This window comes from Azolla caroliniana, unplaced genomic scaffold, assembly GCF_043228905.1.
Source record: "Azolla caroliniana isolate FFs.n. ecotype wild unplaced genomic scaffold, voAzoCaro1.0.p SCAF_9, whole genome shotgun sequence".
Taxonomy (NCBI): Eukaryota; Viridiplantae; Streptophyta; class Polypodiopsida; order Salviniales; family Salviniaceae; genus Azolla; species Azolla caroliniana.
In genome coordinates this window covers 17,562,926-17,635,014 of record NW_028230444.1, presented here as the reverse complement: position 1 = coordinate 17,635,014, position 72,089 = coordinate 17,562,926, and the positions used below count along the sequence as shown (strand labels likewise).

Here is a 72,089-nt window from a genome sequence, read left to right as displayed (position 1 = left end):
CTTTGTTGGGATGCATACACGTAAAACAAAATGGGTTCATTCCCCGAAGGAAAATTACAAATAATATTGCTAGTGCTTATATTGGAATGTTTGAAGGAGCAACTATTGATTGATGACGTTCAGTAAAGAAGACTGTAGTAGAGATGAGAGTAGAGACACAGATTTTTGGGTGTACCCAACCGACTTGATTGGTACACAAGAAAAAAAGGTTATTATATTAGTTAACCCTAAAAAGAAAGAGGTGTGTTCACATTGCAAAAGGAGGTGTCCTGTCAAGGTGAACAATGTGTTCACATATACGAATAACTACCTAATTTGTGAACTACGGGCCTTTACACCTAACAACCTACCACTTAAAGGTCCGATGTGAACATTCAAGTAACTCCCACTAACTGTATGCAATCCTCATGTTGAGCTTTGCCAAGACTTTTGGTGCGAATATCTGCAAGATTATCCAGTGTTTTGATCTTGGTCAATGTGACTAGACCATCCTCCAAAACTTGTCTGATAAAGTGATGTCGCACATCCATGTGTTTAGTGCGCGAATAAAACATGGCATTCTTAGCCAGATACATAGCACTCTGGCTATCACATCCTAACACAGGAGTACTAACATACATGCCAAGATCTTCAGCAAGTTTGTTGAGCCATATAGCTTCCTTTGAAGCTTCTATAGTTGAAATATATTCAACTTCAGTAGTACTCAGTGCTACAATCTTTTGCAATATGGAGCACCAAGACTTACATGTATCCAGGTCACCTGCCATGTCTGCATCACAATATCCCTGCAAACTTAATGCACCCTTCCCATAGCATAAACATTTTTTCTGTGTACCTTTAAGATACCTGAAAACACACTTGATAGCCTCCCAATGTGCTTTGATGGGATTAGACATATAGCGACTGACAACTCCCACTGCATAAGCAATATCTGGACGAGTAGCTACCATAGCATACATTAGAGAACCACATGCTGATGCATAAGGAATTCTCTTCATAGCATTGATTTCCATCTCAGCCTTTGGAGAATCAGCCTTGCTAAGTTTAAGATATGGCGGTAAAGGAACTCTAAGAGACTTTGCTTTTGCCATATTAAATCTATTAAGCACTTTTTCAATGTACTTTTCTTGTGACAAATACAACAAATTGTCCTTTCTGTTTCTACTAATTCTCATGACCAAAATATGCTCTGCATTTCCCAAATCTTTCATAGAGATGACTGATTTCAATTGATCTTTTAGAGCATCAAGACTAGTCTTTCTTTTCCCAACTAGCAACATATCATCCACATATAGAACAAGTATGATGGGACTGTCATCGATATCCTTTTTTGTGTATAAACAATGATCTACATAGCTATGATCAAAGCCTTGAGAAAGCATAAAAGTATCAAACTTCTTATACCACAGTCACGGTGCTTGTTTTAGGCCATACAAGCTACGTTTTAGTTTGCATACCAAATGTCCTTGTTAGGGACTACAAAACCCTTAGGTAGTTTCATGTAGATCTCTTCATCAATATTACCATGCAAAAAAACGGTCTTTACATCCATTTGGTACAAATCCAAATTAAGCATTGCAGTAAGAGCAAATAGCACACGAAGTGTGGTCATCTTCACAACAGGAGAGAAGACCTCTTGGAAGTCAATACCTTCCTTCTGTGCATAACCCTTGGCAACTAATATTGCCTTGTATTTTGGTTTCCCTTCAATTTCCTTTACCTTATAAACCCACTTATTTGGAAGAGTTTTCCTTCCTTCGGGTAAGGACGCAAGATCCCAAGTATCATTTGCATACAAAGATTTTATTTCTTCTTGCATTGCAAGCTCCCACTTACTGCTAAGTTCACATGACATTGCCTCCTTATAAGTAAGAGGTTCACCCTCATCTGACAGCATGACATAATGCAAAGAGGGGTCATATCTATATACCTGCCTCCTTGAACAATTAGACCTACGTACCCAATGATCAATATTTTCTGGGATTGGTTCTAAATCTGGAGGAAAATCAGTTTTAGCACTTTCTGGCTATTGCAAACCATGTCCAGCATGTTGTTCGACATCTATATTTTGTTCTTAAGTACATTCATCTCGTTGACCAATACTTCATGAGCATCTCTTTGCTGTCCAACTTCTTCTAGCTCAAAGATAACCAGTCGATCATCATATTCAACCTTTAATATAGCATCATGAGGTTTATTTTCAGATTTTGTGGATGGTTGTAATTGCTGAAATGTAACGCTCGTAGAGTTCCCAACAAAGGAACAAGCATTTTTCAGCAATTTTTCTTCATTAAAAACAACATCCCGGCTGCGTACAATTTTTCTGGACTGAGGTAACCAATCCTATAGCCCATTTCACCTTCATCACCATAGCCCATAAAAATGCCCATGGTGGACTTAGCATCGAGCTTATTTCTCAGCTCACTTCTAATGTGTACAAAGGCATCACCACCGAAAATTCGTAAATGGTCATATGAGGTTGGTTTGCCAGGACTTGTTAGGAGAACAATTACATATATGAACCGTGGTTTTTAATGCTTCTCCCCAAAATTCATGAGGGAGATTAGCTGTGGACAGCATGCACCGTACTCGCTCACACAAGGTTCTATTATATCTTTCTGCCACCCCATTTGATGAAGGGTTATATGGAGTTGTAAGCTCTCTTTTAATACCATGTAAGTCATAGTAGGACTTAAATTCTGCAAATATAAACTCACCCCCATTATCTGTTCTGAGACATTTCAGTTTTGTCCCTTTTTGGGTGGTCACAAATGCATGAAAAGATTTAAATGGATCACCTTTCTTTTTCATGAAGTACACCCAAATCTTCCTAGAATAATCATCGATAAAGGAAATAAAATATGCAACACCACCCAAGGATTTTACAGGCATGCTACATACATCAGAATGCACCAAATCTAGCACATTTGGTTTACGAGAGACACCAGAATAATAAGATTTTCTCATTTGTTTGCCAAATAGACAATCATTACAAAAAATCAACTTTGATCCTTTAACATCAAATCTTTTTAGAGCGGAAAGGATTTCAAGTCCTTTTTGGCTCATATGTCCTAATCTCTTATGCCAAAGCTCTAAACGAGAGTCAAATTCAGCAATAGCAAGAAACTTTCAAGTAAAAATTTACATTGCAAACATTACAGAGTGCCCTTTTTGCAACCTTTCACAATAACCATAGTTCCTTTCTTTAGTTTCCACAATCCACCACCGAATAATGTGGTGTAACCATGCAAATCCATCTGTCCTACAAATAGCAAACTTTTCTTAATGCCAAGTACATACCTAACATCTTTGAGCACGAGCTCTTTACCATTATCTAAAGACAAGTGTATGGTTCCAATACCATCAATATTGCAAGCACTATTGTTACCAAGATAAACTTTTCCATAACTGCCTGTGTCAAATGTGGAAAGCACTCCAAACATGGAGTAACATGAAAAGAAGCCCTAGAGTCTACTATCCATGTCTATGTCAATCCATCATCGATTGACAATAAAGCATCAATAACATCTGTTTTGGTGATTTGCATGTCTTGAACATGAGCTATGAAGGCATCACCTATAATACAAAGTACATCACCATCTTCACCAGATAGGTCTTCAATGATAACATTTGAAGCCATATTAGCTTTCTGTGTTGTATTAAATTTATCATCTTTATTTTTCTTCTCTCCTACATTCTTCTTCCTTTCTAGTTCCATCTTCCAATATCTACAATCAAGTTTCTTATGACATTTACGGCCACACTAATAGCATGTGATATCTTGTTGTTTTCCTTTCCCTCTACTCTTACTTCTATTTCTTTGTCCTACATTTAGGTTCCTCTTATCATATCTTCCCCTAATATTGTATGCTGAACCACTACCTTCTCCACTAGATTGTCTTCTAATCTCTTCACTAAGAATAGAGCCCCCCGCACACCATCGAAGGTCAAGGTGGGGCTATTAGATAGTGAAACAACTAATGTTTCCCACGAATCGGGTAAAGTCATAAGTAGGAAGATAGCTTTGAGCTTGTCATCAAAAGCTGGTAATCCTGAATCTTGTAGTTGGGAGAGAGTACATGTGAATAACGATAGATGCTCTGTTGCACCTTTCGACTCATCAAGCCTCGTACTGACAAGTTTTCTCATCAAATGCACCTGATTCACAGCAGTAGTATTCTCGTAAGTTGTCTTAAGATTCTCCCAAACTTGATGGGCAGTAATCAAGCCCTTTATATCTACAAGAATTTCATCAGAAATAGCCATTTTAATATATGTAATGGCTTTCTTATTCAGAGTGTTCCAAGCATCATTTCCCGTGCTCTCTGGTTTCTTTTCCACGAGAGCATCTTCACAATCTCTCAAAAAGAGGATGCCCAACATACGCTCTTTCCATAATTCGAAACTTTTTCAATCAAATCTCTTGATTTCAAAGAGGTTTTTCATTTCAGTTGAAGTGGAGGCCATTGCTCCCAAGATTTATGATAGATGCCTTCAGAAAATTGAGCAAAATACCAATAGGAAAGGGTCTGGCAGATTTTATTTTTATTTTTTTAAACTGTGTTTTCTGTTGATTCTGAATCTAAAACAAAACAACAAAGCAGAGGAAATAGATTTGGCTCTGATACTAGTTAAAGGCAAAGAGGGATGTTTGAGGGATGAGCTATTTATTGATGACGTTCAGTAAACAAGATTGTAGTAGAGATGAGAGTAGAGACACAAATTTTTGGGTGTACCCAACCGCCTTGATTGGTACTCAAGAAAAAAAAGTTATTATATTAGTTAACCCTACAAAGAAAGAGGTGTGTTCACATTACAAAAGGAGGTGTCCTGTCCAGGTGAACAATGTGTTCACATTACAAAAGGAGGTGTCCTATCCAGGTGAACAATGTGTTCACATATATGAATAATTACCTAATTTGTGAACTACGGGCCTTTACACCTAACACTTACTACAAAGATAATTGCTAAGCGTATTAAGGACACCTTTTTGGGATGCATACACGTAAACCAAAACGGGTTCATTCCCCGAAGGCAAATTACAGATAATATTGCTATGCCAAATACACCAAACAAGATGTATTGCTCATGCAAATTGACATTGAAAAGGCTTTTGACACCATCTAATGGGATTTTGTGGCAGCCACAATAGTCAAACTAGGATTTGGTCCGAAAATGTCTCAAGTAATCTATTGGCTTTATGAGTCTGGCACATCTTCATGCATTATTGAGGGTGAATTGATAGATTCATGGAGCTTAGCCAAATTAGTACGACAAGGTTGTCCTGTAAGTGCGTTGTTGTATGCAATTGCAACTCATCCACTCCTATTGTACATGGATCATCTAGCATCAATTGGTCAACTTCATGGTTTGCAAATGAAAGACGAACATGATTTCATGGCTCAGGCATTTGCAGATGATGCATCATTGTTGTCACAAAACAATCCAAATGATATGAGGGTGATTATGGATGCCCTCAACTTGTATGGATTAGCTACTGGATTGCATGCTAAGTTCAACAAGTCCAAACTTCTACCCTTGACACCATATAGTTGGCATCAACTTCTGTGGCCAGGTTAGGTTGTTAGCCCAAATGAAATGGTTAGACTTCTTGGCTATCCATTGGGATGGAATGCAACAAGGAAAAGAAAGGTTGAATGGGTTCTGCAAAAAGTGAGACAAAAACTAAGCTATTGGAAGATTGCAACATGGCCACTCCATGTCAAATTGAGGATAGTGCAATCTATATTCATGGCTTAAATGCAGTATTACTTAATTATGATTGATTGGCCGAAACACATGATACAAAAGATTAACTCAAAAATCATAAGAAACTTTTGGTGCTCTAAGCAGTCGCATAGAGGTATATGACTTCTATCACTAGAGAAGATATGCACTCCACGATTGAGTGGAGGGCTAAATTTTCTTAATTTGCATTTGCATATGTTGGCTAGAAAAGCGATTTTTTTGCCGAAATTTGCTGAAAAAACATTGCCTTGGGCAAGAATGCTATCTGATATGTTTGATCATTTGAAAACTAAGTCATTTAGCTCATGTGAAACTAACCATTAGGATGTAATGTTTGGAAAGCTTGACGGGCACATCAAAGGTTGTCTATTTAGTTCAAAGATTCTAGAGCACTGGAATGATGTATTGCACCACATAAAATGGAGAGGTAGGAATTCAGTCGAAAGCTTACACTGGAGTGCTATATTCCCACAATCATTAGCTGAACAAGAGCCTAGGAAAGCTTATTTTTTAGCAAAGAAGGGGCTGAAAACAATTGCAAATGTGGTAAATGACCAAGGTCACTTATTGCACTTCAATGACATAACATGTCGTTATAATCTTGGACCACATCATCGCGTTATCTGGAATCAAGTCACTGAGTTGGTGCTTTCCTTAGTACCTGTGCCACCTCTCAATGGAGATCGCAGGATTTAGGATTGGATGTTACAAAAAGGGAACATTGTTATTCCAATGCATAACATTACAACACATTCAGTGTATATGTTGTTGCAACCTGTCCCATGGTTTCACGAACATGCAAATGCATTATGGCACTACACAAAACGCAATCCTTGTGGAATAACAGGCTTGCAAGCTTATGGAGCTCTGGTCCTCCATTTAAGCAACAAGTATTCCTATGGAGATGCTTATTGGGTGTGCTCCCGATTGGGTCGAATCTTCAAAAGAGATCGATAGCCTCGCCGCATTGTGCAAGATGTGGTGGACGATTGGCAACAGTCCCACACTTATTATGGACTTGCTCATTCACTACAACATTTGTACAAAGACAAAGTGCATCTCTTTATCACAAATTTCATGGCCGAAAGTTTGGTAAACAGTTTTGGATATTTGGACAAATTCCATGCGCCCTATTCGACAATGCCTATTTTCCCCAATGGACGCGATTTTGGGCACTTTGGACCATTTGGATAGCCTGCAATAATAAGGTATTTGATCAAAACCAACTACATGAAGTTACCTTCTTTAAGAAATCCCTTAGGCAATCTCTATTTCATTATCTGGAACATAGAGACATCACACTCCAAATTTACAACCTTTACTTTGAGTGCTTTTAAGCTCTTTAGTGTCTAATCGACACTTGTATATTTTTCTTTATTCTTTGTGGGTTTTCACCTCACATTGAGGTTTCCCACTAGTAATAAAAGTGTTACTAAAAGGTTTCCCACTAGTATTTGAAAAACTTTACCAATTGATAGACCACATATAGTGGATTACATAAGTGGTTGTTATTTCTTGGTGGAATCATATAGAGAAAATCAAAAGAAAAATGGTTTGGCCATAAGAAAGTTAGAATAATATTCCCCGTAGGTGAGAATCGTCTTAACTAATACCACATGCATTGGTGCTTTAGTGGAAGAATAGATACCTCCCATTCTACAGACCTAGGTTCCGTCGTTGGCCAATGAACCGATCCAAACATGTGAACTATATCTCACGAAAAGAAATTGCATCCCACAAGCTGCGACAGAACGCATGATGTAAATAGGATGTAAATAGGACCATGTTTTGTGCATTGGTGGTCTAGTGGTAAAATAGTACCCTGCCACGATACAGACCCAGGTTTGATTCTCGGCCAATGCATTAATCCAAACATGTGCATATCACTTTGTGGCAACATGTCATTCCCTCATATAGTAGTGGAGACAACTTTACCACTTAAGAGACCACATATAGTGCATTACATAAGTGCTTGTTATTCCTTGGTGGAATCAGATAGAGAAGGTAAGGGATAAATGGTTTGAACGTCACAAAGTTAAAATAATATTTTCCGTAGGTGAGAAACGTCTTAACTAATACCACATGCATTGTTGCTTTCGTGGAAGAATAGATCCCTTGCATTCTATGGAGATGGGTTCCATCCCCGGCCAATGCACCAATCCAAATGTTTGAACTATATCTTACAAAAAGAAATTCTGTACCACAACCCACGACCCAACTCACAATGTAATTAGGTTGTGCATAGTTCAAAAAGATTAGATTGATGAATAGGTCTATGGGTAAAATATGCAATTGAGAACATGTTGTGTGCTTTGGTGATCTAGTGGTAGAATAGTACCCTGCCACACTATGGATACGGGTTCGGTTCTCGGCCAATGTATTAATCAAAACATGTGCATATTTTACTTTGTGGCAACATGTCATTCCCTCATGTAGTATTTGAGACAACTTTACCAATTAGTTTGGCCATAAAAAAGTTAGAATAATATTCTCCGTATGTGAGAAACGTCTTAAGTAATACCACATGCATTAGTGCTTTAGTGGAAGACTTGGGTTCTGTCCTCGACCAATGAACCGATCGAAACATGTGAACTAGATCTCACGAACATCCCACAAGTTGCGACCCAAGTCATGATGTAAACAGGTTGTGCATGGTTTAACACCATTAGAGTGATCAATGGGTCTATGGGTAAAATATGCAATTGAGAACGTGTTGTGTGTATTAGTGGTCTAATGGTAGAATAGTACATTGCCACAGTACAACCGAGGTTTGATTCCTGGCCATTTCCAAACGTGTGCATATTACATTGTCACAACACGTTATTCCCTCAAATAGTATTTGATGCAAGTTTACCAATTGAGAGACCACATATAGTGGATTACGTAAGTGGTTCTTATTTCTAAGTGGAATCCGATGGAGACGGTGAAGGATAAGTAGTTTGGACGTCAAAAAGTTAGAATAGTATTGTTAGAAGGTGAGAAACATCTGATCTAATAGGACATGCATTGGTGCTTGAGTGGTAGAATAGATCCCTCCCACAGTACATAACCAGGTTCTGCCCCCATCCAATACTCAGGTCGAAACATGTGAACTATATCTCAGGAATAGAAATTGCATCCCACAAGTTGTGACCCAACTCACAATGTAAATAGGTTGTGCAAGGTTGAACACCATTAGTGTGATCAATGGGTCTACAATTGAGAATAGGTTGTGCGCATTGGTTGTCTAGTGGTAGAATACTAGCCTGCTACAATGCAAACACGTTCGATTCCCGGCCAATGCATTAATCCAAACATGTGCATATGACGTTGTGGCAACACATTATTCCCTCAAATAATATTTGAGACAACTTTACAAATTGATAGAGCAGAAAAAGTGGATTACGTAAGTGGTTCTTGTTTCTTGATTCGTGGATTATGTAAGTGGTTCTTATTTCTTGGTGGAATCAGATAGAGAAGGTGAAGTATAATTAGTTTGGTCGTGAGAAAATTAGAATAATATACTTAGTAGGTGACAAACGTCTTAACTAATAGCACATGGATTAGAATTAGAATTAGAATTTTTATCATCCATAAAGAGGCCAATTTTGACCTATGGAACCAAAGTATACATGTGTTCTTGATATATGTCTCCTTCCTAAGAAGGTGTATTCATACGTTGAAGCACAAAGTCTCTATGTGTTAGCAAAGCATACACATATGAGCTCAACCTTCTAGGTGGTGTCTTAAGTATGGAAGTTAAGTTATCACTCCCTCTTAGTATGTCAACATATCTTGAACGAATTGCACTATATGTTGAGCATGTGAAGAGCAAGTGACATTCATCCTCTACCATGCCTTCATTGCATACTTTACATGTCTTCAAATTCGTTACATTTTGATACCATGATGCAACTTCAATACCTGACTTGTGAGATCGAGTGTGAAGTAGTGTAAGGGCTCTACGAGCATTACTACTCATATTGGTAATGAGATAAGGTTGGATACGATCAATAGACATTCTTGCTTTATATTGAGACCAACATTCAAGGTTGACATTTGCAATGTAGTATTCTAGCCTTGTCCTCTTAGCATCCTCCCACTTCATCCTTAATGATTCCACCAACCTTTCCTCAATCATTACATACTACATAGCATTGCCCGAAAGCTCTAAAAGATCATCCACACCCCATCTTCTAAACCATTTCCTTATGTCAACAACCCAACCAGATGAGAGAATCTTACTTTTATGATTCTTTTGTAGCTTACATCCAACATTCCAAGCAAGATGTGGTAATTGATGATTCGGCATATTCTTGACTTTTGTAATGTATTTATATACTCTTTGGAGTGCCAATAGTTCTATGGTTCAAACACCCGTTTCCAAGAGCATAACCTGGTAAGAGGTAGTTCATTTAACTCCTAATTGCCTCCTTAAAAACATATTTTGAATTTTCTCAATTTCGGTCTATGCATGAAGAGAGATGGTGCCACCCCATACTTCTACTCCATAAAGCAATACTTGAGTTACCATGGCATTGAACAACATTAGTTTTACTTCCCATCCACAAGTATCACTTTGGTTGCATTGGTTCTCCAAAAGGTAATATGATTTCCAATCGGCTTGGAGTCTAGAATCAAAGCATGCACTGGACCATTTATTTGTGGCGGGTATATCAATACCATGATATTTAAAGCTTTGAATAAATTGTATATGTTCACCTTTATATGTGATCATAGGGTAATGATGAGGTTGGATGGTTTGCACTACCATCATTTTTGTTTTCTCCACATTCACTACTAGTCCACTACTATGGCAAAATTCTTCTAATACCCCAAGTAAATGTTGCATACTATCAACATCATATGAGAAGAGTACCACATCATCTACATATAGAAGCAATAAGATAACATGTTGCATCAAATTGGGGGCATTCAATCCTTCTTCTCTTGCAACCTTATTCACCACTTCTAATTTATCAATACATAAGCCAAAGAGTGTGGGTGATAGTGGACACCCTTGCTTGACCCCTATGTTACTTAAGAAGTGCTTTGAGAATCCACTATCAATTTTTAGTTGGCATTTAACTTGTTTATATAGGCGTGCAACCACAACTCGGTACGCTAATGGCATGTCAATGTCTACCATTCTATTCCAAAGCTCACTTCATGGTACGGTATCAAAAACTTTCTTGAAATTAACAAAACAACAATAAAGTGTTTTTCCTTGTAGTCGACTCTCTTCCATGATTACTCTTAATGTGACCAAATGATCCACCGTGGAGTGTTTTGGTCTAAATCCGGCTTGCCCAAGTGCTCTTTTGCTTGTACTCTCAGCCCATGTGCTTATCTTTTGCTCCATAATAGTGCTATATAATTTAGCAATAGTTGAGCTCACCATTATTATACGATAATTTGATACTTGATTCCTATCTCCGGCTTTAAATATTGGTTTAACCCAATTCATAAGCCAATCATTTGGAAATCCTTGTTTTATAGCTTGCTCTAAAATTGTCATTATCCAATGACGAGTGTATGGCATTGTCCATTTTAAAAGCTCACTTGAGATGTAGGTTGAATCTGTTGCTTTCCCACTTGCCATCTTCTTTATTCCCTTATTGACATCATCAATATCAATACATGTAGTGCATGGAGTTTCCATTTTCTCAACCATAGGACCCACACCTTCATGCATATATAACTTTTGTAAATAGTCTAGCATCTCTTCATTTGTAAATTGACCTTTCACATCTTCTTTCTTACCCTTGAGTTGTCCCCATGCTAATTTTGGTTTGAGCTTAAATAAGTTTTTCTTTTTCATCTTTTGCATTTGGAAATATCTTCTTTTCTTTCTCCTCACTACTTTCTTGTATATGTGCCATGGAACAATCTTTTCATTCCCCCCTTCGATGGACTTAAACCATTTGAGATACATCTTACATTCATCATCAAACCAAGAATTACATGGAAAACTACACACCTTATGCCCGCCCACATGTCTCTTAAAGCATTGATATCCAACCTTAAGGATTATATCCTTCAAATGTTGCCAATTTTCTTAAACATCGTTGCTTAGAGAAAAATTTAACAAATGGTTCTCCACTTCCTTTGCATACATCTTAACTTTTTCGTAGCAAGGCCGGATGATACATCTCTTTTCGTCTTTCACTCCACGGCATCTAGTGGAATGTGGAATTGCAAGCTCTAAGTACAATGGCTTGTGGTCTGAGTCTGGAGATAGAGAACCAACTTTAAACACATTCACCAATGACAAATCACATGCCAACATTAATGCATAATCAACCACACTTCCTCCACCCGAGCATGGTAAACATGTGAGCACATTTGTCAATGGGAATGCCTTTAAACCATTTAGGATAATCAAGTTTGTGCAATTTAACATATGTATCAAAAGTTTTCTATAATCTAACATGACACAATCCTCTGAGTCATGCACTAAACAATGTTCTACTACATTTTCTTCAAATGTCTCCACATTTTGGAAATTTCCAACTCTTGCATTGAAATCTCCCATAATTAAAACTTTACCAAGCTTCTCAAATGAAAGTATATCATGGCATAATTCTATAAAAGGATCAGCACAGTCTAAGCCAAACCTACTATAGTAGTTTGAGTCTTTGTGAGGAATGTAACATGCAACTATATACAACTTCTCTTTCCCCAAATTAACCTCTATCCATATGTATCTCTTATAGTCATCATGTTTGCATACTTTGATAGAATTATCCAAGCTCTCATGGTAGATACATGCTATCCCAGCACGCCCAATATTCCCTTTGGAGTGAGGCCATATCAATTTTATGAGGTAACTGTCTATTTTAGGTATACGTTTTGCCTCTTGCTCCCATGTTTCAGCCAAAAATATAATATCCATACCTTGAGCTACATCATTGAGTCCTAAACCCTTATTCCATGGATATCCTCTACAATTCCAAAACATTACTTTCAATTATGAAGCACTTATGGTCCCATAGGTCATTGCTTGCTATGCATTTTGATTTGCTTTCCGAGATGCATATGCTTGCCTTCTAGGTTCTTGCTCTTGTGGAGTTCTATCCTCCGTTACAAAAAAACGCGTCCCTTTTAAGTACATCTTACTACTATCTAGAATCATTGCCCTTCTACATTCATCAAGGATTGTACAAACAATAGCTCGAGATGTTTTTCCCTCTAGTTGCTTTTTGCCAACCCTATGTGCGGCATATACAATAACATCTCGCATAGCAAAGTGATCTTCAAAGGATTTCGTAATATTTTGCCGAAGAGATAATGCATTCTCTATTTCATTCTCTTGCATACCTCTAATGACAATATTATTCTTTCTTCTTTCAATTTCATATTGCTCCTTTGCATCTAGCACATCCATGGTATTAGAATTTCTTTGCGTGATTTTTGGTGTTTCTTTCAAGAGAACATCTTTCCACCTTGTCATGATCACATCTTCCTTCCCTTCAATTGTAGATTTTATTTCGGCATTTGCCTTCACTAAAATCTTTTTTTCTGCTTCAAGACTCAACATTTTTCTTTCTATTTCAAGCATCCTATTATCTTGCATTTGAATAGTCATGTTCTTCATTGCATGTAGTTCTTCATGCAAAGCTTTAATCTCTAACTTTTGCATTTCCAGTGTATGTTGAAGAGTTAATTCCCTCTCCTTGCAAGCATAGATTTCGCTTTGCATATGCATCATTGTCTCTTGCAATGAGATATACATAGTTGCGATCTTTTCCATTGACAAAGTATGCATTTGATTGTTTGGGCTTTCAATCACATCATCATTCGCTTTTACTCCTCTTGGCATATTTACTATTAATAAAATGTAGAAGAAGTAGAATGTACCTTTCAATCGATTTAGGGTTTCAAAATCTACCTCGAGTTTGAGGAACCGTGGGGCAAAGAGGACCACGGACGAAAATGCTCATAACCCGCATTGGTGTTTTAGTGGAGAAATAGATCCATGTTTCAGCTAAAATGAACCGATCTAAATATGTGAACTATATCTCATGAAAAGAAATTGCACCATATTGAGCGGGCAAGCTCAACTGGATCTGTATCAGCTGAATAAGTCAGAGCCGGATCGGTATCTGGAACGGAGAACCGAATAGGTATCCGTATAGATCAATATCCAAAACCTAGAGTCGGATCAGAGAACCGGATCGTACTCCGGAATAGTGAGAACCAGTAGCTCCTTGGAGGCCTACGGTCTGAGCCTAATACGTAGGCATATTCCTTGGAGTTAGTGTCAGTCGCTTGTATGAACATTGAAGTATATATCAGTACTTTGGTTAGTCCTTTTAAGGACTTGTATAAAAAGTGTTATGTAGGACATGTCGATGGCTGACTACACGGCCTGCATAAAAGACATCTCCAACTCACTTGTCTCCATCAACGTGACCCTTAAGCAGGATGAGATGGTGCAAGTCTGTCTTGGGGAACCTGGCATCGAAGTTAGGAGTATTCCGAACTGTGGTATGTACAAGGGCCTCTGGTGGTTGCGTAGTTCACACTTGTAACCGATGTGACGTTTGCAATCTATACCATCCACTTGTGGGTGACCGCCAACCACTTGTTGGGGATCAATGTGTAGCACATTCCTACTTGCCTTGGCAACTCACATGCCATGAGTTTTGTGGTCGTCTGGATGCTTCAAGCATTGCAAGTTAAGCGTGCTTGATCCAAAACAGTAATGGGATGGGTGACCTCTCGGGAAGTCATGGTTATATCTATGATAGTAATGGGTTTGGGGGGGACATGCTCCGTATTTGAGTGGTACACCGATTCGCATTCCTTGCAAAGCCGTAAGGCAAAACACTAGAGGAGAACCACATGAGTGCGTCGTGGCACGCACACCGACAACAAGATGTTGTACACGGAGGCAGAGAGGCTCCGTGGTCGTGGTGGTTGAGGTGGATTGGCGCGCAATGCAGGCGACCGACAAGAGCATAATTGGAGGCACAAAGATGGTGCCGACAACAATTCTAGACCCTTCGAAAACCGGGGGAGTAAAAGCAGCATCGAAAACCAGCAAGGGAAGGCCAACAAGGAAGGGCCACAGAGAAAGCGAGTGCTAGAAGAAGAGAGCTAATTCAGACAAAGCCGGATTGAGTCGGAAGGATAGGCGTCATCAATCACACTTTTCCGGAAGCTCAAAGAGAGCCGGGTCAGGACTAGCCTTCGTAATGAAGCATAAGGGCAACCGATGGGAGTATTTGACTCGAAGTCGGAAGAAGTTTGGTGTGTGGACTCTGGAGCTTCAAACGACATGATGAACCACAAAGAGTGGTTCTCCTTGCTTGAGAAGTCGGGCGTAGTCGAAACCAAAGACGACACCCCACATTCCATCATGCACATCACAGATGTCCCTTTGAGCCATGTCGATCAATAGGGAATCATGAGGAACGTTCTGCATGTACCGACAATCACCAAGAACTTGGGGTCGGTAGCTCAAGTCGTAGATCAAGGTATGCAAGTCCGGTTCAATCACCATGGATGCTTCATGGAGGAGAAAGGTTGGATCATCGCACAAGGGCGCCGGGATGGAAGAATGTTCATCATCGCACAAGGGTAGAAGGTCGAGTCAGAGAGCAATTAATTTATGGTAGGTGTATTTCGCAATCTGTGTTTTTCCTACTACATGCATCCCCGAAAAGTGTTCATCATGCATCTGCCCGCTTGACGCATCCTCACCCCTTAACATAACCGAACGATTACCTTTCAGTTGGAGGCAAATCATTTAGGTCAAGCAACCTAGACTTGCCACTACCGTACCTAGGTTCGTCCATTGCGATTATGCCAAGAGCGTTTCCCGTAAGCCTAGCAAAAGAAGAAGATATTGTTGTGATCTGGGAGGTGCGCACCCCGTAGTAGCTGGGGTATCGGCATAAGCGGATCAACCACATCCACTTCCGAAAGCTTCATGAGATGCATCCAGACACGTAGTTTCTGGACTGCCGAAGGTCACTGGCCAGAAAGGCCAAATATGTGAAGCTTGCCAACTCATGAAGCAGTATAGACTTTTGTTCCCCATTGAGAAGAATCGGAGCCAGAATCGACCTCATCCATTCGGATGTGTGGAGACTGGCACAAAACGTGAGCATCAATGGGAGTCGATATTTCTTCTCTGTCATCGACGATTTTAGTCGACACACTTGGATCTATTTGATCAAAAAGAAGAGTGAAGTCTTCTTGCACTTCCGGGATCTAAAGAATCTTGTAGAGCGAGAAACCGGAAGGAACATTAAGCGTTTGAGATCGGATGGTGGAAAAGAGTACTTTTCCGGCCAATTCACTAGTTATCTACAGACCAAGAGAATTCGCCGAGAGTTCTCCTGCAGATACATGCCGGAGCAAAACGGCATGGCCGAATGTCGGAATCAAACGTTGGTAGATGCGGCAAGGGAAATGCTCGAAGAGAAGTGCATGCCCCAGATTTATTAGGCCAAAGCAATTCAGACTACCATGTACATATAGAATCATACATCTGCTTCAGGGACAATGAATTGTATTTCGACCAAAAGCCGAATTTGGCGCACCTTCGGGTATTCGGCAACATTGCATATGTGCATGTGTTGGATGAAGGGCGGAGGAAACTAGATGCAAAATCAGAGAAGTGCATCCTCGTTAGCTACTCTAACGAGCGAAAGGGGTATAAGTGCTACAACCCTCGTTCGAAGCAAGTTCGAGTTAGCCATGATGTCGTTTTCGACAAACCTGCATCTTGGTACTTCTCATCAACCGAACCCGAGTCGATTGTTGTAGACAAAGCAACTGATTCTGGAACAAAAGGAAGCATAGCGGAATCCGAACCGAATAGTCTGACTGCACTCCCAATCAATGGACCGAATCCGGACTGGTTGAGCTGAATCGGTCAACTAGATGACGAGCCGGCAAGTAGTGGAGACTTAACCGTGCTTTCTCCGGGCAAGGAACTAAGGAGACGGTTCACACGCAAAAAGAAGGGGAAGAAGAAAATGCCGTAAAATGACACCGGCAGAAACGAGTCGAATCTAAGCGAATACAACACCGGAAAGAACAAAGACGGATTTTCGAAAGAGAAGTCTGAGACGGCTAAGAGGGCAAGAAATCGACAGAGCAAAAACTATGTCAATCCACTCACCAGAAGAACCTCGTAGTTCGGTGCGGATATAACGAGTATATGGCGCATCATTATACGTACATGGCGAAGGTGGAAACCGTGCGTTGTCGCGAAGATGCGCGTGCGTGTGTCGCTCGAACGGGACCACCGAGGTCTCTGACCAGGGAGGACGTTTACCAAGTTATCGAGAAACAATGTTACCCTTGACAAGATCAAAAGATTGATGATTATAAGAAGTAGAATAAGAAGTATCAAAGATGAAAGAAGATGAACAATAGAAGTATAAGTATAAAAAGAATTTTATATTGATGATGATGATGAAGATGGTGATTATCACCTATTGAGCCCCCCATACTCAAGCCCAATGAGAGGCTTTTATAGGTCTCTCCATGCTTGTGACATGCACAAAACCATGGGCTAAAACCATGGTTTTGTGCACACGGTTTTGCTTGTGACATGCACAAAACCATGGACTTAAAACCATGGTTTTGTGTGCACGGTTTTGTCTGTTTGCTACCTATGGAATATTGAATATGAGAAGAAAATAAACAAAATCTAAAGCATGTAGTAGTAGCTTTAGTGGTATGATAATTGCCTCTTATCTTAAACGTGCAAGGTTCAAATCTTACGTGCAACCCTTAATATGCATTCAATGCCATCATGTCCTAGGTTTGTTTATTATTATTTTCATTTTTACAAGTATTTGTGTAATGTGCATGTATCCTCAAATTTTCACTTTTTCTCGCATTAAACACACCACATCACGACAGCGTGACCCGGAGAGCTACACAGAAGCGGCTAAGAATCCAAACTGGCAAAAGGCCATGGAGGAAGAGATGCACGGGCTCACGGCGAATGGGATGTGGGACTTGGTGGACGTACCGAAAGGAGTGAAGTTGATCGCTTGTCGGTGGGTATACAAGGTCAAATACAACATTGATGACTCTGTCAACTGGTACAAGGCCTGGTTAGTGGCAAAGTTGGAGATGGAGGTCAATTGAATCCTAATAAGTGCAAAATTGCACATAGTAAAATTATTCTACTTGGGCATGAAGTTAGTGCTAATAGGATTGCCCCTTATCTAAGTAAAGTAGAATCTTTACTATTTATGGAAGCTCCAACGTCTACAAAGCAATTGTTGAGCTTTGTACAAAAGGTACAATATCTTTCACGTTCATTTCAAATGTTGGTAGAGTATATTCAACCACTACAAAGAGCTTCAATGAGAGATCCATTTGGGTGGGGAAGAGTGGAGCAAAATGCCTTTGAAGAAGTAAAAGATAGATTGAGTACTCTACCCATCCTAATACCACCTAATTGGGATCAACTATTCTATGTTAGTTTGAGTGTGGGTGTTGAAGCAGTAGGTGCAATATTAATGCAAAAAGGTATTAAGCAATCATATATGCGTCCAATATATTATATTAGTAGGAAGATGTCAATGGTAGAGAAGTCTTGGACACAAGAAGAAAAACTTGTATGGGCATTGGTGTTTTCCCTCAAAACATGGAAGTCTTATTTGTTAGGACGAATCACAATAGTTTTAACTTCATGTACTTTGCTCCCTCAATTTGTTAATATTTCCAGGAGATACCCCACGTATGAAACAGTGGATAATGATTATACAAGAGTTTGAAGTTTTATTAAAGACGAAACTATTAGGTCTAAGATAGCGGATTTGCTTACCGATAAGGAGCTTGTGCCAACAAAAAGTGTAAAAGAGATAGATGCTCATGTCGAACCAATCAATGAGTCTGAAATAATGTTGAAAAAGTTTGAAGGGGTATTATATTTTGATGGTGCTTTTAAGCAAAAAACAAAGATTGCAAGAATTGGATGTGCTTTTGTGAATAGAGAATGCCATGAGTTATGGAGTGGAAGTGATCGTATTGAAACGAATAGTCACAATGAAGCTGAGTATCTTAGTTTAATTCATGCATTACAAGTATGCTTGGAAAAAGGAATTAGAAGTTTGATGGTAAAGGGAGATTCATTGTTGATTATAAAACAAGTGCGGGGGGTGTAGAAAGTGCAAAAGGCTATTCTTCATCCCCTTCTCCAACAAGTGATGCAATTGCAATGCCAATTCGTGGAGTGTCAATTTCAGCATATCCCAAGAGATAAGAATGCAAGGGCTCATGAGCTAGCAAGCAAGATAGTAGCACAAGAAGTGGGAGTGCATGCTATAAATATGCCATCATACAAAGAGCAAGAGAGCCTAGAAGAGGAGGAATATGTTTTAAAGACAAGAAGGGCTAGAAAAGAGTTCCCATATCATAGGCGGCTTGCAGTAACACATCATGCACAAAGGTATGTGATAATACATGAGGATCTTTATTCGAAAGATGTAGATGGGGTGATTAAACGTGTATTATGGCATGATGAGATTCAAGAGTGTTTGTCTATGTGTCATGAGGAAGGATGTGGAGGCCATTTTGGAATAGAATATACTAAAAGGAAGATCATGCAAACTCAAGTAACATGGCCAAGCATGTATAGGGATGTGGTACATTGGTGTAGATCATGTCACGAATGTCAATTATATCAACAAAGAAGATTAATGCATGAACCTCCAAGAAGGATTGTTAGCTATAAGATATTCTCTAAGTGGGGTTTAGATATCATTGGGCCATTACCTAGTTCTAGTAGTGGCAAAGTATACATTATGTCAGCAGTAGAATATGTTTAACGATGGCCAGAAGTACGGGCTACACGTACTGCAACAAGCAAAGAAATGGCAAGGTTTGTTTTTGAACAAGTAGTATGTAGATTCGGTGTGCCTTTGGAGTTAGTTACAAATAATGGTCCGGAATTTAGAGGAAATTTTATTAAAGATTTGGTAACTCATTTGGAGATTGCACATAAAAGAGCTACTCCATATCACCCGCAATGTAATGTATTGGTGGAGTCCTTTAATGGGATTATAGAGAAGCTATTGTTCAAGCTTGTGGACTTGTATCCATGGAGTTGGGATAAAGAGTTAAACAAAGCACTATGGGCATGTATGATGACACATAAGCTTTCCACAAGTTTTACTCCCTTCCACTTAGTATATGGGGAGGATGCAATGATGCCTGCAAATGTGTTGTTTCCTTCTATTCAATTGATGGAGTGTTTAGGAGTGCACAGTGAATTTCAAATGGATATATGAAAAGAAGCTCTACATTATTTATTTTGGAAAAGAGATGAGGCAATACGTTTCTATGAAGACTTGTGTCAACGACGGGATAAAAGAAGTCAAGCACTAGCAAGGAAAAAATACTTGATGGAGGGTGGTGTGTTGGTCTTAGTATATAATAGTTCCTTGGATAAGACTTTTCAAAACAAAATCAAGCATAGATGGGATGGACCTTATGTAATCCGCAAGAGGTTTACCAATGGAACATATGAGCTAAAGAGTATGGATGGTTCATTAATGAGAGAAAGGATCAATGGGGTGAGATTAAAGTCATATCATTTACGCATAATGATCTCCTCAGTGACAATGGCTTCTTAAAGTACAAAGAATGAAACTTTTAATTGTACATATTTGTGAAATGTTTTTAGGTATTTGCTGCTCAAGACAAGGATAAGGTTTATATAGAGGATATTGGTAGTTTACGAGTGTTTAGCTAGAAAAAGCTTTGACTTTATCAAAGCTTTACTTGGAGGAGGCTAAAGTGTTGTGTTGTAAATATTTGTGCTCAACAAAGTGGCTAAAAGATAGTAAAATATGGATACAAGCTGGTTATGACACTTTAGGCATGATGGTGGATGCTTTGGTCGAAGGTAGATTTGAAGAATCAAGATGAATTAATGTGTCATAGTCAAAGAGTACCTTTCCAATAGGCAGTAAATGTTTTGGTCATACTATTTCAAGGGAATATTGGATTTCAATAAATAAACATTCTTCGGAAACCTTGCTCGACGTGCTACATTCTAGAAGGGATCGTGGATAGAATCAAGCGCCATCATACCCAAAATAGAATATCTATCGGTTACATGCAAAGGAAAGTGGCTGAAGTGTTACATGTGTGACACGTAGATACATGCAAGAACAAAAAATGAAGCCCCTATTGTATATAAGTATGAGTGTGGAAGCCTTGAGAATAGAATAGCCTTAGAATATATCTCTTGATGTAGTGTGAGTTTTTATATCCGTCTTGTTAATACATACTCTATGTTCAATCTCCTTTCCGCATAGATTATGGTACATATCTTTGTCACTTCCAATCTCTTATTTGTTGTACGTGAATGATTATCATAAAATATTGTAAACCTTCTTTCATGTAGTGAGAATTTATATGTATATAATATTATCAACTCTTGATGTATATCTTCCCCTCTCATGTTTCTTCATTGATTGTCTTTATCATACCAAGCCATCTCCTTTTGTGTCTGTGGTCTTTCATAAACTCAATGATGTTGTTATGGTGCCCTATGATGATGTGCCTTGTGTATTTCTAGATTTATTGTGCTAGAGTTTTGAGAGGAAAATTCTTGCGCAACACAGTATCGAAGAGCCAGATCGTAACCTGGACCAGTATGAATCGATAGGCCATTAGAAACCTACGAATCTAGCCTAGTATGTAGGCAAGTTTTTAGGAGTCAATGTCAGTCACTCGTATGAGCATTAAAGTACATGTTAGTACTTCTATTAGTCCTTTCATGGACTTGTATAAAAGTGCTCACTGAGCACATTGTATACACATAGAGTTTTTAGTGTTTTGGAATATACACTTTTTCTGTGTTCTGCTCTAACTCTATCTCTCCCGCGTACTCTGTGATTCAAGGTTCCATTAAACCTGCCTGTATTCTATTGCTATCCGGCTCAACTGGTTTTTTCTTGCCTTCCGTATATTCATTTTTTCAATGCTCAATCGGTCTATGGATAAAATTTGTACTTAAGAACATGTTGTGTGCATTGGTGGTCTATTGGTACAATAGTACACTGCCACAGTATAGGCCCAGGTTCAATTCCATGGCAACGCACTAATCCAAACATGTGCATATCACATTGGGGCAACACATTATACCCTCAAATATTATTTGAGGGTACAACTTTACAAATTGGTAGACCACAAAAGTGGATTACATAAGTGGTTCTTATTTCTTGGTGGAATCAGATAGAGAAGGTAGGTGAAGGATAAGTGATTTGGCTGTCACAAAGTTAGAATAGTATTCTCAGTAGGTGAGATAGAGAAGGTGAAGGATAAGTAATTTGGCTATCACAAAGTTAGAATAGTATTCTCAGTAGCTGAGAAATGTTTTAACTATTAGGACATGTGAACTATATCTTATTTCTTGGTTGAATAAGCCATGTGAACTTTGTTTTAACTAATAGGACATGAGATAGAGAAGGTGAAGGATAATTCATTTGGCCTTCAAAAAGTTAGAATTGTATTCTCAGTAGGTGAGAAACGTCTTAACTAATAGCACATGCATTGGTGTTTTAGTGGAAGAATAGATCCCTCTGACGATACCAACCAAGGTTCCGTCCCCGGCCAATGAACCTATCCAAACATGTGCACTATATCTCATGAAAAGAAATTGCATCCCACAAGCGGTGATCCAACTCACTATATAAATAGGCTCTGCAATGTTTAACACCATTAGAGTGGTCAATCGCTCTATAGATAAAATATGCAATTTAAAAAATATTGTATGCATTGGTGGTCTAGTGGTAGAATAGTACCCTGCCACAATATAGACCCAGGTTCGATTCTCGGTGAAAACATTAATCCAAACATGTGCATGTCACGTTGCCGCAATATGGTTATTCCCTCAAATAGTATTTACGACAACTTTACAAATTGATAGACCAAAAAAAGTGTATTACGTAAGTGGTTCTTATTTCTTGGTGGAATTAGATAGAGACGGTGAAGGATAATTACTTTGGCCGTCAGAAAGTTACATAATATTCTCAGTAGGTGACAAACGTCTTAACTACTAGCACATGCATTGGTGCTTTAGTGAAAGAATACATACCTTCCAGATGACCAACGTCTTAATTAATAGCACATACGTTGATGCTTTAGTGGAAGAATAGATCCCTCCCACTATACAGTTCCGGGTTCCGTCTCTAGCCAATGAAACGATCCAAACATGTGAACTATATCTTATGAAAAGAAACTGCATCGCATAATGTGCGACCTAACTCACGATATAAATAGGATATGCAAGGTTCAACACCATTAGAGTGATCTATTGGATTGATTGGTGGTCTAGTGGTATAATAGTACCTTGCCATGGTACAGACCCAGGTTCTATTCTCGCACAATGCATTTATCCAGACGTGTGCATATCACGTTGTGGCAACACATTACTCCCTCAAATAATATTTGAGACAACTTTAGAAATTGAGAGACCACAAAAAGTGTATTATGTAAGTGGTTCTTATTTCTTGGTGGAATGAGAGAGAGAAGGTGAAGGATAATTAGTTTGGCCATCAACTTTAGAAATTAAGACAAGTTTAGAAATCGAGAGACCACAAAAACTTTAATACTTAAGTGGTTTTTATTTCTTGGTGGAATCTAATAGAGAAGGTGAAGGATAATTAGTTAGTATAATATTCTCAGTAGGTGACAAACGTCTTAACTAATAACACATGCATTGGCTTTAGTGTAAGAATAGATCACTCCCACTGTACAGACCTGGATTCCGTCCTCGGCCAGTGAACCGATCCAAATAGGTGATATATTCTTGACAAAAGGAAATTTTCTTCCACATGTTGCGACCCAACTCATGATATAAATAGGCTCTACAACGTTCAACACCATTAGAGTGCTCAATCGGTCTATGGATAAAATTTGCAATGGAGAACGTGTTGTGTGCATTGGTGGTCTACTGGTAGAATAGTACCCTTTGTTGGAGACATCGCCATCTAATGCGGAACTTAGTCGACCCTCTCTATTTGAAGATCATAAGTTTATGTACAAATGAGAGAGATCAATGGCAACATGAGCCGAAAACAAGATGCAACAACTACGCAACAACGAGTTAGAGACAGGTAGGCATAATGTCAACGAAGTTTATTACAACTCTTTACAAAAATTGAGCAACCACTACGTAACTAGGTTACAAAGTCAGTTTATATACTGACTAACTTAGGGCAACTGCCCTTCTCACTATTTACATAAGTAGCCTAAGTGTAGTGTGTTCAAAAGGAGACAGTGTGAATACGTCCATTAGAAACCAGTATTCAAAACTCCCCCGTAATGGGCATATACATCCGAAATTTGTAATCTGAAATGAATGTACAGTATAGATTGATACAAGGTTTAAGAACAATTGAGAGTTCGTTCGAGTCGGTGAACTCTGAAGAGCTGAAGGCCGGATTGGCCGAGTTCAAAGAGACTGAAGCCGAAGTTCGAACTATCCAGGTCTATTGCCCGAGAAACGTCTTGAGTGTCCGATCTAATCGAATTGATTCCTCATTATGCCCATTCGATGCCGAAGGGATCGAAATCGATCCGTCGGGAGACACTTGGTCATTGCATCCGCAACGTTATCGGTTGTAGGTACCTTCTTCTCAAGGCCAATTTTCCCTAAAATGACACAGACCCGAACAAAATGATATCGAACATCGATATGCTTGGAGGCATTGTGATGAACCGGATTTTTCGATAGAGCAACAACACCCTGACTGTCATTGTAAACAATTGGAGCCGAGCCGATTTTGGCTTGTCGAAACGCACAGGCCAGCCGACCGAGCCATAAGTTGGTATCCCATTTTGCCATTTGTTCCATAACCGAGGAAAATACATTTCCTAGACCTTGGTGCAAGTTTGCAGCGATCATCTTTCCCGATGAGGGCGTATGGCTCGCATCTAAAAATCCTCACCTTGTCGTAATCCGGCTTACTGTTGGTCCATAGTTCCTAAGGGATCCAAAGTCCTAGAGGCTTGCTCAGCGACATATTGATTATGTGTACTACCGTAAGTAGGACCTCTGCCCATAAGCCATCTAACAGTCCGAAGTTTTGGAGCATGGAAACTATCCTTTCTTGAATTGTCTGATTCATTCGCTCGGCAATTCAATTCTACTCTGCACTGTGGGGTGCCGTAAATTCACGTTTGATGCCGCGTTGTCGGCAAAATTTGACGAATTCCTCTTATTTGAACTCTCCCCCATTATCGAACCGAAAGCTTTTCAATTTTCGGCAGGACTGATTCTCAACCATGGCAAGCCAATCGGAAAAGATCGAGAAGACACGATCTTTGGTTTAGATCGGATAAGCCCACACCTTCCGAGTCGATTCGTCAATGAAGCTGACAAAATACAAAGCGCCACCGAGGGATTGATGTGGCATAGGACCACATACGTCCGAGTGGACCAAATCGAGCGGACTCTATTCTCTTGGGGTAAATGAAGGGTGTGTTATGGCTATCTGCTTGCCGTATTGGCAATGCTCGCAAAATTGATGATCTGAGAAGGAGAGTTTGGGGATGTATCCGGCTCCAAATAAGTGCATGATGCCGCCCTTGCTAAGGTGTCTAAGTCGTCCATGCTAGAGTGATGACATGGGAATGTCAACCAAAAACATGTCACCCTCTCTAAGTGTGACGTGCAAAGGATACAATGAATGTATCTTCGGTCCTCAAGCAAGCAGGAGGTTCCCTCTGTGGAGTGTCCACCCTCTTTATGAGAAGCCAACACGGATGCCGTCTTCATCCAATTTTTCGATTGAGATCAGTGGTCATGAGAGCTCATGTACATGTCGGACATTGTGTAGTACTAATGTAGAGCCACCCGCAAGGTTGAGCTCTACCGTGCCAATTCCAATTATGTCGCAATGTGGCAAATTTCCTACCCGAACTGAGTCAGAATGTCGGGTCGTGTATTGCCGAAATTGGGATCGATGAGGAGTCACATAAAAGGACGCACCCGAATCTAAGAGCCACGTGCTTGATTCTTCAGTCATAAGCAGAACTTCTGGTTGGACTGAGTTCTCAATTGATAGTATATTCGGGTCGTTTGTCAATACTTCAGCCGAAGAGCCGATGTAGTTGATCTCCTCGTGTCGGCCACTCTTCTGCTCGGCTCGCTGAGCCTTATAGTTTTTGGCCTTGAGTGCACGGCAATAGGCTTTGATGTGTCTGGGTTTCTTGCAATAGTTGCAGACTGGATTATCCTAGGACTTGATCCGACTTCGTTGATTATTCGACTGTCGTGAAGAACTTCTTCCACGACTATTCGATCGGTCGGTCGAACCTTGTACTACGTAAGCGTTGTTGACTGAATCGTTAGCAAACGATTTTCTTTGAATTGCTTCTGTCATAATTGCACTCGTGACTGAGGAGTATTTAACGACAGCCGTCGACGCATTGCACACGGTTGTAAGGAAAGTTTCCCACGAGGGAGGGAGACTACTCATGAGCAGCATTGCTTTTAGTTCATCCTCAATAATTGGCCCCAGGGCCGAAATTTGGGAGCTTAAGCTTTCGTACTCATTCAGGTGTGCTTGGACCAAGTCGGACTCTTTCATCTAAAGGTTATAAAGGCACCGAATCAGGTATATCTTGGTGGCGGCGACCTTCTTTTCGTAAGTGTCTGAAAGTGTCTTCCGTAGTTGGAAGGCAGTTGAACACGATTGCACCGTGAAGTACACAGACTCCGATAGGTGCATCCGAATGGTGGCTCGGACGATTCTGTGAAGCTTTTCCCATTCAAGCGACTAGTATCCTTCTCGAAAGTCTTCATTCTCAATGGGGTCAATTTGCCCCTTCACTATTAAATAGTCCTGCATCTGTTCCTTCCAAAAGTTCAAGTTCGATCCATCGAACTTCCTTACACTCATTTCTAACGAGCCGGATGTTGAAACCATCTGTGTTGCTATAATAGACTTTGTCTGGATTTAGCTACGAACTGTGATGGAGTGCAACAGCTTGGATCACTCGATGTCGTTCTAGCCGAAGTTGGACACAAGTCGTGTTGATTACGAATATCAATGAATCTTGTTCGGAGTGACTACTGTCAACTGACTTAGTCGAGTTGAACCCGGATTTGATGATTCGATTTTTCCGAAATTTCTCAACACGGATTATATGCAATACTCCAGGCCGATCCTGTTTCCGTTAACTGCAGCGATGAGAGGGATGGATCCGACTGGTCCTCCCGAATTTCGTTCAGTCAAATGAAACACAAATTGGGGTTGCCCCTAGAGTCATGTTTGCTTCAGGTGACTTCGACGAGTAGGACAAAAATGTCAGATGACCTATTCGATTTCCGCCTAGCCGAGTGAAGCAACGATTTCGCCTAGTCAAGATAGAAGTCTCACTCCGAGCGGCTACGATCACATAACGAAGAGTGATCTAGAATAGTAGAGTGCAGACTTCGTCACGTTTCTCTTTGCATAAACAATCTTGTTGTAGGTTGCCTGTTGAGATCATCTAAGATCTTCAGGATACACAAACGAGAGTTGTCGATGGAGACTAGATAGAAGACGGCAGCTAAATCAAACAAACGACCAAGCTCTACTACCAGATGTTGGAAACACCGCCATCTAATGTGGAACTTAGTCGACCCTCTCTATTTGAAGATCATAAGTTTATGTACAAATGAGAAAGATAAATGGAAACATGAGCCGAAAATAAGATGCAACAAATACGCAACAGAGTGTTAGAGATAGGTAGGCACAATGTCAATAAAAGTTTATTACAACTCTTTAAAAAAATTGAGCAACCACTACATAACTAGGTTACAAAGTCAGTTTATATACTGACTAACTTAGGACAACTGTCCTTCTCACTATTTACATAAGTAGCCTAAGTGTAGTGTGTTCAAAAGGAGACAGTGTGAATACATCCATTAGAAACTCGTATTCAACACCCTCTCACCGTACACACCCACGTTCAATTTTCGGCCAATGCATTGATCCAAATGTGTGCATATCACCTTGCGGCAACACATTATTCCCTCAAATATTATTTGAGACAACTTTACAAATTGGTAGACCACAAAAATGGATTGCAAAAGTGGTTCTTATTTCTTAGTGGAATCTGATAGAGAAGGTGAAGGATAAGTAATTTGGGTGTCACAAAGTTGGAATAGTATTCTCAGTAGGTTAGAAAATTCTTAACTAATAGGACATTTGAACTATATCTTAACTTTACAAATTGAGAGACCAAGAGGAAAACTTGTATACGTAAGTGGTTCTTCTTTCTTAGTGGAATCAGATAGAGAAGGTGTAACTAGTTCTTCTTTCTTGGTGGAATCAGATAGAGAAGGTGTAATTGGTTCTTCTTTCTTGGTAGAATCAGATAGAGAAGGTGAAGAATAATTAGTTATATATGACCATCCGGTGCCGATTGCCAAGTTCGGGCAAATGATGGCCAAAGCTTGTAGCGTCCGCACCTTGATCCTTTGATCTACGTGTGGTGCCTATGTCTAAGGGATCGACATTTACCATTTCTAGGTTTCTATTCATCTGAAATATTGTGCATTGTCGGGATTGGGTTCTAGCATTGAAGTCTCCTACAAGGAATACTTCTCCTTGGGAAGAATATCGGATTATGTCATCCTATAGAGGTTCGTATGGGGAAGGCTCATGTGGCACTCCTTCATCAACTAATCTCGCCTCGCCAACCAGATTACAACGAGATCCTTTCGGGGGAAAGTAACAAATGGCGAAAAATATTGCCTTGTCCTTGCTTGTGGAGACTTGCACCAACATAAAACGATCTTCTTAGATTATCCTCAGTATTTCTATCCTATTATGTAGCTCTCTCTGAAACAAAATTGTGACACCTCCAGATCCCCTAGAAGTGCATCGACGTGAGGTTTGTCTAAAAACGGACTCCCAACAAAATCCTTCGACTCGTGGGAGTCCTCTATTTGGGCTTTGGTCTATTTCTACCAAGAAAAGTATATCTGATACCTTTAATATCTCATGTAGGCGGTCGGGGTGTGTCCAGAGTGCGTCATTACAATTCCATAAGGTCATCCTAAGTGTATTTTCTGTCACATGGGCCACACGTTGTCAATTATTGGTGTGATCTGTAAAAGAATACGTGTGCGGAAGCGTATGCGAAAGACACAGAGTACACGGTTTGGAAGTACGACAGTTCAGTAAAACGCAGAAATCACAGAGAAGGAGAGGGAGAGACAGAGAGAGCAGAAAAATGAAACTATATTCAAAAATAATTCTTTGTATGTTCTCTGTACATACTTCGTGCTCAGTGAGCACCTTTTATACAAGCCTTGACTATTGGGCTGACACAAGTACTTATAGTACTTGACCACTCATAAATGAGCATCCTACACTTACTCCCAAAATTATTCCTTTAGAGGAATAACATTCTAATGGCCTCTTGGTTTACACACCACTACGGCCATATTGTGTGTACAATTTTACGCACCCAATGTACGCATTGGGTTACGCACCCAATGTTAAACTTGTCTCTCAACACTCCCCCTCAAGCTCAACTTGAGGTTCCATCTGCTTTTCCGGATCTTCACTCCGGCCTCTCCTGGCTCCTCGACCCGTTCGATTCCGTGCGCTTCGACCCTTCCGGTCGGCTTGTCTACTCATGTGGCCCTTCTCAACTCCCTCACTCTCACGGTGTTGGTGCCACTTTCGCTACCCTTTCCTCTGCTTGGACCTCAATCGATTCGTAATGTCTGAATTGAACATTTCGATTGAATTGGTCACTTCCGATTCAATTCCACTTTCGCCCGAATTGGTTGTCTCTAATTCGTCTTCTGTTTTTAGGCCCTTGACAACATCAGACCATGTCTTGGTCTTGGCCTTTACGCCCTTCTTGGCTGTATTTCCCCTTTGTTCGGTTGTCTTTGGCTCTTCCTTGCGATTACGGCCCCTGTTTTCTTCTTCGGCTTCTTCAACCAACCCAAAATTGAATTCTTCATCCGATTCGGCATCGCAGTCACTACCGCTCCTTTCACGTTCATGCTCCTGTTGTCTCTCCCTCAAGTTCGGCGTGACGAGGTGATGCAAGCCCAGCTCACCCAAGAAATGCTGCAACTTGTCGAGACCAAGGGGCTTGGTGAAGATGTCGGCAATCTGCCAACCCGTCGGAACATACGCTAGTTCGGCTTCACCAGAAAGGACACGCTCGCGGACAAAATGGTAATGCACCTCAATGTGCTTGGTCCGGGCAAGGAATACAGGGTTTCTCGCAAGGTGGATGTTGTTGAGGTTGTCACAATAGATCATCATCACATCAGACACCTACACATGCAGATCCCGTAATAGCCATTTCAGCCAAATGACTTCGCATGTAGCGACAGTCACCCCTCGATATTCGGCCTCCGTGCTCGACATCACTACTGTTGGCTACTTCTTACTGCTCCATGCGATCGCCGCACTTTCTAATGAGAATGCATATCCGGATGTGGATCTACGATCGAGGGCATTTCCGGCCCAATCAGCATCCGTGTAGTCCACTAATTGTTCGGCTACGTCTAACCGATACAACAACGCCATGTCCTTAATGCCGCTGACATATCGCAATATCCTTTGCACGCACTGAAAGTGTTCGGCCGTGGGCTGTGACATAAATTGACTGACCAAGCCGACTGGGTAACTGAGATCCGGCTGAGTGATCGTCAAGTAGATTAGGCTTCTGACAATCTGTTGGAACCGTGTCAGGTCGCATGCCTTTCCTAAATCTTGGCAAAGCTTTACGTTTCTGTCCAGAGGGTTCGAGATGGGCTTACAATCTACCATCCCGAACTTGAAGAGCATATTCAGCGCGTAGTGACGATGGCTGATCAATATGCCTTCGGGGGTGTAGATCACTTCGATCCCGAGGAAGTAATGAAGGTCTCCAAGATCCTTCATTTCGAAAGATGCTGCGAGTTGAGACTTGACGCGACCGATTTCTTCCAAGTCAACACCGACGATGACTAAATCATCAACATATAGTAGAAGGCTAACCGGTCCATGTTGACCTTGCCGAGTGAACAATGAAGAGTCCGTCTTGGATGTCGTAAACCCCATTCTACGCAATCGTTGCATAATCTTCTCGTTCCAAGCTCGCGGGGCTTGCTTAAGTCCGTATAGTGACTTCTTCAATCGGAAAATGGCCAAAGTGTTCTGTTCGGATAGAAATCCGGGGGGTTGTACCATGTACACCTGTTCCTCAAGATCACCTTGTAGGAACGCATTCTTTACATCCATCTAATGTAGATGCCACCCCTTCACCGCTGCTACGGCTAGCAAAACGCACATCGTGGTCATCTTCGCGACCGGCGCAAACGTCTCGTCGTAATCTACATTGTGCTTTTGCGCATTGCCTTTCGCAACGGGCCTTATATCGGTTGACCGAGCCTTCGGTGTTGTATTTCACCTTAAACACCCATCTGCATCCAATCGGCTTAACACCTTTAGGTGCGTCAACCAGGTCCCGAGTCTCATTATCCGATAATGTGCGCATTTCTTCCTCCATCGCGGCACGCCAGTTTGCGTCTTCGGCCGCTTCTGCGTAGCTCTCCTGCTCATGCACTTCCACCACTCATGTCATGTACGCATAACATTGTGCCATGTATTCGTTGTACCCATAACTTTTTACAGGGTTCTTCAAGCGGGTAAATCGGCGTAATTCGTGATTACCCAATTTCACGACCTTTTCGGTCAATTTCGACCTCTTCCGCAAAGGTTCCTTCTCGATTGGCCCGAAGTCATATTGGCTCCGATCTGACTCGGCACTGCCGAAATCGTATTCCGACATTCTCTTCTTCCCTTTTTCTTTACGCGTAAACCGTCTCCTCGGTTCTTTACGCATGGACAATACGGCCGAGTCTCCACTACTCGCCATCTCTTCATTTGGTTTGCCATCTCGTCCCAACCCCTCATTCGGCCCACTTAGCCGAAATGAGATCAGATTCTCTATCCGATATCCGATTTCCTCATCACACGGAGGCAGCTCGTCCTCGCTGACCTCTTCTTCAGAATTCGGAATGGAGTCATGAGGTATTGGAGGTGAGGGCAAGTACCACGAAGCGGACTCGTCGAACGCGAATCTCGGCTTACGCGAACTTCCTTTGTTCGGGGGTTATAGCACTTATACCCCTTCTGCTCATTTGAATAGCTGACCAAGATACACTTCTCGGCTTTGGCAACCAGCTTCCTCCTCTTCTCCTTCGGCACATGCACATACGCAATGTTATTGAAAGCCCTCAAGTATGCTAGGTTCAGTTTTTTCTCGAAATACAACTCATGTGGTGACACTCCTTCAGCCCAGTAAAACTTCGGCGTATGCTCCTCTTCAAGCATTGCCCTGGCCACTTCTTCAATTGTCCGATTCTTCTACTCAGCTACGCCATTTTGCTCCGGCGTATATCTACACGAGAATTCATGTTGAATTCCCTCCTTCTATGGATAACTCGTGAACTGGTCGGAGAAGTACTCCTTCCCGCCATCGGATCGTAGGCACTTGATCTTACGCCCTGTTTCCCTTTCCGCAAGGCTTTTCACCTTCAGGAAACACCTGAAGGCTTCATTCTTTTCCGCGATCGTACATGTCGAGGTATGCCGAGTGAAGTCATCAATGAAGGATACGGAGTAACAGATACCATTGAATGGATCACCACACATCCAAATGGATCACATCCAGCGGATTTTGACTACGATTACAATCATTGGGGAATGGAAATCAATGCTACTTCCCGAGTTGGCAGGCTTCGTAGACTTGGTCATTACGGCCCCGAAATTTCGGCAATCCGAAAACAATATTCTTCGTCAGCATTTCACGAAGCCGTGGGAAGTTAATGTGGCTGAACCGCTTGTGCCACAGATCGATGTCTGACTCAACCTTCTGTCCTTTCGCGAACAACACGGTTCCAGCTTGATTGGTGTTGAGGATAAACATCCTCCCTTCACAGTGCCCTTGCACAATAACTTGGCCTTCCTCTTCGATGTAGCACCCGAGGTGCGTGAATCAAACTTGCATCCCTTAGTTGACAATCTGACCGACCGACACCAGGTTCTTGGTTATTGTCGGGACATGCAACACGTTCATGAGTTTCCTTTCTGCCCGACGCGGCTGAGGGGAACTTCACTGACATGTTCGATGGTATGCGGAGTGTCTTCTCCAATTTTGACCACTCCTTGCTTTTCCGGTTTCTCCAAGTACAAGAACCATTCCTCGTGACTCGTCATATGATTCGATTCACCGGAATCAATATACCACACCTTGCTTGGTTTTCAGGTGTTCACGACCATCGAATTGGCCTTGTGCTTCATTACAAAGGTTGGGCCCGATCCATTTCCAGCTCGTTCGGAGCCCTCGGCGTAGTGTGATTTCTGATGTCTTCCTGCTTCTCTTCCGCTCGATCTAGCTTTGTTCGAATCCGCTCTTTTTTTCCAGCACTCGTTCTCTCTGTGGCCTTTCTTGCCACAGTACCATCAATCCGTCGCTCGATCTGGCTTTGTTCGAATCCGCTCTTTTTTCCAGCACTCGCTCTCTCTATGGCCTTTCTTGCCACAGTACCAGCAATCCGTCGCGACCTTCTCTTGCCGGCTTCCGGTGTCGCTATGACTCCCCCTGCTTCCGGAGGGTTCGGAATTGCTTCCGGCATTTCGATTATGTCGCACGTTCTGCTCTTTTCGGCCGCCTCCATTGCGCGCCGATCCACCACAACCACGGGGCCTATCTTCCTCCTTGTACAACATCCTATCGTTGACATGCATACTCGTCGACGCACCCGCGTGATTTTCCTCCATGAGCAAAATTGATCGAAGCTTGAAGAACGAAGGCATGTTCTCCCTTGTGCGGACTACCATTCGGAATGCTCCGAACTTTGACGCTAACCCTCCAAGACAAACCTGCACGATTTCGTCCTCCTCAACGTTCACGTTGACAGAGGCGAGAGAGTTGCAAATCTCCTTGAGTCGGGCTGTGTAATCGGCCACAGGCAAATCTTTCTGTTTGACATTGATGAGCTCCTGCCTAAGTTGCAACTTCCTGGCCATTGTGCCAATGGTGAAAATTCCCTTGAGATTCGCCCACGCATCCTTTGGTGTCTTAGCATCCTAAATGTAGTTCAAGAGTTGGTCGCTCACACAAGACACAAAGCAGTAAAGAACTCTGCTTGCCGTTTATTCCCAAGCCAAAAAATCTTTGTGTGTTGATTCGGGTGTTGTATTATTAGCTCCTTCGACATAACTCCAGTAACCATGACCAAGCAAGTATTGTTGCATCTTGTACGACCAAGATGCGTAATTGCTCTTGTCAAGCTTCTCAATCGGTAGCGAGCTTCCCATTCCTCTGTCCATATTGTTGTCTTATCCTTTCCAAAAATAATAACTTAACTCTGTCTTTATCGCAAGCTTTTCTGTCAGCTGCAGAGGAGTCTCAACCCTCGCGCTCTGATACCATGTAAAAGAATACTTGTGCAGAAGCGTATGCGAAAGACACAGAGTACACGGTTTGAAAGTACGATAGTTCGGTAAAATGCAGAAATCACAGAGAAGGAGAGGGAGAGACAGAGAGAGCAGAAAAATGAAACTATATTCAAAAATAATTCTCTGTATTTTCTCTGTACATACTTTGTGCTCAGTGAGCACCTTTTATACAAGCCCTGACTATTGGGCTGACACAAGTACTTACAGTACTTGACCGCTCATAAATGAGCATCCTACACTTACTCCAAAAATTATTCCTTTAGAGGAATAACATTCTAATGGCCTCTCGGTTTACACACCACTACGGCCATATTGTGCGTACAGTTTTACGCACCCAGTCTACGCATTGGGTTACACCCATTTATGCACCCAATGTTGAGCTTGTCTCTCAACACGATCATTTATGATCCCTCACCCGTCTCAATAAAAGGCGCAATTCCCTTCTTTATGACCTTGCATAACTCGTGGCATACAACTCTTGTGATGCTCAATTTTCATCTTAGTGAGGTCTTCATCGAGATAGATAGGGTCCCCACCCAATCCTTGAAGAATTGGTCTCTTCTTAAAGAAAGTGATTCTAGAGTCTAAGTCTTTAAATTGAAGGACTAAGGCTATCTTCCTAGTTGTGTCACGTCCAGCCCTCCAAGCTTTGGTGATAGGTAGGGTCGTTGTGTACCCTAACATTTTCCCAAGTGTTTGTGCATCCTCGTCTAGGGATGCACCTTCCTTGAGCCCAGTGACACGTACATTTAAGTGTCGGACTTGACACATTTCTCTTCTTCAAGGGTGGTATTAACAATATTTTCATCTTTTATTTCTTTTCTAATGTTTCTTTTAACCACATCTACCCAACCCGTTTTAGCTAACTCTATGTTATTTTTAACTTCCTCTTTAACTTTTTTAATCTCGTCTTTTATATCCTCTATGGAGGATATTTCACCGTCTTCCCGAGATACCTCGATGTCATTAAGTTGTTTTTTAAGGTTGGTGTTTTCCACTTTAAGTTTCTCTATTTCGGCCTTGAGGGCGTCTTTTTCCTCTCTATCTTTTTCCTTGTGGGTTTCGGCATCTTTCGCCCATTTTTTCATATCCATCTCTATTTTTGTTAAACGATTACACATATCTAAAAAGTTCTCTTTACTTATAGCCTCGTCTTGTATATCCTTATGTTCTTTAGCTCGTTTAGACGTCATTGTGGTGTCAATAAGAAAAAGATAAAATAAAAGGGTGTGAGACTTAGCCGAGTTTGTGTGTATGTCGCAATCACATCGGCATTTCATAGCACGCGACGAGCACGCCGAAAGAACCCACCAACGGAGGCAAACACTCGAGGTGAAACCCACACACCTCAATGATCCAAGGATGCGCACTTTACAACAGTCGCAATGCAAACCATGCACATACACCAAGTGGCACCAGGCAACGTCAAGAAAGAACACGACAACACAAGAGTACGGCCGATGATGGCAACAAACGACACTCGACGACAGCATGGCAGCAGACCGTGCAGCACGCAGATGGCGAGAAACGGCCGCAAACAACACTGCACGGCAACAGACAACGGCGCGACAGCAAACTATGTCGTCGTTATCACAAACGGAGAGAGAGAGAGAGAGAGAGAGAGAGAGAGAACTCGTTAATTCCATGAGTATAGTGTATTAGATTAATCAATCTTTAGAAACCTAATAATTCCCCAAGAATTCAAACCCCTATTTACATTTTGCTCCCAACCTTATTTAGTGATGGGAGAGGCTAAGTATAGCTCGCCACATGGGACGCATCATGCTTTCTCTAACTATAGTATTCATGCGGACTAGTTGTGCATGAGTAGCTCGCTACATGGCAAGCATCAAGCTTTTTTTAACTATAGTATTCATGCACACTAGTTGTGCATGAGTAAGTTTCCTAGAATGTATATATATAAGGATAAGCTCTTGATAAGTTAGTACAATAGTAAGTTTTGGGGTTGTTAACATGGAGGTATAAGTTTCGAACCATTCCCTATGCATGTAACATATTTTCTTTTATCATTTTCTTCTCTTTCTTCATACCTATTCATTTTGGTACTCCATAAGTTTTTCGCAATGTGTACGAAGTACACTATGACACTCACCCCCTCCGAACCTACACATCCTCCAGTATGTGCTGAAGTTGTCAGTGCTCATTATTCTCCTTCATCCGTAGTACCCTCCACTTCTCTCACTATGTCGATCTTTAATTCCAGGACGCTTTCTTCGCTTCCCACATCTCCGTGATCTATGTCCACTTGTTCCTTTGTGTTGATGTTGGCTAAAGTTACGTAGGGCTTCAAGTCACTTCGTTTCTTGAACATCTTTACCCGTTTTCCTGCTATAGACACCCACTGTATTGTTCCATCTAGCTCTCATAGTTGGTAAGTTTCGTTGTCAAATACTTTTTGAACCTTGTATAGTCGGAACCATAGTTGAACAAATTTCTGTATTGAGTTATGTTCAGCATTGTTTGCGTATGCGTATTTAACGTATCAATACGTATAATACCTCATACTTTGTATAGTACGTACTATACGTCAATGTTGTTCAGTCAAATATCATGTAAATTTTTCTAATACGGTATTTAACGTACTTTTAAACCAATAGGTATAATATGTATTTATAAAAAAAATGTATGCAAAACCCTAAAAAAAAAAAGATTTTAGTGAAGAAGGAAGAAAGAAGAAGAAGAAAACGACGGAAGACGAACAAGAAGAGGAAGAAGAGGAAGAACAAGAACAAGAAGACCAAGAAGACCAAGACGAAGAAGAAGACGAAGACGAAGAAGAAGAAGAAGAAGAAAAAGAAGAAGAAAGAGGACGAGGAATCAATCGAAACCTTGGTTTGAAGACAATTAATTGTCCTCATACAGAGGCAACAAACAAAGATCTACGCTATATAGAAGACAATTTTTTATTGGGCCCAATTCTTGTGAGTGTGAGGTATGTTTAACCTTAATATGCATATGCTTGGATAGTAGTTTTCTAACTTTAATATGCAATGAAGTCACATTTTCTTTCTGGTTTTCATTCACTAGCATAGAGAAAGATGGAGCTACTAGCCTAAAAACAATAGTGTAGTCTTGCTTATTGATTTCATGTTTGATTAGAATGCTTGGTTAGTTTATTAGTAATTGATTACCCAAAGAGCAGCCATTGAAAGGGGAGGCTAATTCAATTAACCTTCAATTAGTTTCAGTTAGAGTATTTCACATGGCATTAATAGCTTGTGCAGCTCAATCATGTATTTCGTTTAATTGGTTTTAAATTATGTTTTCACTTGCCATGAACATGAAGGTTAATATGAAAGTGCAGCCCAAGGATATGAGTAGTTATGGTAGGCAAGAATACACACAAAAAAATGTATCTACAAACATCTATTCTTTTGAAAATGTTGTAGTCTTCTCTTTTCAATATTCTCTTTTCAGCTCTAGTCTTAGTATGAATTTAAGTTCTAGTCTTGGTTAGTTTATTAGTAATTGAGTACCCAAAGAGTAACCATTGGAAGGGGAGGCTAATTCAATTAAGCTTCAATTAGTTTCAGTTAGAGTATTTCGCATGGCATTCATAGCTTGTGCAGCTCAAACATGTATTTCGTTTAATTGGTTTTAAATTATGTTTTCACTAGCCATGATCCAAGCATTAGCTATTCGCATATTATCCCAAGTGTCAAGTGTTGAAAAAATGATCAATTTTATAGTTAAGTTCTGAAATAGCTCACTTTTGTGTACTACATTTTATTTCATATTTTACTTTTTATTAGGATTGCTCTTCTGGGGCAGCGGAAAGGAATTGGAATGCACATGCTCTCGCACATATGAAAAATAGAAACAGACTAAAGGTAGCACAACTTGAACGATTGGTATATGTGCGAGAGAACTTACGGCTAGTTCGCAAGTTTGAGACTATGAATGCATCTCCAATGCAGGTATTGTTTTATTCATTCTTTTTATAATTTATATTCCTCAATATTCGTAAGTACTAATAACTAGTTTCTGCCATCGACACACTAGTTTGTGATACTTAGAAGTTAAAGCTTTTATAAACTTGTTTGCAGGTGAATCCAAATGAGATAGATGTCTCTAAGACTCCTGATATTCCATCTATTAGCCATGAAAATGATATGGATAGAGAATTCTATGAAACTTATTTTCAAGAAACAATGAGCTTGAGAAGAAGGACAAGGAGCATGAAAAGATCACATATGACAACATCAAGCGATGGAGTCCCTACTAATCGAATACAAAGGCAAAGGCCAAGAAGAGATGATGAGTAGTCTTCTTGTAATAGGAGAATAAAACGATCAAGTACATTTGCTTCTTTACCACTAGATGATCAAGATAATGTCAATGCAATAGAAGAAGCAGTTCATACTAATTATGATGATCTTACGGATGAAGAACTAGTGTTGATGTCATCAACTAACACAGAATCTGATGATGAAGATGGTGATGAGGACTAGATCTAAAGAAAAATACTTCTAATTTCTATACGTTATTATTAAGCTCAATAACCTTATGTTACTTGTCTTTGATCTAAGCTCCATTTTGATACATTGGACATAGTTAGAGTTGTATCAATATCGTATTTTATTAAAGTAAAATTTTCATCATGTGGTTCTTTTTTACCTTCATTTACTTTCATGGACCTTGAAATATTTGATGTTATGTCTCGTTAAGGTTTTTGCTCTAAATTTTGTTGTTAGAATGCATTCTATTTCTTTGACCAAATGCAATGTGAGGGTACTTCAATTAATGGAATCACATTGGTGGGTCTATTGAAAGCTTGTTTCAATGTAGGATCTCTAGCCAAATGTAAAGAAATTCATGTCGAGGTTGCAAAGAAAGGGTTAGAAATAGAAGCTCTTGTGGTGCATTAAATGAAGCACAATAAATGTTTGAGAGAAATTTGGTTCGAGATATAGTTTCATGGAGATCACTCATGGCGGGAATCGGGATATGTTGAACATGGACATAATAAGGACTCAAGAGGCATTGGATTGCTTTAAAAAGATGAGGAAACATTGTTGCCTCTTGCCACATGCATTTTCATTGTCTTGTGGGTTGAAAGCTTGTGGAAGCTTGAGAGATAGACAAAAAGACTGAGAAATACATGCCAACATTGTCAAAATAGGCTTTGAAAAAGATGTCCTTGTTGATAACACAATAGTCAACATGTATGTGAATTGTGGGTTATTGTCGATTGCCCACTACTTGTTTAACACTCTAGTGGTGTGAGATGTGGTTTCACTAAACTCATTAATGGTAAGAAATGCCAAACAAGGAGCCTATTTTTTGTTTTGAGGAGATGGTTTCAAAAGGGGGGTGTACATATCCAGCGACTACGGATAGTGTGTGCTTTTTACACTATTACAAATATTTTCTTGAAATGTAAATGATTTTCAAATTCTAGAAGTATTTTACGTACTATACGTAAAATACGTATTTTACGTATTTTATAAGTATTTAACATATTACAAAACGTATTTAACATATTTTTAAATTGGGAGGTATTATACGCGTATTAATACGTTATATACGTATGGTATCCGTACCGTACCTAATGTACCTAACAACCAAACTTATGTTAATGATCCAAACTGTTATCATAGACTATCATCACCCAATCCCCTTCCTCAATCGTCTGTGGTCATAGTTGGTGATTTTTGTTGAATCGATGTTTGCTCCAGAATCGCGCTTTTCGTTGTCATCGCACCGCTTCCACAATGTCCTCTGTTCTTCCTTCTAGTTGTCGTATCTGGACCGCTAGTAGTTATTCCTGACTCATCTCTTCCTTCCACGGTAGCATCGTCCATGTTACAATTGCGGTTTCCATATGCATTACCAAAGCTTGCCCGGTCATAAGTTCTATTGGCATATAACTGGTCACGGAACTATGCGTTGTGCGATCCGCCCATAGGGCATACGGAAGCATCTGCAGCCAGAGCTTCACTCTTCCATCACACACTTTTACCATTACTTTCACGATTGGACTATGTCCTCGCTCGATCTTCTCGTTGGCTTCTGGATTGTATGTCGTGGTTAGTGTCAATTGTACTTTGTGTTTGGCGAAGAATTCCATAGCTTTATTGGAACCAAGTTCTCCCCGATCCGCAATAACTTCTTAAATGCACCCGTACTTGCAAAACACTTCTTCCAAGAGAAATTGGCATAGTGTAGAACTTGTTTTCCTCCATAGTGCCCGACCTTCTAGCACCAAGTACTTCTTTTGTCCAATCCCGGTGGGCATTGCCATGATGTCGACCATCCATTTGAAGTTGATTACCAATGAGAACGTTGAATGTAGCTCATCCCAGTGTCAAACTCCGAAGTAGATTTGATATTTCTTGCATCTTTCCGTGAACTATGCTATGTCCTTGTACATACCCTTCCACCAATACTTTTGCTTGATCTTTGTGAATGCCACCCACATAACCCAATGTCCAACCCAATTGGATTCATGAAATTCAGACATTATCCATTTTCATTGCTCTGTTGTAGTGACTACCTGTAGTGGTATACCATCTGGTCTTTTCGGCTCCTTCCAAATTAATTTATTATTCAAAAAGAACTTCCAAACTTGTCACTTCTTGTTGAGCGAGCAAGTTCAACATGGGCCAAACCAGCTGGACAAGCAGGTAGGCCAAACCGGAATCGATCCAGTTGGCTAGGCCCACTTAGGCTGATAAGCCTAAGCTTCAGACTAGGTTCCAAACTGGATGTCAGATCGACTGAAGAAGTCGAATACCGGATCTGGATGACAGACCGGATGTCGGATCCGGACCATTGGACAACTTAGAATATCATCTCACCAACTTGAGATTGAGAATGGTCGTACTAATGGAGTCCCTCGAGAGGAACGGATATGTAGATTATGTCACATAGAGTTAGAGGATGAGTACCACTTTACATGCAAGTGTCCAACTTATGCTGAGATAAGGGCAAAATACCAAGACATACTCTCACCCTCTCCAAACTATTGGATACTCTATAGATAAAGGAATTAGGTAGATGTATCTTAGAGCTAAAACAACATATAGAGAATAAGCTACAATATGTTAACAATAACTTTTCTAATATTCACCAACATGTAACCTATGAAGTTTTTCAAGGACAGGGCGAGACGATGAATGTGGACACACCTGCACCACTCGGTCTCTTCCTTGATGAAGTAGAAAACCAAAGAAGCAAACGCCCTCGGATGTCAGATTTCAAAGCAACTCGATGTGATGTAGAAGCAATTAAGAAAATAAGGGAGCGTGAGCTACACCGTCTAGTAGCCATGGTTGGGGTACCTTCTACATCGGGACCAATGGTCACACCCACATCGAAACCCTTTGACCTCTCGCTTCTTTTTGAGAAACTTGGATGGAAATGAAACTAGACCTAGTACATAGTACATAGTCATCTCCTTTATAGAATATGTCACACCATAACACATTTTGTACAATACTAAAACTCTTTTAGCTTAAGTTCTATTTTATTTTATTCTATTTTTATTTTTTATGATTGGGTATACACCCTATTTTGTTGTAAACCGATTGTCTCATGGGCCAATTTTGGCCTTAGAATACGTTAATATTTCTTTCTTTCTTTCTTTCTTTCTACTATGGTGGACTAAAATAGTTGCCATCAAATAATAAATATATTGTTAGGAAAAGGCATATCACATATGTTGCACATTTAATGTGAACCACAGGGTCGTTGCTCTATTTTATACTATTATTAGGATTAATTAACAATCCAAAAGGCAAATCTAATACCATCACCTTTTCATTTTTTTCTCATGAAAAGTAGTCACCTTTAAACCATAAAAAAGTATTTGAACATGTTTAGATGGATGGTATAGGGTGTAACCACTTGTGGATGAAACCATTCTTATTTAATGTTGCCATGAAAGGTTTTTTCTCGCTTCTTAACTCTTGTAAAACTTTTTGCAAATATGGGTATGTGTGTCTTCCACGTGTAATATTGTGAAGCTTAAGTAGAGCAAAAATGCAACATCATTGATTATCTTCAGCTTATCAAATGTTAGGAACCGGAAAGTCTTGTGCATGTTTACGATCAAGTAGATGTCTAGGAAAATGGTATTCCTTCCTTCGTGAATGGCTAAATAAACATCTAAATTTTCGTTTGAAGGCAATTTCAAACGTTATCTTTATGGGGAAAGGCAAAAACCCCCCTTCTAAAGAGAGTTACAACCTTCAAATAGTGAGGCAAGTTTGACAGTCATATGCATCGAAGTAATGAGATGGATAATGCATGTTGCATACATTAGCACATGCACATATGAACACTATGCTCGATTCACATTTCAAGTTTGGAAGATATGTAAGTATTCTTACAAGAATGTTTAATTAACACTTGGTTCACAAAAAGAAGATGCACATATGAATAAAAAGTCGAACTCTCAATATTTAATTTGCTAAAACGGGTTTTCACGCCATTATGCTCCTCCTAATAAGAACATGTTAGGAAAAATGAAAAATGCCAAGAATTGTATACAATTTTATGTCTTTATTGGTGTAACAATTTTCTCGCTTTTATTTCAATTGCTAAAAAATGAAGAGAAAATATTGGTATCATCTACCTCTTTGTCTCTTGAGATTCACATGGATTTTGCATAACATCTCGTGCTTGATGTAAGTAACTATTTTGTATCTTATTAAAACAAACATGCTAGAATTGAGTCATTCTCAAACTAACCCTACATACATTGACACTTTCCCTATTGTAAAAAGTATAAAGGGACAACTCAAGTTGTTTATGAATATCTATTGCACAATGACATATCTTTTGTCTTCTTCGTTGAGCCACATATTATTCCGAGAAGTTATTATGCCTACAGAATCTTGGAAAGGAAAATATCTTTGTATTCTAATTCATATATACTTGAAGGACTAAGCACCACATATAACACCCCCTTCAAATATCTCATATTATAGCAACCAACCACTCCTTTCAAAATAATTTTTCTTAGAAGAAAGACTTTTCATTATCCCATCTAATAAGAGAAACAGGAAACATGTCCACTAAATGGAGCGAGAAACACGACAATGCAGAGCTACATCAGAAAGTGAAAGTGTTGGCTTTATTCCATCAAGAGTTTTAGTTACAAGCAGAAACACAAAACATTGATGGGTGTGTGGGTACTTCCATTTGTAAAAAATAAGACCTTACGCATTCATTTCCCACACAACCCAACGGTCGAAAATAGTAGCACTACAGTGGCAATATGGCACTAACAAAGAGAGTGAATGCTTGATTATGTGACCAAAAAATTCCTTTATCTTAAAATTTGATGTGACAAGACAATATATGTACAAGTGACTTCCAAACCGTCGTCAATCTCTCGATCAAGGGAGACATCTACAAAAAGTTTACAAATTGGATATCTTTTCAAGGGTGAGCATGGACAACAAATAATCATTTCTCGTTCCACTTGGCCAATTGAGTTCATAACACTAAAAAATCAAAATGAAATCGGAAGTGTAAAATGAAATAAATAATTGAAATACACAAGTCATGAACAACGGCATGCATTGTATTCTATCATCAAAGAAAAGAATCTTTCTTGCAATAGAGTCTTGAAAAAAAAACAATATGCAATGAATATGGGTCATGAGGATATCAACTAGTTGAGATGCTTTAAGAAGCCATTTATAAAATCACATGGGTCCTAATTAATAAGCACAAAGATCACAAAAGCCTTAGATCTCTATTTAGAGGATAAGTTCTAATAGGGGCTCCATCCATGAGTTAGCTCATTTTAAAATGTTTGTGACATAATTAAACTTTGAAATAACATACTTGATCATTGTGAGAAACGAATCTTGGGCATATAGGTTGTAGGAAAAGAACTCTCAATTGCATCACTAGGCCAATGAATGTTTTCAAGGGTGCTTATCCCCATGAAATGAGATTTGACTTGATATGTCGTTTACAAAGACAACATAATGTGAAAATTATTGGCTTCTCTAGTTTGTCACCAAGACAAATCAAATGAGCATCTTAAGGCAATTGACCTAAAATGCGCAAATAATATATGGTCTAGACATTTTATGTCGTATAACCACACCAACTCCTTGCATTATGAAACAAGGTGTATCAAGTGTAACTCCATAATGTGTCTCAATCTGTGGTGGAGTGGCGAAGGCAAATATTATCTTTTTTGTTTGTAGGAAAAGGGAAGAACTCCTGCGCAATGCCAAAGAAACAAGTGTAGCCATCAAAGCATTGAAATGGCAGTTGAAACTTCATTAATCGTGTCGGTTGGAAATATTTATGGAAGAAAGGAAATTCGACACAAATGTATGAAAACTTTCTTCAAACATATCGTGAAAAGAAAAGAAAAGAGCGCTCAACCGAAAAGCGAAGAAAACGTTCTCAGACACGGGAGGCGATGGAACTGCTTGTCTCTCCTGCGGGAGCGGGATGGTCATCAGGAGTATTTACGGATGGATGAGGATCTCGAGACACGGACATGTAGGAACTCGTGTTGAATCGAAATCTGTACTAAAATCGTAGGCAAGTGTAAGGAGGGAAGGCGAAGCGATGGATAAAGAGAAGTCTCGCAAACATTAGGGCAAGGGCACGTAATGAGGGCAGCTCCAGTGCGAGACAGGTGTCCTCAAGGAAACTCATGCTATTGTGTGTGTGTGTGTGTGTGTACATATATATATACATATACACACACATAGATCTGTATATGTACACACACACACACACACTATACATATATATACATATACACACACATAGATCTGTATATGATACAAATACACACACATAGATAGATAGATAGATAGATAGATATATGATACAAATACACACACACACACACACACACACACACACATAACACATACACATACACATAGATAGAAATATGATACAAATACACACACATAACACATACACATACACATAGATAGAAATATGATACAAATACACACACATATGTGTATGTATATGTAGACATGTGTATGTATGTATATGTATGTATGTATAATGCAATGTATGTATATGTATGTATGTATAATGCATATGTATGTATGTATGTAATGTATGAGAAATGAAGGAATATTTACCTTCTTGCTCGTTCTGTGTAGTTGTCAAACAGAGAAAAATGGTGGGCATTTTCTCACGCTTCTCCAACAGACATTCTCACTCTTCTTCTTCCGCATCGTCTTTGGTAAACACCAATAACCCCCCCCCTCCCTTTCTTCTCTTTCTCTTTCTTCTCTCTCCTTCTTTCTTCTCTCTGTCTCTCTGACCAGATCTATCTGGTTCTCCTCCGATTCGCCCACAGTCCCCCATCTTTCTCTAATCCCTCTGCAAAATGTTCGGTTTCTTCAAATACAAATCGCCGGTTTCCTCTTTCGTATGATTCATTCAACTCCATAGCCTGTTTTGTTTTCGTTTGGACTTGAGCATTCTCTATTTGAATCTAACCATTGAACTGGGCTTCTTCTTCTTCTTCTCCTTCTTCTTCTTCTTCTTTCTTTTCCCTTTTTTGTTCGCTTAATCTAATTCTATGCCTCTTTGATGCTAGGACGAGAAGCAGATTTCTAGCATTGTGAAAGATGTACAAACTTCGGGTGTTGTCCATGGATCAGCAAATATGCTTGAAGAAGCAGGGGAATTTGCCCCAGTGGAACATCCGATGGAACCCCCCGAGCATGACCAGCCTGTTCGTTGCCCACCTCCAGAGCCCTGTATAATCCATGTGAGTTGCTTACTAATTATGTGTATGTATTGTGTATATGCATATACATATGTGTACAGACATAGGCATATATAATATAGGTATGTGTATACACATAGGCATGGGCATATGTTTACAGACATAGGCAGCCGTATATGGGTATGCCCATGTATATGTGCATATACAGATGCATATGGACATGCCTAGCATATGTTTATGTGTACAGGGAGATGCATCTGCATACGCATATACCTATATGTATGTGTATGTGTATGTGTCTAGATGTATGCAAACTGTATGGCTATATGGATTGATTAAAGCAAACAGCACCACTATTGCATATCACACTCAATGCAGAGGTATCTTTCATCATACTTGAAAGCACCTCCAAATTATTAAGAAACCATCCATGCTATTTGATTTTATTTATAAAAATACACAAGGGGAATATCTATACACAGAGATTCCCTTGACATTTACCTAAGGAAAATACCATTGTATCCAGAAAAATGTTAGAGAATAGAGAGAAAGATAGTTGAAACTGAAACCAAGGTGGAAAACAAAGTCCAATTGCCAACCCTCACAAAATGTGTTTGTTCAATATGTGTATGTATATCTTTAAATATTTTCATATGCATATGTATTACAAAACATGTGTAAAGGTATGTGAACTTGTATGTTCTGTATGTTGCCATTGTTGCATTGCTAAAGTAAAAGTATGTTTATACCTAAATACATGTGCATGTTTGTATATTTATATGCATATTTGTACTGCATGTACATATGTATTTTGCAATTAACTTCTCTTGTGGTTTCCACATTATACCTATCCATCCACTGCAATTGTTTTTGTGTTGTTTGAATTAGTGAGTGCCATCTGATTATTGAATATGTGTAAATGGGTCAAAAACACCTTGTGTTTGCCTATCTGCTACTAAATACAGAAATTTTCAATGAGCAAATTTCTAATTGCAACTGCATCTTGATTTTCTTTGTCAAGACCTTGAAATTTGGTAGGGTCATTCATTAGCTTTGAGAACTAGCAACCCTTCATTTTCCCAAATCTTGAAAGCAGTGCCATATTTAGAACTCCTTGAGATGCAAGTAAGATTTAAGTGCATGTGCATACATGCATACACTGCTTTACTCTTATTTTTGCAATATAATCCTTGCTTGGTTCCTGTGAACATACATGCACATATGTTCTCTGTCGATTCTTTTGTAATGTTTGAAAACCCTCATGAGATAGCATCTGCTTAAAACAAATTAATGGTTGTAGGATGGTCGGCTTTGGAAGGAGAGATTGCAATTGAGCATTAAGAGGAGGAAGGAGCTTCCTTACATGAGAGAAGCAGGGCTTGAAAGTGCTCATGCTCGGAGACACACAAGTGAGCACTCCATCCTTCCATCTATGAGTGCCCCTGCAAATACCATATTGAAACTTCTGGAATCATCATAACACTATTGGATTTAACATGCATACAATATATTCAAAGCATATATGTATTTGTATCATATCTAATGCACAAACCATGTTAAAAGCTTTGGTTTCAGAAATGGTTAGACACATCTATATATGTATCAATATAGATAGTTTGACCATAGATATATGTATATGACAAGCTTGTATGGTGGTGTAGTGGTTAGGGTGGGTAATAAGTGAAACCTTCAAACCCTCCCCTACCTTTTGAACCGTTTTTCAAATTTCTATAGCAGCAAGCTTCTTTGTCAATAACCTTGTACTTTCCATTTGTGCATTTGATGACATGAAACTCTGGGAAAGCTCCACTGTGGTTGGTTATGCTTGGAAATGTGAAATAATTGCATGAAAAACAGTGAAGAAATTTGCCATCTGGCAGCTGGATCCTAAAATGATTTTATAGATGACTCTACTTATTTATATACTTGAAAAAGCTCAAGATTTTGCTAACCATGCGTTTGGATTGTGTGGCTACAATGCAGAAGTAATTAGAGCTTGTCTTTGTTTGAGATTCAAAGATCATTAATTTGCACGCGTAGAAAATTTCTACTGAAAAGTTTATCAGAGGTGTGTGGTTGATTGGATTAGATAGTAGAAAACAATTAAGAGAACCAATGTTAAAAATTTTGAAGTTCTTTTTGATGAAATGAAATAAACGGTTTATTTGTTCACCTTCGAAGCAAAATAAAATGAAGTTGGAGGACCATTTATAATTGAAAATAAAATGTCAAAACAGGAGTAATTATGATGAACAAAATGTGTAGTTTCATAAAAGATGGTTTACATTACAGACTGACTTCGAGATGGCCAGGCATTGATTTAATAAATAAAAATGTAAATAAGAAATTCCTCCAAAGTTGATGTTAAAATTAAGGTTTTACCCAATCTAAAAGGCTCAATCCATGAGAGTTTTCATTGTATGCCGGTAACTACTAAGAGTGGGCAAGGTATCCTTTGATGAGTTATGATGCTTGGATATATTATCATGCATTTGGAGTTTGTGGTGTTTTGAGTTGGAACAGGGAAACTTTCAAGGTTACAATAAGGGATAACTTAGGGCTTCTAAAGATATCAATATCATCTTTCAAACTTAAGGCTTCTAAAGATATCAATGTCATTTTTCAAACTTAGGGCTTATCATACCTAGAATCTCCACCTTGGCTAGTGTGTTGAAGATGAGAAACATTTTCACTTGCACATTTTATGTGCTTCAAAGAAGGTTACATACACACATTCAAATATATGAAATGCTTGCATTGGTATCGTTTTCATCATAATGAGCATGCCTCGCAGCTTTATGCTATCTCAAAACCCTTCATCATTCATAGTCATCCCTAGTGCAATAAACAAATACTGAACACATTTGGCTAGCATTCGTAGAATCAACATTCACATACATGCCTTATCTCTATAGAGCAGAATTCACTACAAAATGACATAATTTGACCTCCATACAGATTACAGTATCTATCCCCAGAAGATTTTTCTATATTAATTTCATAGAACTGTGAGAATCAAAGCTACCCCACATATATACATGATTCTTTGAACAAAATGTAAAACTTGCAATCCTCTATCACTAATAGTTTCATTTACAGGAGATAATAATTCAATTTTTTCGTATTTGAAGGTATTAAATATGTTGATATGAATGAAATCGGTATACAAATCGAATGTGTAATTTTCTTTCCATCAATGAAAAAACCTATTCACATTGAGTAAATAAAATTTTCATAACAATAGTCCGATTAATTCATAATGCATATTTTCATTTATTGGAAATTGAATGCCAATTGGTTGAGGGTTATATAAAGAAGAAGAAAATACAAACTACAGAAAAGAATCTTTCAACTCGTAGAACTTTATTCGAGTTAAAACCTTCCTCACATAGCACTAGTTCCAACAGGAACTATAGGATAGTCTAATGAGACTATTTTGTCAGTAATTGGCTCCAACATTCGCTCCATAATCTAGAACATAACAGAACACATTTGTTTAAAGCTTGAGAAGAATTGAACATTCTCGGAAGTAGAAATAAAAATACATGGTACCTCTCGATAAGATCCATGTTGAATACAAATATTCATTGCCTCTTCTACATGATTATATACCCATGAGTTAAAAGTTAGAAAATACATAATATTCACATTTTGGCATATATCATCTTAATTGGAGAAGTGACCAACCCGAGGGAAAGCGAGTGACCATTCCATGTGTGTAACCTTTATTGAGATTGGAGAAATTTGTACCTAAGCCACACAAGAAAAAGTAAATGTCATATGGAATAACACAAGGATCTTATCATAAAGCTCCGACAAAACTTGTTAACAAATAGAACCTGAAGTGTGTTGAATTACAAATGGCCCTAGTTCTTCAGCAAATAGGCATGATACTGCATGCAGACCCTCCTCAACCCTCTTTGGGTCAACATCGTTTCTCACTTGTAGAAGTATCAAACACTCGACTCCTTCTTCAAAATCCTAAACATAAATAATAATAAAAATGAAGGTTTATCACAAATATTAAGTATAGCAGAAATAGTAAGAAGAGAGGATGAACTGAAACATCAGCATGTGCAAAACAAAGTTACAACCATCCTCTGACAGACAACACGACTGTCCAATAAAAACTCTAAAAACAATAGTAGAATAAGGTTAACCATACATACACAACACAAATGCCAGACATATAAATTATAGAAAAAACTCTAGAGCTGATGACAAGTATTTGGGAGGAAGATGCATGACACAAATAAAGCGCAAAAGAAAAAAAACGCTAGAGCTGAGTGGCACAGTATTCTGGAACAAGATACAGGTAAATGATATAATGGGTACTGAGATACAAGATACATGATGCAAATATAAAAGGAAAAGTCCAAACCAGGGATCAGAACCCTGGAGCCAACGAACAATGTACAATACACATGATATAAATGTTATATAAAAAGGCCACAGGAGATAGTAGTAAGAACCCAATAGAGAGATAGAGATAGAGATTACCTCTCCTCGCCGGAAAATAGGATTAATATCATCTTCAACCTCAGCCTCATAGTCTACACAAAGCATACCCTGCAAATTTAGTGTTTTGACTAGATAAGTTGCTGTATGCCAAAAAGTAGAAAGAAACCTAAAACACTCATTTACATAAAACTTACATGTGTTCATACATTGTAATAAGGAATGATGTACTGATTTGCAATATTCCACCGAATCGGGCTTTCATAATAGATTTTTAAAGTCTCCTTCGAAGGGAAGCGTGAGAAAAGAGCATGAGTGTACCCATCAGAGTTCTGACTTGTAATGGTGCCTACAAATGTTTACATAGGATTGAGAAACATTTGCATTTTTTCTGCACATGGTGCAAAAACCATTGGGAAGTTCATGCTTGCTTACCTAATGAAAGGGAGATGATGCCCCTTAATTGGTATTGCAGGGTATAAAGGTGATCAAGCATATCCTTCTCTTGGATCTCATCAAATTCTTGTTTCATTTGAAAGAGAGCAATATGCTCTATCACTTTCCTGCAATGCAAAAGTAGGAGGCAGATTGTGTGTGTGAACAATAAAAATATACTGTGTATATGACATGTTTATGATGTATATGAATGTGTGTATGTCTATGTGTGTGAGTGAGTGTATATGTATATGTGCATGTGAAAGTGCCCACCGCCATGATTATTGGATTTAACATAAGTAGAGAATTGGCATTTGTTTTCAGCTCCCAGTTGGACTCTCCAAACTTTATCAGCCAAAAAAATGTGTATATGGGATTGCAGTCCGGATCATGGCGAGGAAATAACGTGTGGCGTATGCAAAGGGTAATTAATTTAGTAGAAACAGTGATTCAAGGAGGTCTAAAACCCATATCAACCCTTCTACCATGGATTTTTCCCCATCCAATGCTTTTGTTGCTCTTGCAACAAGTTACCCACTTGTATGTGGGTATGTGTCATACATATTTGTACCTGTCTGTCTCATACATATACATAACCACATACATACATACATACATACATACATACATACATACATACATACATACATACATACATACATACATGGCATGTATACACAACATATACATAGATTCTGTGTTTGTGTCAGTGGTGTATGTACATATATACATAACCACATACATACACACATGGCATGTATACGCAACATATACATAGATTCTGTGTATGTGTCAGATACAAAACTAAAGAGTGTATCAATTATGAAGGAAAATAGTAGTTGAAGGGAAAAAAACAAAACCTTCTGCCTACACTGGGCTTCTGTTCATCAAGCCCGAGAAGTGAACCATTAGGGGAGGCAGCAATTGCTCCCATCATCATTCTTTTTCTTCTAGGAGAAAAGGGCTGGCAGTGTAATTTGAATGCAAGACTGCTTAACCTCACTGCAAAACATCACACAAAGGAAGAAAACGGATCTCCAAGATTTATATAACAAAAAAAGCAAAACAGACCACAAACAAAAACAGAAGAAAACAACAGAGTGGAACAGAGGAAGGTAGAACCCACATGAAACAGGGGAAGGCAAAGCAGCAGAGGAAGATGAGAAGCCTTCTAAAAAGAGCAACATCCTGGGAGCACCATAGCCAGATGATGAGCAAGCAGATTCATGAGAAGGCCATTGTGATCATTTGATTGGTCTCTGCTGATTTATTTTGTATGTGTGTATGTGTGGGGGGGGGGGGTGTTATTTGTGAAGAGGAAGAGCCTTTCTTCTGCAAAAACCCTTCCTTATCCTCTCAAATCCATTTCTTTTGTCCACCACACTCAAACACATGAAGGCTTCAAAAACAAACAAAAAAAAGGCCACCATCTCATGCCATCACACAAGACACTCTAAGAGTCAATCTTACCCTTCTTGCACACTATGAACAGAATCTCTATGGGATCCTCTGCCCATTTCGTACAGACCACTTCCATATTATCACTTGCCCAAACTCTTGCATCATCCAGCTTGCTCTTTTCCCCCACTTGCTAGTATTCTCCCAACTCTTGCATCATTCAATTGCCCTAACTCTTACATCATCCAATTCATTGTTTCCCCCACTTGCTAGTATTCTCCCAACTAAATGATAAGCAATAACCTCTTCACTCAATTACCATAACTCTTGCATAATCCAACTCACTATTTTCCTCACTTCTCAGTATTTTCCCAACTAAATGATCAGCAATAACGTCTTCATTCACTCAAGTCTCGAGGCTTGGTAAACATATATGCATAATTCTCTTTCGTTGGACTACCCTCCAACTTCACCTTCTTCATGCTATTTGATATTGGTGTTTGGTTTGCCCCATGGAATAGCATATTCTTTCTGGTTGTGATACAGCAATGGTTACAACCATATTGCATTGACTCCCCCTTAATCAACATCTTGTTTTCCTTTATAAGCTTTACTGGCTACATCATTTCTAATCCTCCATAGCACAACACCTTGTACTTCGCTTCCATTTATGATAATGAGACACTACTAATCCTCGCTAATTTAGTAGTATATACTCTTCACCAACGAAAGAACAAAATTTGGAGGTTGAACTATTTTTTGGATCTCCAACCTAGTCAAAGTATAGGATAATATAGAATATATATTTTATCATCCATGAGGAGTCCAATTTAGACATATGAGACCAAATCAACACACCATCTCAGATGTGGAACCTTCTTAAGATGGGGGGGATTGTTACTCGTTAGTAAAAATTCTTTATGTGGAATAATGTCCTTCTTGGTGGGGATTTGAGTGTGACACTTAAATTATCATTCCCATCTTAAGAAATCACAAATTACCTTATAAGGTGAGCATGCGAGAAGTATGTGATATTTATCCTCCCATTGGTTTTCATTGCATACTTGGATGATGATGCTACCTCAACACCTAACTTTGTGTGAGTTTGGAGAAGTGTTGAGGCTCTTAGAAAGCCAAAGGTCATGGGGTTAGGAAGATGTGGTTGGATAAATCCTATCGTTTTTACTGTTAATAATATATCCTCGATGATCACACATTTTATAGTAGCATCTAAGAGCTCGTGGAGGAAGATTCGATAAAAAAGAAGAGAGATGAATAGCTATTAGTTCTTGATAAAAAAAGGTGAAGTGGGCTCCCCTCCACCTCAATTGACTAGAAAAACTTATGGGATAACCCCAAGGCTAATAGTAGCCTGGCAACAATTCCACACCCTATTTCCCTCGTCATCTTTACTTGTTAGAGCTCCATATGCCATACCCATATCACCACATTTGTGGAGGGAATACGCATTGAGGAGCACATGTCTACATTCTTATCAACATGGAAGGTTGACAACGCCACTAACATTGAACTCTTGAAGATAATGGAATTAGGTCTCTCCTTGGATGGTAAACCTTCTAGATGGAAGAACCAACTACCACATGATTGCTTCCAACGTTTTATGTCTTGTTGCCTGTCACGTACCCTATTTAACATTCTCTTTTTAAGGAGTATACAATCAATTCAACATAGCTTGTTAGCATCTACACAAATCACTATTGCAATTTCCAATATACTTGGAGAAAATGTTGTTTCACCTTCCTACACAATTGGGGATACACCAACTTCAAGACAACCCTCAAGTCTATCATTAGTGAACCCCTCCACATTCATGTGGGACAAATGGACTTGACCAACTACACCCTCAACAATATGATGGCGTGCATCTCTAACCTCAATTGGTGTCCACGACTTCTTTACCATGCAAGATCTAGCTCAAAGTTTAACCATTGTCAAGGACTTATAGTTCAAGTAAGTAGTGCAACACACGATATGCTTGTGTATGGGTCATTTGTCGACGGATACCCCTTTGTCGACCCATGTGCACTATTTGAAGCCCCACCCAACATTTGACCAAGAAATGTGAATACAACATTCTAGCTTACGTAATGGATGTTATCCACCAAATCAAGGTCGGCCCTATGTCGCATCCTAATGTGGTGTCAATACATGAGAAAGATATGAGAGATGAAAGCGGGATCACCAAAGACTTAACAAGGGAGATGGGTTTGATGGTGTTGTCGATGAAGGGTGAATAAGTAAATCAACATGTTGTCGTGCTCTTGGTGTTTTTCCCTTCTTGAATCGTGCAGGCGCACTTGAAAATATGCACTCTCCATGCAAGATAATGTGATGTTGTATATGTTGGTGAAATGTGTGTGCTCTTGTATCATGTGCAATTTGATGTGATTCGTCAATTATGTATGTTGGAATGTGTAAATATGTATGTATAAATGAACTTGTGTAACGCGTGGGCATATGTGGTAAAAATGTGTTTATGTGAATATTTACATGTGAATGCAACTAATGTAGGAGAATTGTGTGCATGTGTATGTGTATGTGTTTGTTGATTATATAAATGTGTAAGTGTATTAAATGGGGAAGGTTGTAGACTATAGGACCTATAGTATATTTATATATTTATTTCCACGCGAGCTTACTTCTACTTGGCTGTATAATAATATTTGTAGATATGCTTCGATATGTATATATATATATATGTTGGAGTGAGTGTGTGGGTTTAGGGGGATGAGATATCCTGGTGGGAAGGGGGTGTATCAGCTAGAAAAGTGACGCACTTGCAAAGGATGCAACTAATGACAAGTGGTGAGGTACACATGATGCATCGAGAAGATAAGAAGAGATGTAGAGTGTTTCTCTTCATTATATGTAATAATCACTACCTCACCATAGTCTGTCTTGATAGTTAGGAGGCCAACTTTGATGTGTGCAATTTCCCCACAGTGGCTTAATTCAATCTATAAATGAACCACTCCCTCAAGTGTCTAATCATTCCAAATTCCTCCATTCTTTGCAACATGCCCAAAATCTTTCCAAATTCCTCCACATCTTCATCCTCTTGTCTTTGTTCTCGAATCTCATAAAAGAGTTGTAAGATGGACTTCTCCTTGTAGTTGCTCACTCACTTGTTGAAGGAGTTGAACTTATCAAGCATGTTTTGTAATTGGCATTCCCATTGTATCCTCCCAAGCTACTAAAACCTTTGTATAATGGGAAACTCGGTTGACAACTAGGACTCGTGTAGTGCTTGCATTACTATATTTTGGAAGTAAGTACCTTTTGGAGAGTGTATTTGTTGTTGGGGTTTGGACCTTATGGATGCATGATATTTTACTTATCGTAGATAGGAAGAGTTAATGCATATTATCATGTGCCACTACTTTGTTTAGGAAAAATCTAAGAAAAAAGAGAAACATTCTTGCTTATTTAGTCAAGGGAATATGTTATTGCATCACAAATTTTGACGTTCAAATTTGATCGTACATTCTTCATGGTCAAGCAACCTTAATCTCCCCTAATTTTGTATACCTGATTCTTCCTTATAGACCTAATCGAATAATCAATTGGAAATGTAACAAACACATCACAATGGATGTCACTCAATGCCATCTCAACAACTTATTATGCATATGTTCATCACATAATCCATTGAGGGGATATTTATAAATATATTAGAAGGATGTTGCAAGTTTTGGATTCAATGGCCAAAAATAACTTCACTCGGCTTCATAAGAATGAAATCTACTTGTAGTAAGTCAAACATTGTGTTTAAAAGGCAAAACAATTAACATAAACTTTTCTTTATTTGCTAGTGATGCAAATAGCCATGTCCAGTGAGAAGATACATTTAGAAGATAGTGGTATCGTGTAAAAGTATTGAATTATGATAGAGAATGGTTTCCAACTATATATATATATATAGGAAAGCGCTATTGGCCCCCCCATTTTGGCTATCCCCCCCTTCCCCCCCCCCCATTTTTTTTACAATTTTTGATAGTTCTCACCTCGTTCAGCAACATGTCTCAACGAGCGCCTTCTGCTTCAATTATCGATAAAACCTTCACCGAGAGAGGGGTTTTGATAAGTTTTATCAAGGATCATTTCCATGCTCAGAATATCATCGTTGTATTGGATAAGCATAGCGACAACCATAAAAGTCACTTTCAAGTGCTACTATGGGGGGAAATATCGCAACCCTCACCCTTTAGGCTTGACTGACGATACTCGCAAAAGACAAACGGGGACTCGTCACAATGCACGCACTTGCGATATGCGAGAATCTGAGTTATGCTGAGTTTATTAATTAATTAATAAACAATTTCATTTGGTTATATTAGGTTCTATAAATTGGGGGGGGGGGGGGGGGGGGGAAATAGTGCTTTCCTATATATATATATATTAGTAAGTATCATTCACGTTCTTGATAAAATGGTTTCCCCTCATACGGTAATAAGTGTCGATTATGTTAGGAAAACAATGTCTTTGTGTAGAAACTTGTATCTATCGTGGCTAGAAAATAACCTCGTGGTATAGAAGTGTTAGTGATATTTACATCAAAAGAATGTTGGGATAACTTTTAGAATCGAGAAGTTGGAAGGTAATGGAGGTAAAATCAACAAGCATTCCTATTACTAATGGAAAAAAGCATATTCATGTATATTTAGAGGAATAAAGGCACGTAGATGCGCATGAATCACATAGACATGTACGAGTGAACAACAATGTCGTTGAAGGAATAAGTCACTAAAAATGAGTAGTGCATACACACTGACGAGTTGACAACAATGAGGTGGATAGACACCCACGAGTCAACAAAATCTCCACCATCACATCATCCACTCCTTCCTACCAAGAAAGACAACACATGCCACTGATGTGTGCATGCATTAGTTCACTTCGTTTGGTTATGCGCTAGGATTAATGACTTGTTCATGAGGATTTGGATCACGGCATGAAGGCTTAAAACATGGGTTGAGGATTCTTCACATGTTTTATTAGCAATGGTCCTTATGAAGCAACAATGTGGTCTCTCAATGTTGAAAACCACTTGATCATATGAGCACGAACCATGCGACACTATTTACTATTTCTTTTGTATCTAGTAATAGTTTCATTGCTCATATATTGTGTAGGGAAAAAGCGAAACCCAAAACCTCACCAAATGTAGATCAAAACCCTAAACTAATTGCAAATGTGTCAACTCAAGAATAGCAACAAGAGATCACTCTTGCATTAAAGGACCACATCCATTGTTGCACAAACAATGAATGAAAAGGAATCATCTAATATGAAAACTAAAAGCTAGGAAATACCGGAAATGGATATAAAATGATGGTCCATTCTTATGTTATTACGTTGCGTAAAGAGTATCACCATAGTGGATGAGGGAGCACCCTAGGCAACGTAACAAATTCTAGCACGTCTCTCTCATTTGTTGCTTCAAAAAGTAGACTTCCATAAGGCCCTAAACTACAAAATAAGACTTCATCCTATCATGTCTTATAGAAGCATTAACAACAAAGAGGGTTTGACAACATTTTTTTGGTTTCATCCAAATGGACCCTCCATTCTACGATGTTCGAACAATTCACATAGATATGTATATTTTGAATGGAATAGGCCCACAAGTGCAAGTGCAAGAAAACCGCACACACACCACGCTTGAATTTTTTACAAGGTTATGTACAACATTATTTGTTAAACCCCATCATTAATTGGTTAGCATAGATGATCAATCAATTATTTTTTGGACATCGATTAAAATAAATTAAAGGCTTTAATGAGAATAGGATAAATCTTGTGTGTGAATTGGAATGTACAATATTTATGTTTTGGAATCGAGACATAGTTGAGAATTGAGATGCGTCATCTGTTAACTGCCTAGAGAAGGTGGGATATCATGAATTTGATACATTGATTTGGGCATGTAGTCTTGGAAATCAAGGTAAATGGTTCTACGAGATGCATGTGATTTGGGATACGAACCCAAGACCACCTAAAGACATGCTTGTATGAGTTGATAGCAACAAAGAGAGTGTGTTTCCACTCCCCAAAAGTAAAAAAGCATCCACAATTTGAATATGTATACGCCTCTCTTGAATGAGAGGAGGAAGAAGGAAAAAGCACAACCAATTGAGAGAGAGAGAGAGAGAGAGAGAGAGAGAGAGAGAGAGAGAGAGAGAGAGAGAGAGAATGTGTTAAGATATGTCTTCAAGGGGACAAAGAAGAAGAACAAGAAGAAAAAAGCATAATCAAGAAGTGAGGGAAAAAAAAAGCTTGAAGACATCTCTCCTAGGAGAAGAGGAGGAAGAAGAAAAAAGCAAAGCATATAGAAGGAAAACGAAAAAGCAAAGTGAAGAAGAAGGAAGAAGAAAAAAAGCAAAGAAAAGATGGAAGACGCAAAAGGCATAGTGAAGAAGGAAGGGAAGAGATGGAAAATGTATATAAAGACTAGACTAGAATAGAAAGGCAAAGAAGTGTGACAAATAATTGAGAGAGAGTAAAGAAGTGACATATTATTGAGAGAGAGAGTGAGAGAGAGAGTAAACAAGTGAAGTGAAGTGTGAAGAGAGCTCCCACAATAGAGAGATGAATAGCCAACTCCTCTCATCAGTCTTCTTAGTAGTAGCCGTGTTGGTGCTCTCGATGAATGCAGTTTGGATCCATGGAGGTAGAGCCATGGACAATGCACGCCAACTGCGAGCAGAAGAGGCTTCTTCCAAGTGGAGCCTGGTAGTGCCTCTCTTACCCCGCATTAGTGTCCCTCCTTCGGGCCCATCCAAAGATCACAACGCGGGCGAAATAGAAGACATACACCGACCACAACCTCCCGTTGCTGCTTCTCCTCCTCCTCCTCATTTCGTCCATGTTCCTACGCCCCGTGTCCCCACCCCTCCTAGATCTCTTGCTAGGAACAACAATGAGAACCACAACAATCATCATTAACTACCATAACAACACAACAAAAGTCCCCCCCTCCATGGCTAAGTGTTGTGTGCATTGTGATCAACCTTCCTCCAACATCTGGTTACATCCATTCCGTTCTCTTCTGTATTAATCTCTTATTCATTCAAATGCCCCCACAATTCTCCTCACACCGTCATCTCTCATCACCATCCTTCATTACAAACTTCATGGGGTCTATCTAATAAATGTTTCGTTACCCCCTTTTTTTCTCATCCGTTTGCTTTAAAGATTCATTGTAGGCCTCCTTAAGGCAATGGGAGATTTCCAATAACATTCTTTTGAAAGTCTCCTTTTGCAAATAATATACATAGTAGAGTAGAGTGTCACGACACTTGCTTCGTTTGATTTTGTCTATCTTCTAATTTGTTGCGAATCGAGAGTTATTATTATTAGTATTCTTTCTTCTTCTTCTTGTTGTTACTTATAATTCATGTTGTTTAACATTAATCCACAAAGTTTTATCTTGCAATAGAGAGAGAGAGAGAGAGACGGTTGTGGGCGATTTAGTGAGAGAGAGAGAGAGAGAGAGAAGGGTATGGTTGTGGGCGATTTAGTGAGAGAGAGAGAGAGAGAGCGAAGGGTATGGCTGTGGGCGATTTAGTGAGAGAGTGAGAGAGAGACAGAGGGGTAGGGTAGTGGGCGATTTAGTGTGAGAGAGAGAGAGAGAGAGAGAGGTATGGTTGTGGGCGATTTAGTGAAAGGGGGTATATATCTATCTGTTTGGAAATTGAGGAAACAGGGGAAGGCAGAGAGAGAGTATATTATATGTATGTAATTTCAGTAGGAAGGAATTTGTAGTAGCAGTAAAGAAAGAAAGAAAGGGAGGTTGAGGTGAAACGGATGGTGATGCGCTCAATCCCTTCCCTGCAATGGCATCTTCTTCTTCTCTCCTCGATCCTCTGTATATCGTCTCCCCCCCTTCCTCACACTACTCTCGTTGCTTCCTCCATAACTCCTCCTGCTCCAAGTGGAAGAGAACACAGCCCATTCAGCTCGGGCTTCCTCGCCGCAGATGCCTTCAACAGCATGGTATGATCACCATCCATCATCAGACAAGAACACCTCTTCCTCCCGCTTTCTCTCGTTTCTCGTTACCTGATCAGAAGCCCTCCTCCGCACCACACTGCCCCACACAAGCTGAAGATAGCGTGCGAAATGATTTGAGTCTTCCGGCTCCGAGCCTACCTAATGAGGAGATAACAGCTACTACTAAGAATCCTGGTCGGAAGAAAATCAGGAGAAAGAAGAACGTTGCGGAAACGTGCGTATCAAATCCTGATGAAAAAAACAGAGGTATTTCATGCATCGAAGAGACCATTTCTCTGGTTAGGTGTGTTGTTAATGCTGAAGATACAACTTTTCATGAAGATACAACTTCTCATGAAGATACCACTTCTCATCAGGATACAACTCTCCATGACGATATCGCATTTCATGAAGTTACCACTTCTCACCAAGATACTAGTTTTCTTGAAGATACCACTCGTCATGGATATACTGCTGCATTCGATGAAGATACTACTTCTCCTGAGGTTATCTTCAGCCATGAACATGTGGAAATCATAGGAAAAACAAATGACGAGAATGGCATTAAGTTGAAAAAACGAAACAAGGTCTCACAATCTAAAAGTGGTGGGAAAAGTGGCGATAATTTGATGCTTTCTACAACGGAAGAGAAATCATTAGACCAAAGTTTAGGCTCTGATCCTAAGGGGTCAAAACATATAATTTTACCAAAAGGTAATAAACCTTCATCTGAATTCATTGAAATCATTAATCACTTGTGCTACAAATATTTGAAGTTTTTTTTTTGTTCTAAAGCACCTCAAAATTTGGAGGTATCTGTGCCTTCAATCTCAAACATTTAAGGGTGTATTTTAAATATCATAGTGAAAATTACACTAAACTCAGGTTTTTTTCAAAGATTGGGACTCAGAGCCTAATCTTGTTGCAGAATTTGAAGATGTAGTTGGTGTAGAGTATGACATGAAGACTGGAGGAAATATCATTGATGTTACCAATTATGTTGAGACACTGCCTGTGATCAACTCTCCACAATCCATTGGTCGGTTGGCTAATGTTGGAAAAAAAAAGCCCCGGAGAAGAAAGACTAAAGGTGAAATTGAAATGGGTGATACTGCAAGCACCAAGCATATCCACCATGCAAACATGTTTAATGATGATAAAGGTTTGGATGATCAAAGTAGAGATGTCAAATATGACCCAGATAACAAGGTAGAGAATAATCTGAGAGTAGAATTGTCTAAACAAGACATTTTGTTTGACGGTGCAGAATTTGAAAATGTAGTTAGTGTAGAGTATGATATGAAGGCGGGAGGACATGTCATTGATGTCACCAATTATGTTGAGACTCTGCCTTTCAGCAATTCTTTACAATCCATGGATCAATTAGCTATTCTTGGAAAGAAAAAGCCCCGCAGAAGAAAGAATAGAGTTGAAATTATTGAGCAAAGTGAAAATGAAATGGTGGATACTGCAAGCACCAAGGATATCCACCATGCGAACATGTTTAATGACGATAAACGTTTGGATGGTCAAATTAGAGATGTTAAAAATGACCCAGATAACGAGGTAGAGAATAATCTGAGAGGAGAAATGTCAAAACAAGACATTTTGTTCCTAGGGAATACATTTGGAGAGGAAAAGAGCGTACATACAGATTTGGACGAAGGAGATGGTGGTGTACAAAGTGTGGAAACAATGCTGGTGGAAGATGCAACATCTGAAAAACTAGAGGAGAAGAAAAGTAGACTGTTGAAAAAGAATAAGAGGTCAAGGAGGCAGAAGCTGGGTGAATCTAACTTGCCCAAAGCACAATATGAGCCAACTTGTACCATTAGATGGCTGGTCAAAGCGCATCTAAATGAAAATCAGAAACTCTTTCTTGTGGGAGGAAATGATCATCTGGGTTCTTGGAATCCTGACGTGGCAATAGCCTTCTCTGAATGTAAAGCACGTGGACAACCTCACATGTGGGAAGGAAAGGTTAAGGTAAGGTTATGCCTGATGAGGCCAACTTTATTGTTAATGAAAAATATGTATTACCAATGAAATAATACAAACTGCCATAGGTTGCATACATGTGAATATTGATATGGCAATGCATAAGAACTGTAAGACCAACGCTATTATTATATCAGGATTATATATTTGACTATGCTGTACATTGCCAATGAGATTGTAGCTTATTTGACTATGAGAAAATTGAATGCTGGATTGCCATAATAGTTGATTCTAATGAATCAATCTATAAATCCATAAACATCTTTTTCCTAGGGACAAGGAAAGTTCCTTTATGAAGCCTATCCCTCTATTAAATTGTTTTCATCCATAACATTCTGGAAAAACGATCCAAACGTAGGAGAAATCCTGATGAAAGATAATGTGCTTAAGTTTACTCACCTAGTTGGTAGTTGTTTTATGGATCTTGGCAAATCGTCCACCTGGTTATAGTGTATTCCATTTACTGAAATATATTGGTAAAAGATGAGTGCACTGAGTTCATAATACAATGCACAATAATTGCTTTTTTTTAATGCTATATCTTTTGGTCAGATCTTGTGTAAACAGGTTCCTTGTGCCCTGAATGTTTAACCTCTTACAGGTACCGTTCGGTACACACTGTGAATATAATTATTTTGTACAAGTTGGTGATGAAGAAAACCGTTCTATTGTTTGGAGGCCTGGACCAAAACTACAACTTTCTGTTCCTTCCTTGGAAGATGCAGACCACAAAGAGATGACCATAAAAAACAATCTGGATTTTAATGTAGAAAACAAACTCCCATCTCTTCTGTGGGGAGGGTTGCAGAGTGAAATTGGGTTCCCGGATGATCTTCGGCGGTTTTTGGGTGACAAACCTTCATTAGAAGAAGAAAGCTCATCAATCCTTCTTACTAGTGGAGGAGATGTGGATAGAAGCACTCAAAGGAAAGAGAAAAAAATCGACATAGGTGGAGTTGATGTAAAAGAAGAACATGTAAATATCCCACAAGTAAGACTAGAATCAGGTGGAATGGAGAGTAAAGTAGGTTCCAAGATTTCCAAGAAACATCAGACAAATGAACAAATGTCTTCTGTAAGGCTAACTCCAAAGCTGAAGAAGTACATCAGGAAAAGGGTTTTTCCTAGAGAAGAACCTTGGCTGATGGAGTCAATGATTTTACATGAGAAGGGTGGTTCTTATAGATCAGTTGCAACACCAGATGAAACGTTAGAGGATGTTGAAGAAAATGAAGAGGTGGTCGAGAAGATCCCAGATCTTCCCATGAAAATTGAGCAGAATAAGGAGGTTTTAACTGACATATTAATTAGTTCTTCCAAGTGTACTATGGAGCGAATAGCAATCGTAGAGGACGGGAAACTTGTGGAATTGCTCCTAAAACAGGTTAATGCAGACATTAATGTTGGAAATGTTTATTTGGGAATTGTGAAAAAGCTGCTTCCTGGCATGACAGGTGTTTTTGTAGACATAGGTCACTCACGGGTTGCTTTATTAAGTATTAGTAAGAATGTATATCCATATACATTTCCACCAATTGTTGCAAATGACACTGAGGAACTTGCCAGTGATAATCAAGAGGAAGTTTCATCTGAGCATGGCCATATGTATGATCCAGAGGAGCAGTTTGAAATTGAAGATGAAGATGATGAAGATAATGAAATGTTAGAAGATTTGAACGAGGAAGAATCACCGCTTGAAAATAGCATAGATGCTTCATTTCACGGTGATGCACTGGAAAAGCAAGGGAGAAAAAGGCTACTCCAGATCAATGGAAATATAAGTAAGCGAATCACTGTCAATTTTGGGCAAAGGTACACAAAATGGAGGAAGGTTGAAGAAGGAATGAGAATAATTGTACAAGTTAGACGAGAGCCATTGGGGAAGAAGGGGCCTAAAGTATGTGCATTTCCTCAGTTATCGAGCAGGTTTTGGGTATGTACAATCATCTAAAAGCCTTGCATCATCTTTTTTGGTGAAAACTGCAAAATAACCCTGTGTTTTTATTCATTTCTTTCCCCAACTGCTCATAATTTTTTGCTATTCCATAAATCCCCTTGGCAAATTCCCTTGTGCTACTTCACTGAATTTTATATGGTCAATGCATCCTATCTTTCTCTCTTTTGGGGGATTGATCAAGGGTATTTGGGGAAATAGTGAAAACTTGGGAGACATTTGGAAAAATAAAAACACTTGGGGAAATAGTGAAAACTTGGCATATTTCCTTTTTTCTTCACTAGATGGGATTATAAATACTTGAAAGAAATACAGGTCCTTGGATTAGGAGGGAAGTCTACAGGCGTATCCAAAAAAATTAATGGGCCAGAGCGCAAAAGGTTGAAGGACATTGCTAAGCTATTCAGAAAACCTGGATTTGATCTAACAGCCAGAACGGAGGCTGCAGGTCAATCTCAAGAAGATTTAGAGAAAGATATGATGCGTCTAATGGAGACTTGGAAAGGTATTGTAGAGCAAGCTGAGGCTGCTTCTATGGCTGCTGACAATGGACAAGATGGTGCAGTACCTGTTGTATTACATAGGGGAATGGGACAAACATTATCAATTGTAAGGGACTTCTTTGCTGAGAAGGTAAGTGATTTTGAATAGTCACCAATCTTTCTGGTTTATAATTTTGTTTGAGTTGTTTTGAGAAATTCTGTGATGATTTATTTTCAGGTTCATAGGATGGTTGTAGACTCGGCCCAAACTTACCACGAGGTGGGTATTTATGTTTGAAGGATCAGGCTCATCAATCTATTGTAATAGAGTTTTGGATATTGGGAAGTCTATTTTTACAAACATATGAAAAAGTTCCTCTTTGAGTTTAGTGATTTGTGATGAGGATGGAAAAAACTACATTGCAAGATTTCTTCTTTCATGGATACAGTACAATAATGTTCTAGATACATTACAATGACACACTTCTAGTTTTCTTCCATGTAGATTCTTCACATTCATGGATATTTTATCCACCATATTAAATTCTATTCTTTCTTTGGGAATTTCTTGAGTTTCCCAGAGTTTCTGCACTAGCATTTCCAAGATCAGAACAAAACGAATTTTTCTTTAGATATGTGGGCCTTGGTTTTTCTTTAATTTGGATTTTTTTTTCCAGGTTACTTCTTATCTTCAAGAAGTCGCACCAAAATTGCTAAATCGTGTGGAGCTTTATACGGGAACAATGCCAATATTTGATGTGTTTAACCTTGAACCTGAAATTGACAAGCTTTTAAATGAAAGGTATCAAATTGAAATTCTTAAAGACAGGGAAACTTGTATTTCTTTTGAGTTTAATTCAAGGATTTATTTGGAGACTCTGCATTTCTTCTTAGTTATATGAATGCATGTAGATAACATATGGTTATACAATGTACATATGTATATACTATTGTTGACCTTCACATTCTCCAAAGAGCTATAGAATACAACAGATATGCATTCACCTTGAAACACAAACAAAATAGCAGCGAATACATTGCAAGGTGAATGCATATCTGTTTTATTCTATAGCTCTTTGGAGCACCACCCTCCTTGAAGCACCCTCCAACATATCTTGAAATTATGAAATTTGAGATCAAGATCATTGCACTTTGCAATTGACGGGGATTCAGACAGGAGCACCAACATATCTTTCCTTATGCTTTTTACGGTCTTCTTATTTAGCTGTTTGCTTATAATATGCCTTTTTGGATGGATGATAACAGTTTTCAACCTTAACACAAGCAATTGATGGGGATTCAGACAGTAGCACTGACCATATCTTTCCTTATGCTTTTTATGGTCTTCTTATTTAGTTGTTTGCTTATAATATGCCATTTTGGATGGACGATAACAATTTTCAACCTTAATACAAGCCAAGAGATTTTTCCTTCTCATTTTAGGAAGTCACTTTATCTGTCATAAACCAAAATATGCATTTACACAAATAACATGCTTTGTGGCAGGGTGCAACTGCCAAATGGTGCTTATCTGGTCATACAAGAGACTGAAGCATTAGTGTCTATTGATGTAAATGGTGGTACTGGTATGCTAGGGAAGAATATGAAATCAGATGCTATTCTTGAAGCAAATTTGGCGGCCGCACGGCAGGTGGATAACTATATCGTTTAGGGATGTTTTAAGTTTCGTTCTCTGGGACTGATTATTTTCTGGTGTATTTGCAGATCGCAATTGAGATAAGGTTGAGAGACATTGGCGGTATTATTGTTATAGATTTCATTGATATGGATGATGATGGTTAGTACATATTTGGTAGATCTTTGTGGTTTAAAGTAATTTAAATAGTTTACTTGTTTTTGTTCTATCTTTATCTTGTTACTTTATGTGTTGTGCACGCTCAGTTCCATGTATTTCCATTAATGCATTCATTAATATCCCTTCCCTCAGGGCCTTCAGCTCCTTAGTAAATTTTCCGGGGGCCAGGGGTTTCTGCCCATAGACTTGCTTACATCCTGCTGTGTATGGTTTGTCCCTAATGGGTACAAATTTGGAGTGAACACTTTTGCCCTCAGGCTCAGAGGCTGATTTCAATATGAGCTCCTCTCACATGCTCTGTTTCTTCAGAATTGGTTCTGGGTCCCTCAATGTTCTCAGGTGCTTGGGGATCGCTCATGAGCCCTGTCAGTCTTGGGTGCCCCAGACTTGTTCTCGGACTCTTTCTCATGTTCTGGTTCTTAATTATTTTAGCTTTTGTCTTCCACATTGTTAGGCGCTTCAGGATTTCCCCCAGAGCCAGGTACATCCTTAGGTGCTCCAGACTTGTTGCCGAGCCCATCTGCAATCTCCCCAAGATTGTTTCTGTAAGCTGTATGACTGTGAAGTATGGTGCAGTACTGGGGATCCAGTATACTGCAGGCCATATCCTGCAGTCACATGTTCCATATGATTTCATCACTCAAGCCCAAATATATGGAGATGCAAATGTCAGATCCCCTTGCATAGTGATGGCGCATGTCCAAACTTCATATCGTCAACTGAGGATAGATACTAAATGATCTACATGTCTTACTTTAGAGAAACTCATCTGTTAGCTTTGCAATCAAGATGGTGAATCCGAGGAGCATTATGAATTCATTGACCAATATATTATGAGATCAGAGGAAAATATCACTGTCTCTTTCAAGAAAAATTTGGACCTTTACAATGATACAAAAATACTTATTATAAATGTCATTGCCCAGTCTATCATGGGATTAAAGGAAAGTGGAAAGCTTCCCCTATCATCTCTACCCTTCAATTCGTTTTATCTTTCTTTTCAGAGCATGAGACCCGTGTATCTCAAGAGATGAGGAATGCAATACAATCGGATCGTTCAATTATTCATATTTTAGAGATTTCGGAACTTGGACTCATGGAGTTGACACGGAGAAGGGTAAGCTTCTTGATCTTGCTAATTTGTGGATTGTTGAGTAAATCTGAAGGATGCGATTGTCAGATAGATCATATGAGATGGTATAAATAAACACATTAAAGCACATCTCTATAATCTTGGCAGTGGTTGCAACTGTCAGCAACAGCAATTGCTTAGATAAAAGAAACTGTCTAAAATTCTAGGAGCAAAACACAATATTTTCTTTGTGCAGTGAAATCTTTGATACAGTGTTTGTAACCAAATGAGGAGATACTATCCTTTATTGAAACGTGAGATGGTTGATATTTTTCGTAAACGGATGTCTAACTCACCGTGGGTTATGGAATCGTAACAATCACTTTTACTTTTGCAGGTTAGGCCAAGTGTAACGTTTATGATAAGTGATCCCTGCTCATGTTGCCGAGGAAGTGGTCGTGTGGAAGCTTTGGAAACAACATTCTCAAAAATAGAACGAGCCATTCTTCGCCTTGTTGTAAGTAATGCGTAAATCTTCTAATGTGGGAGGACTGAATTCTGATTAATCAGACGTGAGCGTTGTGTAAATATTGTTGCAAGTGTAAGCCATAATTCGTGAATCCAAACCTTCTGGTTTTCTGCTCCTTTTAGCATCAAACATCACTATCATGTTAATCGATTGTAGCCTGTAGCAATAGGGTTTGGACAATCCTGTTACATCCACTCTCATATTTTCAGGAATATTCTTAATTCTTGGTGAGAAAGAACTCATGTAAATACATTAATATGCTGAACCCATGAATTTGAGCAGGCAAACCACCCGGAGAACATTCACTTTGATGGACGAATGTGGAAAAGGGTTCTTCTCAGGGTGGACCCAATAATGTTTGAATTTCTGACCAGAAAGCAACGTGCAGCGCAGCTCAGTAGCTCGTTGAAGGTGTACATAATCTTGAAGGTGATTGAGGCCATTTCCTTAATTTATATGACATGGATTGTTGAGAGGGATGTATCTGGTCATTTCCATGTTATCATTTCTATAATGGTTTTCACATCTTGTTTGTCTTGTTTGAATGTTTCCAGTCTTAAGACACATTGTAGCTACCTTTTGGTGGTTTCCTTCCTTTCTTTGTCGTTTTTTATGAGATTTTCACATCAGTAATATAATGCAGTTCGTAATACTAAGTGGCAGTTATTGGTCCTTATATTTCTTGAGCTTAGATTGGGTCCAAATGACTGATGTACATTGTATCCATTGATCAACATTGCAGGTAGGAAGGGATATGGCCAGGGGAAGTTTTGAATTGTCAGAGATGAAAGTCGGTACCGAGAAAAAGATATCAACTAGTGAGAAAAATGTATCATCTAATGAGAAAAAGGTATCAGGAAATAGTGAAAAAAAGATATCATCGAGTGGACAGCAGCGTCGTAATCTATCACGTAAAGGTATGCATATGGGTTCTTCAGGTAGTAAAGCTGTTGTTGCCTCTACTACCTAATGCAATTTTCCAGTTCTCTTATTGTAAAGATGTTGAGGTTCGAAATGGACATGCATTGGCTATATATACACATGTATACATGTGCAAAAAGAGGAGGAATACAGCATATATTTTTAGGTGTAGACTGTGTTGGGAAACGTATCTTTACTAAATCGACCGAGTCTCTGTTTCATGTATGTATGAAGCTATGCAGGAAATAATGAACTAGATTTCTCGGAATTTAGTAGGAGTTTTTATGCATCTCCCAAACACTGGTTGTAGTTGTAGCATTAACTTCAGTTTTGAAGATTGAAGGAGGCGCTAGTTTTCAATATCATGGAAGAGCTCTGTAGGATGATGACCCCATTGGGTATATTTTTTATGCAAACATTTATTCAAGCAGCAAGAAATAATTTGGCTTGTGGGTCCTCTCTGAACCAGATATCCACATGATGCGATTTGTTTCTTTTCTTTAATCCGTTTTATGAATTAAGAAATCATGTTCGTTGATGTGAACTGCATTGTATGCAGCTCTGAAAAAACTCGACGAGTTTCTCTCTCGTAGCGTCTTAATGTTGTGTTGTTAGAAAATTTGTGTGCTAATTGTATCAGCCTCTCAAAGCTCCTTAGGATTCAAGTAGCTTCTTTATCCTGGCTTCGAATGAAAGATAGTTTATATATTTTAGTTAAGTGCTCTCCTCCATGTAATTCCATGCTACATGAGAACACATACGAGCTCTTATTCATTTGTCCTAGATGCACACATATACTATATTGTTATCTTGACACCAGTCTATGAGTTTATGCAAACTGTGTTCTGCAATGTTCTTGGATCTCACATTGCTAGCAAGCATTAATACAAGAAGTGAAAAAGGATTGTAACAAGGTTGAAATTGTAGGTATATTTACTGTTTCATCAAGTTTGTTTTGTATGCACCAATATTGGTAAATGGTGGTAGAGGCATAAAACATCAAATGTGATTTAGGCGTAGAAATGTCGTTGCAACGTGAAAACAAGTATACATATATTCTATCATTTAGGTTTGAGTGTAATCATGTAAGATGGTGGGATATATTGATGAGAACTAGATATAGCTATAAACATTGTAGATTTTTTATTTCTTTTTTGGCGTCGTGGCAATTGGCATGTTTCAATAGCTTAGTGGCATCATCATAAATGTACAAAATTGTTGCCACACGTGCATGTGGTATTACGCAAAAGGGGTTAAAATTAAACCTGAAAACCTAACAAGTCAATTTAAATAAGGCGGCGCATGCTAGCGGATCGTTTACTTCCTTGAAAAGAAAAACTTGCTACAAGAAGTTGCATCCATGGTATGCATGTGCGGAGCATTTAACCTCATTATGCTCACTCATTATTATAATCACTCGCGAGAAGCAAGTTGTTGGGTGACGTACAAGTGTTTCCATGTGTATAGTCAAGTCAGTCAATTGGGGGAACCCCACACTCATGTCCAAGTCCTACTTCTTGTTATCTGAGCATTGCATGCATCATTGAGGCAAGGTGGGTGCAATTGAGATCAGCGTACAAAAGAATTTCGGGCAATTCAGTGTCTCAACAATTGAGATCTGCATGACATAGAATGATCATAGTGAAGTCCTATGAAGGATCTGCTGTCCCTTGGGTCCAAATTGACCCCCCCCCCCCCCCCCCCCCCCCCTTTCGCTATTGTGTCTTGTGGTGTGAAACCATGGTGGGATCCCCCCTTGGGGCCTTCCAACATTAAAACTAGCTTAAGAATGAAAATAAGGTTTAGGGTTTAGGGTTAGGGTTTATAAATGTGTGTGAGAGATAGAGAGCTGAATCCATGACAACTTATGAGTTGGGTTTCTCACGTCTTGATCTCTCCACTTGCAGAAGCCCCCCCCCCCTCCAATAGCCATGCACAAAGATAACTAGCAGTAGAAGAGTTGGGGGTTTACACATCAGAAGATCTCCCCCTGATTGAACTGAAAAGAAGCCAGAGTTTTGAGGTATTTTATTTCCTCCCCCTTTTGAAATATATGGAGCAGGATATAACATATCTTGGCATAAATCCAGACTTTGATGATGGCTATGTAACATTTCTTCCCCAATCTCAAGAGATCCTATAGGATGGTAAATCATATATATATATATATACTTGTGTGTGTTTTATAGATTCTCAAAAGTCATATTCTCAGTGCATGGCAGAAGCCTAGATATCTTCTTATTTGTTTTGTATTGTGTAATGTTCTTATGTTTATGTAGGATCTATTAGACGTTGAATACAATCAAGTTTTCTTTGCAACATGAAACCATGCATCTCCTCAAGCATCTGTTTCCTGTATCTCCATGCAGTATGTCCATAACTGTGTGTGCATATGTATATGTATGTGTGTGTGTGTGTGTGTCCATGTAAATACATTGCTGTATGATTTGAATCTATATGTCCGTGAATTGGATCTCTTGAGATTGGGAAAGATGTGTTATGCAACGGAGCCTTGAAATTTCCTCTTCAGCACAAATTTGCATAGTAGTCTTCTTTCCCATGGTATTGGGGGTCGTTCCTGATGAACCAAATGCAGTATTTGGTAAGACCGCGTTAATGTCATCATGAGTGTACGGCTTATTAGGACAGAGAAGTCGCTTGAGATGTTGGTAAGTATTTGCTTGTACTGAGTTTCTATTTGTTATTAAAGAATCCATGTTTGATGTGTAATCAGTTGATTGCAAGTGATTCTCCAACATGCAGTGTAGCCACTCTTCTTGCAGCATACAATAGTATTTGCATTGATGTGTCGAATCTCTGTTTGGTAAATGATTATGCATAGCGAAGAAGACAAGATTCAATATGCAGACTCTCATGTGGCTTCCATTTAGGTGAGGTGAGGATACGCAGTTTACAAGAGATAATGGATGGAAAGAGATAATCTTTGGTACATTTCCGTCATCGATCTCATCTCATTTATTAGCAGCATTGTCTTGATGGTTTAAAGTTAGATCTTTATGCATCAGTTTAATTAATGATCTCTTTTATTGACAAGATGGTCCTACTATGCATGATTACTTTTCTCAGTCAATGTGTTCCCGAGACCGCAATCAGATTAAAATCTAACACAG

General features: G+C 39.2%; 4 protein-coding genes across 6 annotated transcripts; 3 read left to right on the top strand and 1 right to left on the bottom strand.

Moving 5' to 3' along the window:
• Window positions 1–5,175: 5,175 nt before the first annotated feature.
• On the top strand, window positions 5,176–5,580 carry LOC147860304 (uncharacterized). The gene has a single exon (XM_087324104.1). The coding sequence runs from the start codon at window positions 5,176–5,178 to the stop codon at window positions 5,578–5,580; it is 405 nt and encodes a 134-aa protein (XP_087180230.1).
• Window positions 5,581–45,309: 39,729 nt separating this feature from the next.
• On the top strand, window positions 45,310–47,660 carry LOC147860303 (uncharacterized). Of its 2 annotated transcripts, none has more exons than XM_087325024.1 (3): window positions 45,310–45,390; window positions 45,751–45,924; window positions 47,183–47,660. In XM_087325024.1, exons 1-3 carry the CDS (start codon window positions 45,325–45,327, stop codon window positions 47,360–47,362), a joined length of 420 nt encoding a protein of 139 aa, XP_087181150.1. In that variant the 5' UTR covers window positions 45,310–45,324; the 3' UTR covers window positions 47,363–47,660. The 2 variants fall into 2 exon arrangements, with proteins under 2 accessions (XP_087181150.1, XP_087181148.1); XM_087325022.1 differs by lacking the exon at window positions 45,310–45,390 and adding an exon at window positions 45,432–45,579.
• Window positions 47,661–49,131: 1,471 nt separating this feature from the next.
• On the bottom strand, window positions 49,132–52,038 carry LOC147860302 (stress-response A/B barrel domain-containing protein UP3-like). Its single transcript, XM_087324077.1, has 9 exons — window positions 51,902–52,038; window positions 51,636–51,777; window positions 50,776–50,903; window positions 50,550–50,689; window positions 50,383–50,451; window positions 49,722–49,863; window positions 49,570–49,632; window positions 49,435–49,478; window positions 49,132–49,353 (listed from the first exon to the last, which is right to left on the bottom strand). Exons 1-9 carry the CDS (start codon window positions 51,960–51,962, stop codon window positions 49,267–49,269), a joined length of 876 nt encoding a protein of 291 aa, XP_087180203.1. The 5' UTR covers window positions 51,963–52,038; the 3' UTR covers window positions 49,132–49,266.
• Window positions 52,039–59,958: 7,920 nt separating this feature from the next.
• RNEE/G (RNAse E/G-like protein) lies at window positions 59,959–69,423 on the top strand. 2 transcript variants are annotated; one of them, XM_087324053.1, is made up of 12 exons: window positions 59,959–60,900; window positions 61,115–62,172; window positions 62,786–64,117; window positions 64,454–64,771; window positions 64,859–64,900; window positions 65,298–65,422; window positions 66,127–66,271; window positions 66,346–66,418; window positions 67,441–67,553; window positions 67,906–68,025; window positions 68,320–68,466; window positions 68,780–69,423. In XM_087324053.1, exons 1-12 carry the CDS (start codon window positions 60,030–60,032, stop codon window positions 69,005–69,007), a joined length of 4,572 nt encoding a protein of 1,523 aa, XP_087180179.1. In that variant the 5' UTR covers window positions 59,959–60,029; the 3' UTR covers window positions 69,008–69,423. The 2 variants fall into 2 exon arrangements, with proteins under 2 accessions (XP_087180179.1, XP_087180178.1); XM_087324052.1 differs by having other exon boundaries at window positions 61,085–62,172.
• Window positions 69,424–72,089: the final 2,666 nt, after the last annotated feature.

What these genes read in the sequence shown, in the direction of transcription:
- LOC147860304 (XM_087324104.1), top strand. Translation starts at nt 5,176, where the DNA reads ATGTCTCAAGTAATCTATTGGCTTTATGAGTCTGGCACATCTTCATGC.
- LOC147860302 (XM_087324077.1), bottom strand. Translation starts at nt 51,962, where the DNA reads ATGTTGCTCTTTTTAGAAGGCTTCTCATCTTCCTCTGCTGCTTTGCCT. An exon ending in CTATTTTCCGGCGAGGAGAG is followed by an intron (nt 49,864 to 50,382) that starts GTAATCTCTATC and finishes ATTTATGTTTAG; the next exon opens with GATTTTGAAGAAGGAGTCGA. An exon ending in TGTAATTCAACACACTTCAG is followed by an intron (nt 49,633 to 49,721) that starts GTTCTATTTGTT and finishes TGTGTGGCTTAG; the next exon opens with GTACAAATTTCTCCAATCTC.
- RNEE/G (XM_087324052.1), top strand. Translation starts at nt 60,030, where the DNA reads ATGGCATCTTCTTCTTCTCTCCTCGATCCTCTGTATATCGTCTCCCCC. An exon ending in GACAAGCTTTTAAATGAAAG is followed by an intron (nt 65,423 to 66,126) that starts GTATCAAATTGA and finishes GCTTTGTGGCAG; the next exon opens with GGTGCAACTGCCAAATGGTG. An exon ending in GAGCCATTCTTCGCCTTGTT is followed by an intron (nt 68,026 to 68,319) that starts GTAAGTAATGCG and finishes GAATTTGAGCAG; the next exon opens with GCAAACCACCCGGAGAACAT.
- LOC147860303 (XM_087325024.1), top strand. Translation starts at nt 45,325, where the DNA reads ATGGTGGGCATTTTCTCACGCTTCTCCAACAGACATTCTCACTCTTCT. An exon ending in CTTCTTCCGCATCGTCTTTG is followed by an intron (nt 45,391 to 45,750) that starts GTAAACACCAAT and finishes CTTTGATGCTAG; the next exon opens with GACGAGAAGCAGATTTCTAG. An exon ending in CAGAGCCCTGTATAATCCAT is followed by an intron (nt 45,925 to 47,182) that starts GTGAGTTGCTTA and finishes TAATGGTTGTAG; the next exon opens with GATGGTCGGCTTTGGAAGGA.